This window comes from Canis lupus, chromosome 31 (assembly GCF_048164855.1).
Source record: "Canis lupus baileyi chromosome 31, mCanLup2.hap1, whole genome shotgun sequence".
In the NCBI taxonomy this organism is placed as follows: Eukaryota; Metazoa; Chordata; class Mammalia; order Carnivora; family Canidae; genus Canis; species Canis lupus.
In genome coordinates this window covers 12,771,643-12,841,415 of record NC_132868.1, presented here as the reverse complement: position 1 = coordinate 12,841,415, position 69,773 = coordinate 12,771,643, and the positions used below count along the sequence as shown (strand labels likewise).

The window sequence follows — 69,773 nt, the reverse complement described above, 5'->3', positions numbered from 1 at the left end:
ACGGTGAGCGGCAGCTCCGTGGTAGAGCGGTTTATGACCTGGAGGGAAGGATAGCAGTGACACGGCACCCTCTCCAGGGCTGGGGCCGCCCACCCGTCCCTTCCCAACAGAACCTCACACTTCACACCCGGGCCCCTCGCAGCGACCGTCTGCTCCCTGACCTGTGGTTCCTGCCTCCCCTTCACCCTCCACCCTGCCTGGGCTCCTCCTCATGAAGCGCTCAAAGCTTCTCTGAGTCACCCCAAGCCTGTGCGTCCCTCTGTCCCTGTCTCCTTGACGTGAGAGGCACCAGGACGCACCAGGAACCTGCTCTTGCAGATGAGCCAGGCACGGGCCTACTAGAGCCTCCACACCTCTCCAGAGACAAGGGGAAACCCAGCGTGGGCCGAGGGCTTCCAGAGACTCTCGAGTGCAGGGTGTGGGGCTGGGCAAGCCCATCCGGGGATGGGGCCAACAGAGAGCCTCAGGAAGATGGGACCCTTGACCTAGTGCGTGTGGACACAAGGAGCTGCTGGGAGTGGGTGGGGGCCACCTCAGGGAAATCACAGGCTCTGGGGGCACATGTGGGCTGCGGCGGCCGGGTCCCAGATGCTGCGGGGGGAGGCACCCCGGCACACTGACCCCCTCCCCCAAGGAGCACCACGTCCCAAACACCACATAACCCAGTGCTGATTCCACTGCCCGTTGCTTGCTCAGCAGACCCCTGGCAGTGAACACAGATGTTACCAGCCCAGCAACCCGAGCATGCAGGAGCAGGACAGACCAGACACCGGGCCCAAGTGCAGAGCCACCCCACCCAGGGCAGCGCACCCCAGGCCCAATCCCAGGGATGCCCCTGCCTAAGCCCCAGAGCTAGCTGTCCCCCAGAGCTGGTGTTCATTCCAGAAAACAGCTCCCACTGACGCAAAGTGTTAATGTCACCAAAAGACAACGCAGGACCACTGGCTGCCTGTGTGCTTGTTTTCGTGTCTGAGTGGCAGCGCCATGTCACAGGAGACCACTGAGTCCACCCGCAGCCTCCAGCCTGTCCTTACAGCCTGCACCCCTGGAAGGACAGCACCAGGGCCTCAGCAGCAGGGACCAGAGAGCACTGACCGGCACTTCGGCAGAACCAGCGTGGCCCCAGGTCTGCACAGAGCACCAGAGAACACCCCAGAAAACAGCAGGGAACAGTGAATGCCCGCTCTGGCCTACGGGCCCTGTAGGTACAGGAGCCGGCCAGGGCAGTGCAGGAGCCCGCAAGTTAGGGACTGCACAGGCCCATCAGCAAAGGTGCAGAGTGACGGTCATTTCTGAGCTCCTCAGCCAGCAGGAGGCAGCAGAGCTGGGGCGGGGGCCCAAGAGCCGAGCCCAGGTCAGGTGCCCCCTTTCCTGCTCACCGCTGGGTGGCTCGAGCGTCTCATCTACTCCAGACTGGCTGAGCGCACGGCTCCCATCCTGGCAAATGTCCACAAACGACTCTGAAGTGACCAGGAGAAACAGAGCAGGGCACCCAGTCCAGCTCTGCCCAATGAGGCCAGAGAGCTCAGCTGTGAACCTTAATGACTCAGGACACAGACAACAGTGACCCTGCCACAAGGCCCGGGGACAGGGCGCCGGACCGTCTGTGAAATGTGTGGCACAGGGCCTGGTGCAGAAGCTACTTTCTGTGTGAACAGTCACCTTGTTACTGCCTGGAAGTCAGCTATTTCGTTGACCCTCCGATCCGCCCTTGGGGGCAGGGTACGAGCTCCCTTCTACTCCTGCGCTCAGCCCTGGCCAGGGCCACCCCCGGGGGGCGGGGGGAAGGCCCAAGGGATCCAAGGTGGATGGCGATACCATGTGGGGCCACCCCTAAACGGGGCAGTTTGCCCAGGGCCCTCTCTGAGCTGCTCTGCACTTCCAAGCCCAACCAGGGTTCAACGGAACAATGTTCGTGAGCTGTTTTCAACACTTGGCTCTCCCGTGAGCTCTTCGTACCCGCCATCCATACACCACATACAGAACCTTTCCAGATCCTTTCAGCAGAGTGGGCACCAGGGCTGAAAGGGAGGGAGTCAGAGGCTAACCCAGAGTGCACCCCTGCCAAGTCAGAAACGCTGCCGCGGATGAGGCCTTGCAGGGCCAAGGGGGTGGCCACAAGCTCAGGGCCATGGCAGGCAAGAGGGAGCAACGCTTACCATGAGGTCCTTCACCCGATTGCTGAGCTGGTCAATGAACAGGATGGGGAGGTAGTGCACGGTCTTCCCTAGCTGGATCCTGGAGGAGCAAAGCAGTTCTCAAGGTCACCACGGATGCTTTCGCCATTAGAGAAACCAGATGTAGCCAAGATGCTGGATGTGCCTCAGGTCAGAGTCTCAGGACACACCTTCCCCAGGGAAGCAGAGGGCTCTAAGCAGCCGCTCCTCCCTGAAGTCACAGCCATGGGAGTGAAACCCCAGTGGTCAGAGAATACCATTCAGGGTGTCCATGAGGGACGAGCGCACCTAGGCTGGGACACGGATGGTCCAGGGATGCAGAGGGACAATGGAAATAAAAACCCACCTGCCTTCTGTACTTGGGAGGAGTCCAGGGCCAGAGAATAAGAGTGGAGGACTTCTCCTAACCCTTTTGTACCTTTCAGGCATCTAATCGTGAAACTATGTTGCACATTCAAGAATGACATTTAAAATTTAAAAAGGAAAAAACTCTTGTGACAATCCCACAGTCACCCCTGACATGTGAAGAAGGAAAACAAGTCTCCACAGCCATTTCTAGGAGCCGCACAACCACTACCACATGTAAATGTAATAGCAGGCTCCCCAAAGAATGGAGATGCAGGACCGTCTAAATTGGTCATGCAACCTTAACACTCATGTTTAAATAGTGCCAACATCATAAAATGATCTCAATGCTGATTTTTAAGTTAATGTAAGCAAAACAAGTTAAAGCAAAATGCAGAATCCTGACAGAAGTAATCAGTATGCAGAAAACACAAATCTCAAATGGGTGCAGCACTACTTCAAGAAAAGGGACAAGGTTCGGGGGTGCCCCAGGCAGCACTGCAGTCCCTGTGGGCCTCTTATCCCAGGGAGGCTCGGAGATGCAGGCATGGCCCATGCTTCTGGATTCTGGTAGGCTGGGCTCCCACAGGCTTCCTCCACCCTCCGCAACACTGGGATCACCTCTTTGCTGCCAGCTCAAGGAATGAAGGAGCAACGCTCGAGGCTGGGCAGGTCAACACCACCCCTGCCTCTCCGATGGGACCAGCAGCACTTACATCTTCATGTACCGATGGACGTCAGCAGGTAGGGAGGCCCCGTCAAAGACGAAGTCGTCCACCATCACATTCAGTGTTAGTCTTGGTCTCCAGTGAGAAACAGGCTCATCCAGGGCACTCGGTGGCTTCTTCTCTGCTTCTATCTGATGCTGAATGGAAGGAGTGACTCAGCAGAAGAGCCTGGTGCTGGGAGGAGGGGCACTGTCCCTGGGCCCGGTCTGGAGAGCCACCACCACATACTGACACGGCACAACCAGGAAGCAGTGCCTTGCACAGTGTGGAGGGACCCGCAGCTGCCAGCTCCCCTAGAGGGACACCCCTCACTTCCCTCAACACAAGCCACAGGACTGCTACGTCGCAACGCTGACCCCGCTTCAGGTCTTTGGGCTGACCTGCGTCTCAGGAATCCTGAGTAGGTAGGGGGCGTCCTGGGACATTTGAAGGAGGCATGGGGAGTTGGGACTAAGCCCTGTGGCTGGCAACGAGACTCAGGAGATCACACCCAGACCAAGTCTGGCAAGCCGTCTGGAGGACAGGGGTCAGGGCTGGGCCTCCGTCCTCCACAGAGCTAGTCAGCAAGGCAGGCCAGGGCCATCGTCCAGATCTAATGGACACATCGTGTGCTATCGGGTCATTTACTGTGTGTCCCACCTAAAAAGACACCCGCGGTTCAGCTAAAGTAGCTTACATTAGAAACGGTTTTCCAAGTAACACTAATAGCAAATGTTTACTTGGTGTTTGGATGTTCCAGAGAGCCCTTCACACCCCTAACGTCCACCACCCTGAGGCCCCAGGAAGGCACTGAGAGGCAGGGCCATACTGTCCTGATGAAAAGGAGCTGAGGGACTCTTTGCAAGTAGCCACGGCATGGAGCGCCTCACAGACACTCCCTGGGGAGCTGCCACATTCCTCGTTTCTAAAGGACCTCACCTTCTGTTGCACACAGACCTGAGCACCAGAATTCCTCTGCTTTATGCACAGCTTTGTTAATAATCACCCAAGACAATTCTAGTTTCCCTGTACACGGAGTGTTCTATGGAGATACAAAATGTGTCCCACTCAAGTCCCTCTTTCATGATCGTGAAGGACAATGTGAGCACTGGAAAGTCCGCCTGCTGTTTACATGGTGCGGGGAGTCTCCTGGCTCCACCCAAGGTCGGCGGCTGAGCCTTGCAGAAGGGACGCCCCATACCCCACTGGGGCGCACACGTGCTCCCTGCAGGTGGAGGGGGCCCAGAGCCTGAGAAGTAATCTATCACTGGATTAAACTGTATGTGACTAACTTGGCACAAAACTTATCTGCAAACCCAGGGGAAGTGATTTAGATGAAGAATAGGGATGCACGCCTGTTATGTCAAACTGCTTCACTTTCTAGGGGTTGGTCCAGTTCCAGACACACTGCACATGGAGAAACACGTGTGTGTGAATTCCACGGGGGGAGAGCGCAGGCTTCATCCGGTCAGTGACCTCATGCACTCACCTGCGTAGCAGATTCCCCAGTGAGCAGATTGACCTCTTCTGGCTTGGGAACCATGTAGGTCGTCAGTGGGCTCACCAGGTGCACCTGCTTCCCGTCATGCCACGGGAGAATGCCAGCATGATGGAGGAAGATGTAGGCATACAACGTCCCGTTGTTTCTAGTTTTCTTTGGTACAGAAACATTAACTGTCCTAAAACAAAAGAAATGACCGTTTTCTAACTGCGAACACCTGTACACACAAGGCAGACTATCCAAATATCTTCGTAAGTTATGTGGTTTCAAACTAACTAATTTAGATTAGAAAGACTACCACTGAAACCCCCCTGCCAGGACTTATGAAATCCTTGGCACCAGCTTTCACACACCCGAGCACCGCATATATCCGCACTGCTGCCTCTGTTTCTTGGTGCTCAGCAATGTCGGGGCTGCGGTGGCCAGGCAGGCAGAAGCCGACCTGAGCTCACCGCGTCCCTGAGCACTGCACTGCACTGTCTCCCGCGGCTCTTGCACGGGGCAGGCTGGCCAGAGGACCTGCCTTCTACAATCCCGTCACTCCTGACACCTCCCTGGCCACTTAGAGGAAATACAGACTCCTTGTTGACAAGCAAATTGTTTTTTCTTCTTTTTAAGATTTTATTTATTTATGAGAAACAGAAAGAGAGAGAGAGGGAGAGAGAAAGAGAGGGAGGGAGGCAGGGAGAGGCAGACACACAGGCAGAGGGAGAAGCAGGCTCCCCCCAAGGACCCTGATGCGGGGCTGGATCATGCCCGGAGTCAAAGGCAGATGCTCAACTGCTGAGCCACCCAGGTGCCCCGCAAGTTGCTTTTTAAATCATATCCGTGCAAAGTCTTGTAACTGGGACCATATAACAAATACAACTTCTAAAAGTCACTCTGCGTATTCTAGCATTTATGCCTCTACACTTACATTTCCCTTAACTATGGTCTTCTACAAAACCTTCTCCTCTGCCCTATTTCTTCTCGGTATGGAGACCTAAGAGCTACGTCAGCTAGCTGTCTACTGTGGGAAACTGCCAACCCTTCTGCGGCCACGGTCACCCCTGGCTCATCGCTGGAAACTGTGCATCCCGTGGCCAGCGCCTGGTGGAGCTACCTCCTGAGTGGGAGAGTCCTCCTCGGCGGCTGGCGGTTCCCCCTGGGCCGCGGGGAAGGCGTCCCACCACTGGCAGCCCAGTACTGACGGCCCTTCTCCGCGGCACCCCCGTGAGGTACGCGGCGCCACCCTTCCCTCCGCTCACCCGGTGGCTGGCCCCAGGCCCACCCTCTTACTTCTCAAATTTTGACTCCACGTCAAAGTCTTCCACGTTCAGGACCAGATCCACGTTGTTCTCAGCACCGAGGTTGGACCGTGTGGTGGTGTAGACACTGAGCTGGAAGGGCCACGGGGGCAGGGTCAGCGGGTAGGGAACAGCGCCCAGGGGCTCCCCACCGAAAGGAGGGCCACCTGGCTGACCTGGCTGCCCGCTCCACAGGGAAAGGTCCCACCTCCGCGCCAGGCGGCAGAAAGCCCCGACTGGGCTCCCAGAGCTGCGTGCCCTAGCGACACCGCGCAGGGGCCCCCGCCCCGGCCCCCGCCCCCGCCCCCGCCCCGGGCCGTGCCGCCGCCGCGCCCCGCGCTCACCTGCAGCTTCGGCCTCCGCGCCAGGTAGGGCTGGATGCAGTTGCCGTCGCGGGCGCACGGCCGGGTGTAGACGATGCCGTACATCACCCAGCAGGTGTGCACCACGTACACCACGAACACGCCCACCACCAGGCTGGTGAAGGAGCTGCGGCCGCTCCACATGGCGCCGCCGCCCCCCGGGCCGAGCGCGGCGCCCTCCCCGGCCCCGCCCGGCCCGCCTCGCAGCCGCGGGCCCCGCCGCCCGCCCGGCGCGCTGCCGGCCGCTCCGGCCTCCGCTCACGCGACAGCCGCCGCGCGCCGCCGCCACCGCCGCGGGGGAACGAACGCGCCGCGCGCCGCGGGCCGCCGGCCGCCCTGCATGCTCCTGCCGCCCTCCGGCAGACCTGTCGCCGCGGGATTCGCCGGCCGCCGGCCGCTTCCGGGTCCCGTGCCGCCCGCCGGAAGTGGGCGGGCCGCGCGGCCCCCTGGGAAACGCAGTCCTACAAACGTCGCACACGCACGCACGCACGCACGCTCGCGTCCGGGGCGCGTCGCACGCTGGTGACGTCTCCTGCCCGCGCCGTCCTCCTGGACGCCTCCTGGCGGGCCTCGCGGGGTGCGGGCGCTGGGCCCTGGGCTTGTCGAGGACCGGGGGAGCCCTAAGGGGGACGGGACGCGACGGGCCGGGACGGGGGCGCGAGGCGGGGCTACGAGGAGGGGGCGGGGCGGAGCGGGGGGTGCGCCGGGGACGGAGCGGGCGGGGGTCGGAGCGGGGCGGTGAGCGGGGCGGGGCTGCGAGGGGGTCGCGGAGGGGGCGGGGCCGGGGCGGCGGCGGGGCCCGGTAGGCGGTTCCCGCATCCGGGCTGGGGGCTGGAGGGTCCGCGCGGGGTGAGCGCGCTCGCCGGCCCGGCCGGACCCCGCGGGGGGCGGGGTGTTAGCACGCGGGGGCGGGGGGCGGCGGGGCGGGGTGACGCGCTGCTCTTGAGGCCCTTCCTTTTTTTGGGAGTTGCGGCAAAATAAAAAGTTGGAGAGTCCGTAGACCCGCGAAGCTCGAAGGCCCGATTTCGTGCCGTTTGCATATGCACCCCGGGGGCATCCGAAGGAACCACGAAGCTCCTGGAACCCCAGGGTCTCGGTGCAGAGCAGCGGGTGCGGGGGGCGGTGCCCTCTGCCCGGCGGACCCCCGTCGTGCCCCCCTCCCCCCTCCCCCAGCGGAGAGCAGCCGGGTTGGCCGGCACACGCCGGTGCTCCGCCTGCGGCCCTCCAGGCTCGGGGACCTCGAACCCTGAGCTCAGCGCACCCCCCCACCCCCCCCCCCCCGTACCGTGGCCGCGCTGCCAACGCTGTTCTTTTCTGTGTTGACTGCGATCCAGAACCCGTTGGGCTGTGATGGGAACGGGGGTGCTGTTCGTGTTCTCGGGGGAGGGGCGCGTTGCTTCAGGTGGGGCGGGGCAGGCGTCCCGGGAGCCAGGGGCTCGGCTGGGTGCAGGGGGCTGACGTCCCCACGCCTAGTTACTCTCCCGTGGAGCCCATCTGGGCCTGGTGGCTCGGCCCGCCCCACCCCCCGCCCTTCCCTCTCCCTCCTGCTCTCTGCGTAGCAAGCCCCTGTGAGATCCACCCTCCTTACCAGCCCTCTGCCCGGTGGCCAGGCTAGTCGCCTGCGTGTCGCCCCTGCGGGCCCGGCAGAGCCAGGCTGCCTCTCCGCCTGCCCCGCTGCTGTCACGGCTCTGGTCGGTGCAGGGCAGGAAGGCAGGCCCCAGGCCTCCTCATCTTCAGGGAACACAGGTGGATTCCAACCCCACACACACGAGGGGATGGCTGGCTCCACTGGCTCCACGGGATGGGGGTTCTCCTGGAATCCAGGGGGCCAGGACGCAGCCAGGCCTTAGGAAGGAGCTGCAGAGCCCCAGAGCCCTGAGGTTCCTGTCCCCTTCCTTCTGCCTCACCTTGAACTCTATCCCAGGTGCACACTCATTGCAAGCAGGGATGACGCGATACCACAAAACTGGGCGTCCTGCTGCTCCTGCATGTAGAAGCTGATGCAGGCAGGTCAGGTCCAGGGTTCCCCCGGGCTTCCTGAAGGAGCAACCAAGACCATCCCTGGCCCCATATGGGCAAGCCTATGGGCCAGCGTTTGGGCCAGAAGTGGAATGCGAGCCAGCAGGAGGTGAATGCAGAGTTTATTGAAGGAATAGAGAGAGTGCAGGTTTGCAGAGTCTGGGACTCTTGGAGAGGAAAGGAGGGAGTCTCATCTTTGTCTAAGGTCCAGGATTTTTATTGAGGATGGTGGTGTGCTGTGTGCGTCCTCACAGGCATCCAGATGTCCTTCCCAAGTCAATGAGTCCCTGGAGCTGGGGGTCTTGGCATGGAGATGTCTGGTGCTGGGGGTCTGGAGTACACGTATGATGTTTTCATCTGGTCGTTGTCTCCTGCTGCTTCCTTACATGTTATATGTTCTAGAGGTATCACTAACTGCTTATCCCTTACAGGGAGGATGTGCCCTGTTTGCAGCCTGGGGCTTGTGTAAAGTGCCAGGGCAGGTCCTAGCAAGAAAAGAAGCCAGAAGAGGAGCAAAAAACAGATTTGCATGGAGTCCTTCAGTTTCGCTATCTCAAAGCTATAAAAAGATCTTGCGAGGCTTTCTGGAAGGTCAGATACAAACTCCATGTTGTGCAGGGACTTGGAACTGACCTGGCTTCTGGGCTGCTTCCATGTCTTGGCTGCTGTAGATAATGCTGCTGTACACACTGGGTGCATGTGCCCAGTGGAGTTTGTATGTTTGTGCCCTTCAGGTAAATACCCAGTAGTGCAATTGCTGGGTGCTAGGGTAGCTCTATTTTTAACTTTTTGAGGACCCTCCACACTGTTTCACAAAATGCACCAGTTTGCATTCCCACCCACAGTGGACAAGGGCTCCCCTTTCTCACATCTTCACCAACACTTGTTTCTTGTGTTCTTGGTCTCACCTCTCGTGGCAGGTGTGATCACCGAGGTTCTGGTCTGCGTTTCCCTGATGCCGAGGGATGTGGAGCATCTTCTCATGTGTCTTACTCATCTGGACATCTTCTTTGGAGACGTGTCTGTTCATGTCTTCTCATTTTTTAATTGGGTTATTTGTTTCTTGGGTGTTGAGTTTGCTAAGTTCTTTATATATTTTGGATACTAACCGTTTATTGGATATGTCATTTGTAAATACGTTCTCCCACGCTGTAGGGTGCCTTTTAGTTTTGTTGACTGTTTCCTTCACTGTGCAGAAGCTTTTTATCTTGATGAAGTCCCAATAGTTTATTTTTGCTTTTGTTTCCCTTAACTACAGAGAAATCTCTAGAACCAATTTTGAATAAAGTAGACACAAGGGCAGATGTACAGGTGTTTATGCTGTCTGGGCTCCTTTGTGCATCCCCTGGCTCTAGCTGCTGTTTGTTCCTTTGGCCTCCTTGGCTTCCATTAGCACTTCTCATACAGACCCATTGCTATTCGGTTCTGTCAACCATTATTTGTAGGAAAAAGCTTTTAATTTGCTTTCCTTTTTTTTTTTTTTTTTTGAATATATTTTCACTAATTACAGAGTCCCAGGTGGATGGGCATGTTTTCTTCAGTATGTTGAAGCACACTGTTCTCTTGTCTTTTAGCTTGGGTTGTTTCTGATGAGAAATAAGCACATCCCGATTCCTGCTCCTCGGAATATAGTGTGTCCATTTCCTCCATCTGTTTTTGATTTTTTTTCTAAGAAGCCATTGGTTTTAACGTGTGAATTTCATCAATTTTTTAATTTTTTTCTTTTACTTTTAAAAAAATTTCATCAAATTTGAAGATGTTGTAGCCAAGATGTCTTTAATATCATGCTTGCCTCCTCTTCTGTGGCCCTGGCTGTACATACCTGAGACGGCTTGCTGCTATTGTGGTGTACATGAGGGTCTGTGCATTTCTTCAGCTTCCCCCCTCCATGCTTAGGCTCAGACGCTCTCTAAGGTTACGTATCCAGGGGCACTGGTTTCCTTGTTTTTCCCTGTAGTTTGCAAACTGCTGTTAAGCTCGTCCTGTGACTTTTTACTTCAGATGTTATATTTTTTGTTTCTAGAAGTTCCACTGAGTTTTAGAAATTTTTGTACATCCTGGAGGAAACATCATATGGTAAATAGAGATATTCCGTTGGTGTTTGTACAGGTGCACATTTCTCCACATTGTGGCTGCCTCAGTGAGTTCAGCTACCTTCATCCAGGCAGACCTATGAGTTGTTTCCAGCCTTTAGCTGTTAAAGCCTAAACCTTGAACATTCATCATCCTTCCCTTCCTTCCTTCCCTCCTGCCATCGTATCTTTGGGACAGATCCTCAGCAGTGGGGTTGATTGAAATGATAAATGTATGTATATGTTTCCAGCCATCGCCAGATGCCTACCCCCAGGTGGTGTCCTGCTTGTATTGAAGCCCCGAAGTAGGAGGAGGTCTGTTTCTCCTGAGCTCTGCCGTCAGAGGGCAGTGTCAGACCTCTGGGGTTATGCCAGTTTGCTCGGTGAGATGTTGTTAAGTTAGAGTCGTTTTTGTTTCTCTGATGATGAAAAATAACTGGCTTCTCGCGTGGAGCAGGAGCTGTGGTCCTCCCGGGTCCCATTCAGTGCTGGGCTGGAGTGTTTTATGAGCTCAACGAATAACCGCCAGCACGGTCCATTCCTCTCAGTGCTGATGTGGGACAGGCTCTGCAGGATTCGTTCAGGAAAAATAAGATCCCATTAAGTGAATTTATGGGTTTGGGAAACTCAAAAATGCAGTTGAGTTGCCATCTATGTACAAATATTAGAAATAAGACAGTTACCAGAGGTCGTTGGGGTGAGCACCCAACTCTGCATCTCCTCTGGGAGCAAGCTGACTCCACATTTCCAGATGTTGTCTCCGAAAGTGAAGTGTCCCGGGAGCTAGAAGGCACCAGATGAAGCCCGTACCCTCCCTAGCGTTACCCTTCGTGAACTTGGGAACATACCAACGGGCAGCGTGCTCAGGAAGTCAGGACTTGGAGCCCGACTTGGTACAGAGGAGTGGCCACCTTGCATGAGCCTCTGTCCTCGTCGTCGTGGCAGCTAGAAGGCTGCTGTGTGTGAGGTGTCAGCTGGCTGTGGGGGGCAAGGAGTGAGGGAGGGCGGGACGCTGGGCTCCATACGGGTCCTCGTGGCTGTAGAACGGGGCCCCACAGGCAGGGGGCTTAGCCCTCCTGCATTTCTGTCTTCTCACTCTGGGGGCTGGAAGTCTGAGATCAGGCCTGGGCAGGCTGACTTCTCCTGACCCCTCTCTGGTGGGCTGTAGACGCCGACCTCTCTGTGTGTCCTCCCGTGGCCATCCCTCTGCGTGTCTGTGTCCTGCTCCCCTTTTCTGATGAGGACAGTAGTGGTATTGGGTCAGAGTGTGCCTGAACAACCTCCTCAGCTCAGTGACCTCATGTCTGTAAAGACCTCGTGTCCAAACCCTGTCGCATACTGAGGTGGTGGGGGTCGGGACATCAACGGATGAATTTGCAAAAGACGATTCATGCCAGTATGGCCCCCCATTTCCACCGCAAATCCTCCCAACGTGTCCCTGTGATCCTGTTGTTTTGAGGGTCCAAGGGAATGCCAGGGGAGCATGAGGCCGTGGGAAGGGGAGAGATGCAGACCCAGCCCCTCTGTGTCCCTGACACCTGCTGCCACCCAGGTCCCTGGAGACGCTCCCACCTGCTGTGGAGGGAGGAGGCAGGCACCTCATGCCGTCCTTTTCTGAGGGGGCTGGTGTCAGACGGGGCTGTGTCATGTCGGGAGGAGCCGAGGAGGCTGTGCCCATGAATGGGGACATTTGGCCTTTTCGGACATTGGGAGCAGGGCCCTTGGATTCCACGGCCCTCGGGTAGGTGCTGATGGCCCTCCAGGGTGATGCCCTCATCGACAGCCCCGTTTCCCAGGAGGAAAATCGATGAGATTACAGGTTTCAGCCTTAGAACCCATGAGCACTATTATTATCTTACAAAAAACCAGGCTGGCCTTCCCACAGAGCTTTTCATAGGACGTAGTGTCGATGTTGGTTCACAGTTACCTCAGGAGAGCTATTTTGTACAAATAATTGATTCTATTCTCTGGAAGAACGCAGGGGCAGCCAAGCAAGTTCTGAAAGCCAACAAGCGAATGGAGACCGCTCTTCTCGTGGCAGGAAGAAGTCAGCTCAGGGAGGCCACGGCTAATGCTCGCCGGATCCAGCTTCCTTGTCATCCATGCTGACCCGTCCCCGCGCGCCCAGCCCTGGCTCTGCCTGTTGGTGCAATCACCCCCTTGACCATGTGTGGTCACGATAGCTCCACACCTGCTAGTGGGAGCCCGAGTGCCAGGCCCTCTGGGAGCCCGGACACGCCTGGGCCCAGAGCTCAGTCAGCAGGCTCCTCACGCACCCGCCAGGTGCATGCAAGCGCGGGACCCATGGAGGTGCGGCTCTGACAGGTTCAGCCCCACGGCACCTGATAGTCCTGTCCGGAGATCCGAAAGGACAAAGGCCGTGGGAGCAGGGTGACCTTAGGCGATCAATGTGTCCTGAGAACAGAACACTCACCAATTCTGTTCAGTGCCCACAACCTACCCCATATTGGAGCCATTTGTAGATAAGGAAACTGAGGCAAGAGGCATCTGGGCCTAGGGTCTGGTCAGCTAGAAGCGAGTCCCAGTTGTGCCCTTGGGGAGCCATGGGAGGCCGGGCACACACAACAGGGTGGGCCCCACAGAGAGAATGAAACCATGGTTGCTCGCAAGGTGACAGCACGGCTGTGACAGGGTGGAAACTCCGTGGCCCTCTCTGGTGGGACATCAGACAACGCTAGTCCCAGACACTGTCCGAGCCCCGAGGTGAGGACAGGTAGGAGGGGCCACCCTCGGATGGGTGCAGCTGGGTGGGGACGGGTGGGAGAGGGCGGGGTGCTTCCCTCGCAGCCGGCCAGAGTCCCATGCGAGGCCCCCACTGACCCCTCTGAGGACTGACCGGTCTCGGGCTGGCCTTGACGGCCACGGGCAGTGGGCACTTTATACTGATGTGCTGCCCGCATTGCAGGGTTTTCCTTTCAAGCTGGACGCCCTCCGGGTGAACAATTTTAACGCCTGCACCGAGTTCCGCCCTTGGGCTGCTGGGCTGAACTTGGAGGCTCCTGGGTCTCCGACTGCAAGCAGGACGGCTCAGGAAGCCTCCCGGGGTGGACGCGTGGATGTGGCCCTATCCTGGCAGTGTCCCAGCCATTGGACACTGGGCCTCACTTATAGCAGGAGGTGCCCACCTCCGGGGGGACAGGGTCCGGACTTCAGCACCGTGCCCTCAGGCACCTAGTGAAGGAGCAGGTCACGGATGTGTTGCCATCCTGGGCAGGATCTCAGCTGCAGCCACGAGGCCGTGTCCACACCAACCCAAGGCCGGCCACACTGGCAGTCTGTCAACACTGAGGAGCATGCAAGATGTAGGCGCTGGCGGACTCGCGGTGGCATTCTTTGTGGTAGCGAAGATCCGAGGTGGCTGGATCCCGGTGCAAGGGAGCCCTGGATGACTGGGACCCGAGGCCGGGCGGCCACGTCCTGCGGTATGGAAAAGGAGCCGGTGCGCGGCATCCTCCTGTTCCGGAGCCGCGGGGCTGAAGGGGTCAGGGGCAAACCAGCGGGTGTCGGCGTGGTGGCGGGGGGGCTGGTGGCTAGACATCCGCAGCTGCGTGGCCTCAGGGTGTCCAGGTCTGCGCATGAGCACAATAACACGGTCACGCCAGAGAGAGACGCAGGCAAACACCAGCGTGGACACATGAAGTGGACCGGCCGCCGGGGCGCACCATGCACACACACTCTGGGGAGAGGAAGGACCTGTGCCGCACATGCACCGGTGTCAGGCTACACCGGCCCTCCAGCCAGCACGCGTCTGGGTCACGGCCCACAGGCCCCTGTGGCCTCCGCGCTGCCCCCTTGGGCCCGGCCCACTGTTCCCTGCAGCCCCTTCCTGTCTCTGCTGCTCGCTTCCCTTGAGGTGACACCAGCTGCCCCTGGGGCCTCGTGCTCTCGGGGCGGGGGGGGGGGGAGGCTCATGCGGACCTCCACAGCCGCCATCCTGAGTGTTAATGAGTCTCGAGAAGGGCCCTGGACTCTCGTGTTGTGCTAGGCCTGCCAATTACGCAGCAGGTTCTGATTATCTGCAGCATATTTGCTGCTCACTCAATTCTGGAATATACACAAGGTAATTTCAGGTTTGCAAACTCCTCTCTGAGCAAAACAGATTTCCTAACTAGGGCACAGCGTCCATGCCCAGCTCTCCGTGTCTTGCAGTATGCAGTCAGAATACTGACCCCCAAAGACCTAGGCCAGGCGGGGGGTGGAGGGTCAGGCATCCCTCTGTCTCCCGTGGGCTGTGCAGCCTCCACCCCTACCCTGTGGACATCCCTGCTGGCCTCAGAGTGACCAGCTGGGGCAGGGAGGGGCTGAGGGGCGGGGGGTTGGGAGGGGCCCCAGTGCCCGGGAGGTGGGGTGCTGCCCCAGGCTGCACGCAGAGGAACTGGCCTCAGGCCGTGGCCAGGCCAAGCGTGTGTGCCCTGCACTGCACCCGCTCGCTCAGGTCATCCAGTTTTAACTAAACCAACCTCACCAAACAGGCAGTGGTGGAGATCGTCCCGGGGAGGAACCCACAGGGAAGGCAGTGGGAGCAGGGTGACCTCAGGCTCCCCTGGCACTGCACGGCGGAGCAGCCCTGTCAGAGGCAGCCGCCAGCCCCAGGGTCAGCTTCCTGCAGACCCTCCTCACCTACTGTGGCCGCCGTCCCTGGGATACAAGGGGGAGCAGCACCCACTGGCTGTGGTCAGCAGTGTGGGTCCGTGTGTTTCAGATAATTTGCATTCCTAGTTAGAAAGTCCCATAGAGCCCAACAAGCTAACCGGATTGAAAGCTTTTCTGTGTGCCAGCAGTAACCAGTAAGGGTGGCGGCAAGGGCTCCGTTGCTGACGGACAGATGGCTGCTCGTGGAACCAGCTCGTGGGGTTCTCTCCGCACCCTCGCCAAGTTTCAGCTCCCCTGACGCTTCGGGCAAGCCCTGACCCGGGTCTGGGGGGTGAAGCAGGGGAGGAGGCGCCTCTGGAAGCCCAGCTCAGCCTCCACCTGGGGCTCCCCCTCGCAAGGAGCCGGCTGTGCAGACTTGCCCCCAGACCCCCAGATGGCTCGTGACGGGAGGACGTTCTGCTCGCTGCCTCACAGGATGACTGTCCCCTGCACCTTCTTGGTTTTTAAATGATCATTTTGTGGTGTAACAGAACTTTTTAGAATTTTAGATTCAGTTTCTCTGTATGAAAAAGGCTTAGCGGATATCCGAACGTCTAACAGCAGATGGGTGATAACCCTCCTAGGAGTGTGTTTGCTGAGAAGCCACTACAAATATTAACCTTAGGTCCAGACGGGGGCAAGGCCCGCGGGGTTTGCAGGCGGCTTGGCTCCTGCTCCTGCTCCTGCTCCTGGTCCTGCGGCTGAGCCTGAGCTCCCCTGGCGGCTCCTGCAGCCCTCGGCTCCTACCCAGTCTGAAGGACCCTTCATCCACACAGCAAATAACTTTAAGGAAGAGGAGCTTAGCTCCTGTAATAAGTAAAAGTATTTACATTCCAGATAAATACATTTGGTGCATAAGTCAACACAGGCTTGATTTTTAAAATTCAGTAATTCAGTTACGGAAACCAGAGGTATTTGCATTCAGTTTGGAGGAGCAAGATTTCCAAGCCAACCGTGCCGCCTATTTGCACACTGTGCCCAGAGGACCCTCCTCTCGGCAAACTTCCTCCTCAGGAGGGGGGTTGCTACCCCGGGGGTTCATGAGGGTCCCCTGTTTGTCTAAGCCCCCTGGGACAGTGAGGGGGAGCAGGCAGGGAAAGAGAAGAGTGTCTTTGGTCTCTGAGACATGGGTGGATGTCTGTAGCTGGGGCACTCAGGGTCTCAGCTCCCCTGGGTCTCCAACTCCTGCCTGTGTAACCGACCGACCGTGTCCAGGGCAGGCGACCAAGAGAAGGTGCGAGAAAGGGCCCCACATGGGACCATGCCGGAGACTGGGCTACGCTGCAGCTAGCTTGGGGTGGGTGGCCATGAGGGCCTCCTGTAGGGTGCCTGGGACTTGCACTGTGGCTGCCAGCCTCCCCTGGGGCCTCGGCTCCAGCAATAGGCGGAGGAGGTGGGGACGTCTCCCTCCAGGCCAGCTCCCTGTGATCCCTGCACAGCCTCCTGCTGTTCCCAGGGGCCCCTGCAAGCGACCCCAGGCCCTTGAGTTCGATGAAGGTGACCAGGAATCTTGACTGGCTCAGCAGCCTGCACTGGAGGATGAGTCTGCATTTCTGGCTTTCCCTCCCCTGAAATGCAGGTGTCCTGTCCAGCGTTGGACTTGCATTTCCAGTGATTGAACAGTTCTGTGCACAGCTGGCTGGCGTGCACTGGTGTCTGTGACCTGTGGCCTTGGCTGTAGTGTGGTACACGTTGAAGCACTAGAGGTGGTGAGGTGTCCTGCCTAGAGACACCGCCACAGTTGACCTTCTGCTGTGTGCCCCCTCGGGACACGGCCCCTTCTCAGACCTGCCTCCTCCCACCTGCCAGCTCGGGCTGATGGGCAGCTGTGGGGCGGGGCTGACCAGCCAACCTGAGCAGCCTACGAAGGGCTGGGCCCTGTGTCCACGACCTGGTGCAGCCTGACTTCCAGCCCCTGCCTCCCCACCTCCTTCCTGGTCTTCTCCTCCCGTCCTTGCTCTCTGTCTCCAGACCTCCATCTCGCTCACTCCCACGTGTACACCCCTGAAGCACATGTTCTTCAAGGTGGATCTCGTCCTTCTCAGGTGCACTTGACTTGGACATTTTCTATTTTGTTAAATTAAAAAGAAAATGAAGCCAGCCTCCCTAAATGGAAGTCTTCTGACATTTCTATTCTGTGAGAGAACATCTAAGAGGGCAGCAGCAGAAGGGGTCCCCAGGACCGCCCGACAGGCGGAGGGGGCTGCGTGTGGCTGGTTTTTGTTTTGTTCTCAGCTCTGGGGATCCTTCCCTGGCCAGCCAGGTGGACAGGGTTTGAGGACTCTGATCTCCTGGGGGGGATAGCAGAGCATGGGACTTCACTCCTGAACTGAATCTCAAACGAGGCAATCCCTTTCTCTGCCATCAGTAATCAGGTGGCAGGTAAAGGCCATGAACTTTGGCTACTCAGATGAGTCTGCAGAGATTAAAGGGGATTGTGTAAGAAAAATAAGAATATCCAAACACGGAGAATCCACTTACCCTATAAATCACCTATTTCCCCGATGCAGAGCCTTTATTAAAATGCTTGTCTCAAAGGAAAAATCTCACGGCTTTCCTGGGCTTTAACAACCAGACTTGGTGTCTAAAGGTCATTTGGCGAAGAGTGTAAATCCAATGGTAAAGTGCAGTGTGGACAGGGAGCCTGAGATGTGCCACTGACAGAAAAAAGGCAGAGGCAGGCTCCTCCCTCCCAGGGAGCTGCTTTCTGCAGCAGGTTGGTGTGGGGGGGAAAACAAGGCTCCAGGTGTTTTGAAATTAGTTCCACTTATATAAAAGAACCTGCCATCTCCTTGGAGAATAAATGTAGCACTCATGTGTCAAGCCCTACAGGGTGGATTTACCAGAATGAGAGACTTTAGATGTGACACAGGACCTTCCACTCATTCATGCACCCATCCACCATCTATACTCATCCATCCACGTACTCCTCCACCCACCCACTCATCCATCATCCATCCATCCACTATCCGTCAACCCAAGGACCTGCCCATCAACCATCCATCCACATATTCATCCATCCATCCCTTTCCACCCATCCATCCATCATCCATCCATCCATCCACCCACCCGTCCATCCATTTATCCATCATCCACCCATCCATTTACCCACTATCCATCAACCCAAGCACCTGCCCATCAACCATCCATCCACACATTCATCTATCCATCCATCCCTCTACCATCTATCATCATCCATCATCCACCCACACACTCTCCCGTTCATTCTTGTACCCCTCCTTCCCTTTCTTCCTCCACCTATCCATCTGTCCACCCATCTACCCATTCACCAACCCCACACCGGTGTTCATGTAAATGCCCAGCCATTAACTCATTTATCTGTAATAGATATCAAGTGCCACTGTCAAGCACGTAGCAGGGCTATTCAAGACACTGGCAGGAACGAATGACAGCTCAGTCCTTGCTCGTGAGGGGGCTCCAAGCCTACTGAAAAGAGGGACAAGGTGTATCCACTTCCACAGGGGAAGGGCTGGGAGGGTGGGGGTTCAAGGAGCTCTGAACAGGGCTGATCCCAGAAGTGGGGGTTACAACAAGCTTCCAGAGGTGATGTCCAAGAGAAGCAGGATGGTGTGAGGAGTCAGCAGTTGTAAAGAAAGGGATGGCAGTGGACAGGAGATTGTTCCAGACAGGGGGACAGGCAGAGGAGACTGGAGACATGTCTGACCAGGCAGGACCAGTATGTAGCCTCAGGGAACCTGAATTCCCCGCTGGGTGGACCCACCTCTGTTTGTTGTGCTGTGACAATGCACCCCAGACCGGGTGGCCTAAAACAACAGCAACATATTCTCTGCCCGTCTGGAGTCCAAGCCTGATGTGGAGGCGTGGGGAGGGCTGCTTCCTTCCGTAGCACCCCCGCCCACCCCCTAGAGTGTGCGCCATGCTGCTCTCCTGGCTTCTGGTGGTGCCCGTACCTCCAGGCACATTGCTGCACTCTCGCTCCCCGTGTGTCTGTGTGTCCGTCTCTCTTCCCCATATACGCCTGCCAGTCACACTGGATTAGCCCCCCTACCTCCGAACGGCCTCATGTTACATCCTGGTAAATGTATTTCCTGCGTGGGAGCGCCACTTCCCGCGTGCCAGCGTGGCGAGCATCGCACAGTGACAGCTGCTGGTGTTGGGGCGTTTGGGGGGCACACAGGTGCTCATATCTCAGAGATCTTCCACCATGACACCGGCATGGTAACAATTATACGTCTCCAAGTGAGGCCACGTTCTGAGGTGCTGTGGGTAAGGACTTCAACAGCTCCTGGGGGGGACGTGAGTTTACCTAAGGTGCTGTCCCCAGGTGTCCGTGCCACCTGCCGGCAGGTCCTTCTTGCTGTTCTGATGCGGCCGGCATTTCTGTCGGTTCTCGTCTGGGGTTCGTGAACACTCATGTGTGTGTGACAGATTGTGCGCATGCACCATTGGGCACAGAGCTGTGGGTGGTATTGGGGCGTTTGGGGATGTACTGCATCCCGGGCTGGAACTCCTGAGCAGCAGAGCCTGAAGTGGGGGTGCCCCCGATCCAGCACTGGGGCACTTTCAGGAGAAAGTGAGGAGGAGGTGGAGGACGGCTGGAGAGCAGATTTGGCTTCAGGTGAAGCCGAGCCCAGCCTGACCCACAGGGAGCTCCAGAGCACGGAGGTGCCCAGCATCTGCACGCTCGAGTCAGTCAGCAGCTGGCTGCAGCACCCCCTTCCCTGCCCGGGCTGGGCTTGAATCCCCGGCATCTCCAGGTGAGGCAGCCCCTGGGGCGCTCCTGGGGCGAGCTGTTAGAGCTGCACCCCAAGCAGGTGGAGAATAGTTACAGCTGGTGGTGGGAGAACAGTGTGTACAGCCAGGGGCACCCAGAACTGGGTCTGCTACTGTATGTTCAACTTCATAGATAACGCACTTTCCCAAGTGGCTGTGTTGATTTACTTTCCTACCCGAAATATATCTGGGTTCCCAGCACCCATCTGCTCATTGATGTGGGCGTCGGACTGCTCAGATCAGCTGCGATGGTGGGTGACAGGTGGCATCAACATCTGGTCTGCTTTGCGCATCGCATTCTCAGTTGCACTGTCTTCTCACGGGTGCACCAACCCTCGGGACTCACCTCCTTTGCCGTGGGCCTGCCCGAGATGCCTTCCCGCTTTCCCCCTGGGTTGCTGTGGTTTTGCAACTCATCGTACATGTATGTTTGTGTCCCATCTTCCAAAACTCTTGGAATTTCTTGAAAGAAGAGCCATGGGAGCATCTTTTGTTACTATATTTGGTCTTTGGTCCTGGGTTCCTGAAACCACCTCCAGCCACCAGGATCAGATGTGTCTCTTTTCACTCATAAGCCCCTCACACCATGACTGTGTTTAGTGAATGAGGTGACTCTGATATATGGCGGAAGGAGAAGGGCTGGTTGCCAAGGGAGCCGGCCCTGAATGAGGGTGGACATTCAGCCCTGCCCCCTGATTTCCAGGGGGTTCCTGAGGGAGGTGGAATCAATCACCAGTGGCCCATGAGTCAACCAACCACACCTGTGTAGTGAAACCTCATAAAACTGAAGACTGCAGGGATCAGAGAGCGTCCAGGTTTGTGAACCAGAGATGGCTTCCATGTGCCAGTGTGCTGGGCCCCCAACTCCAGGAGGACAGAAATTCTCTCGCTACTGACCTCGCCCTATGTATCTGTTCCTCCAGTGGTTGATTTGTATCCTTTAACATTCTTGGTAATAAACCTATAATCTAGTGAGCTAACTGGTTTCCCTGAGTTCTGTGAGCCACTCTAGCAAAGTAATCGAACCCAAGGAGGGGGTTGTGGGAACCTCTGATTTATGGCCATTCGGCCCAAAGAGTGGGTGATGGCCCAGACTCGTGACTGGTATCTGAAGTGCAAGCAGGGTGGTCGCATGGGACCAAGCCCTCGGCCTGTGGGGTCTGATGCCAGGTCCAGGTAGATGGTGTCAGGATTGAGTCAAACTGCAGGACGCCCAGCTGGGGCTGCATAGAATTGCTTGGTGTAGGGAAAACTCTTATGTCAGAACTGGATTCAGGATCAACATTGACCACGGACCAACAACGTCCCTCAGATTTTATTGATTTGTAGGTGCTCTTTATATATTCAACATATAAGCCCTTTGTCACTTCCACATCATGGCAACATATGGCATCTGTCTATGGACTGCCTAGCAGGACCCCAGCCCAGACCCCTGGGGCCAGGACACCAATGAAACTCCTGTCGTAACCCAAGGGCTGTGGAGACAAGAACCCTCAGCAGTTCTGGGGTGGCTTGGCTCCATGGAAACAGCTCCCTGGGACTGTCCAGAGAGGTGCTGGACATGCAGGCTGTGCTTGGCTTTCCATGAGGACCTCTGCTGAATGCTGCAGACCCAATGTGAGAGTGTGTGTGCATGTGCACAGGCTGCTCATGTGTGATGTGTGCAGTACGCAAGGTGTGTGTGCCCATGTGCATATGCCACGTGTCCACGTACACATGCTGTATGTGTGCATGTGTGTCCATGTGTGGGCTGTGTATGTCCACGTGCACATGGTGTGTCCATATGTGCATGCCATGTGTGTCCATGTGCATGTGCTATGTGTGTGTTCACATGCACATGCCATGTGTGGATGCATGTCCATGTGCACATGTGTATGTGTGCATGTGTCCATGTGCACAAGCCGTGTGTGTGGGAGGGGCGTGTAAGGAGTGCAGCCTATGTATCTGCATGTTCATATATGTGGCATGTGCAGTATGCATGCTGTGTGCACATGCATGTCCCTGTGTGTCTGGGGATATGGAGGTAGGACAACCTGGCCCCCAGGAGTTCTGGAGTGTCTTTTTCACTCAGGTATGTGACACTTGGAGGTCTCCCTGTTGCAGTTGTGGCCACAATCAAATCTTTGCTTTGAGATTCCAGGGACCTGTAGGTGCCCACACTGCACCCGGGGTGATGGCACAGCTAGAACAGAACAGGCCAGGATCCTGCCCGCACTCCAGGAGGCTACCAGCAGTGAGTCCCAGTGGACCATGCCTGATCCTGAGGCACCTTGGTGACTGGGGAGCAGGGGGACATAACGATGCTGTGTCTACTTGGTTCATCCCTGTGGGGCAGGTTTTTTGTCCCACCTGAGGGTCTGTTGTGATGGCTCATCTTCACCGTCACATCCAGAGGCTGGCAGAGGTGGAGACACCAGGAGGACATGGCCCCAGGGAAGCAGCATGGAAGCTCTGGATGGTTGAGGCGTGGCTCACCAGCATGTGAGCTGACACGAGGACTTTGTGTGTGCCCTGTGGCCCCTGATAAAGGGACACCCGAAGGAAGCAAGGTGTTCCTTGGGGATCCCGAGGAAGAACGATTACATGGGTGGGGACCTGGAGGCCCTGATGTGGGGTGCCTTCAGGATCCTCCGGCTGGGGGCAGGGCCGGGGGGTCTGGTGGGAGTGACCAGTGTCCTATGAGGCAGATCATGGCCTCTGAGAGGGACCTGCTGCCCGAATGCTTGGATTACTGTAGGAGCATTGGTGTTTACCTCAAGCTTAACGATATACCATAGAGGTCTCCTGTAGGTCACAGCCAGAGCTGATTGGTATCTAGAAGGACCCTGTTGTCCACGGAGCAGACAAGAGATCCTCCAGGGACTAAGGGCAGGGAGTCACTCAGACTCTGTTGTCCTGTCCCTGGAAGAGGGACCAGGGTTGGGTGGTGTCACTGGTCTGACAGCAGGGGTGGAGTCTCGATGCATGAGGAGCCTGCAGGGGAGCCTATGGGCAGATGAGGGCTCAGGAGAGGCCAGACAGGTGGCGCAGGGCTGGCAGGTACAAGGGGAACTTGCAGGCATGGGCTCTGGGGTCGAGGTTAGGCCCAGTACCCCCTCGGGAGCCCAGTCGTGCTCCCCTGGGTGGGAGAGGTGCTAGGTTAGGAGTGAGGGAGCTGCCGTCCTCAGGGCAGTGGGTGGGCTGGGCCACAGCCTGAGCAAAAGAAGGTGGCCACGCAACTACGGTCCTTTTTCCCACATGGATTTATTGTTGGTGACGACGCACATGAGGTGCCGACTACGGACAAGACAGACAGACGTTGACGACACCGTTATCTACGCAGAGTACTCAAGGCGCCTCGAAAGGAGAGGGTAAACCCGATGCCTTGTGGCCACAGCTGCCAACAGCCTGCAGCCCACAAACTCGTGTCCCCAGTGGTAAGGTCGTCAGCCCCTCGAACCACGGTGCCCTTGCAGGGGACGGCCTCACAGCGGTGCTCACGCTGTGACCGCTCAGTGCCGGGGGCCCGGAGCCCGAGTGCCTTCCGACTGCTGGCAGCCCCTTCCCGTCAGGGTGGCGCCAGCATGGGGGGAGCAGCGTGGCCTCAGTCCTCACTTGGTCCTGCGAATATTCTCATAAACAGAAACGGAAACATCAGCAAACAGATCTTCAGAAGCCAACCCTGTGTTCTGAGAATTAGTTTTGATTCACAGGTTAGTATGATTTTGAAAGCCTTTCCTACATGAACAGGACTGTTACAGACGTGACGCGTGCCCGAGGGAACTACAGTCCCGGCGGGGTTTTCCTCCCCAGGTCCCGGGTCTCCGGGCTGCGTGCTGGGGCGCTCTGCACGCCAGGGCCCACTGGTGGGCACGCGGCCCTTCCTCCCGTAGCGGGGCGTCCGTGGTGAGGTGGCCATGCCTGACCACCGTGGGCAGCAGCCCACCTGTGTCCCCAGGTTGTATTTCTGTCAGCTAGGAGGAAGTACAGAGCGTCCTCTCACACAGCCCAGGAACCCGGGCAGGCTCTGAGCACACGGGGTGTGGGGCGTGGGGACGCGTGGTGGCCCCCACTTTATTGCCTTTTGTGGCTTCCCCAGTGCACCTTCTGTACGATTAAGCAAAATACGATGCGTGGCTTTTTTAGTTCGAGCAAAATAAAATACCCGGGAAGCCAGGAGCACTGGGTTCAGCATCCACAATTACTGCTCTTGTCCTCAACCCAGGGATGACAGTGGGGCTGGGAGGCGGGGGCAGGAGGGAGCTGGCTCGGCACAAACGGAACACGGACAGACGGTTTCTACCGACAGGAACGGGCACCGATCTACGGGAAGTGGTCACGGTGACACAGCACAGACGGCCAGTCCTCTCCACTGGCGGAGGAGGGGCGTGAGAGGCCAGGAGGCAGAGCTTCCGCGTGGTTCTGGGGGAGCAGGAGTCAGGCCGTCGGAGCCCCTTGCCTTTTCCTTGAAGCTTGGGTTCCCTTGCCCGCCGGCGTGTCTCCCACGGTGGGGAGGCCATCCTGGGCCTCCTCCGCCCTCTACACCATGAGCCAGTGACGAAGCTACAGAGGAAACAGGGTTTATTCAGAAGTGAAGCGGGGGGCCACTTGGTTACAGGCGGCTCTTGGCTCCAACCCGCCAGGTTCTGGCCACTCTGGGGCACCAGGGCCCGTGTTAGCCTTCCACAAATACGCCCCGTGCACACAGGCTTATACAGAATATTAGAAATAAACAGCTTTTGCGATTAATAATATATGATAAGCCATATGTAAATATATATGGATAAACCTGCTGGCCAAGTGCAGGGAGCGCAGTTGCAGTGAGGGCCGCTATGGGAATCAGTAGCCCCAGTGGCCACTGGGGCACGTGTCACATCAGTAGCTGGGCAGACAGACCCTGGCCAGGTGGGCTGGCGATGCCCTGGGGCCCTTGTGCCACCGCCCTGGGGCCTCTGGGTCCCATCCCAGTGAAATGCTGTACCCTGCACTCCCATCCTGCCTCGCGTGACCCCCAAGGAGCTCAGGGCAGGCCTCGCTCACCACTCGGGGAGGCCAAGATCGACAAGAGTGGGTATTTAGTTCTCCAGCAAATGTCACCGCCTGTTATTATGCAGCTGTTATTTCAGCCTGTTTTTGAGCACAAGCCATTCGATCACGCTAAGTGGCAGGAACCATGTCTTTAAACGCTTCAAAATGAGTGCATGCAGGGCTTGCTTGTGACACAACCACACCAGGGGTGGGGAGATGCGGCATCGACCACTGGAGGGACAGGGCTCCCTGCCAGGTCTCAGCCTGTGTCAGCCCTGGCCACGACACAGGCTGCCAGGCAGGTTCCCTCGGGCCGGAGCAGGACAGGTAGCCCCAGCCCTGCACAGCCGTGTAGGGTGCATGGTGGGAGGGTGCTAGGGGGCCAGAGCCCTGAGCTCCACAGGCACGCCCCCCTTCAGACCGATCTACTTTTCAGGAATACAGAAGTATCTAAAGAGGCAAGGAAACTACATGGTGCAGAGGGCCAGTGAAAGATCCAAACAAGACCGGCATCGTGTTTGCTTCAGGGTTGGGTACCAAGAGGCACTTGCAGGTGCACGTAAGTTACTATCAATGTGAAATTCCTGTGTGGAAGTTCATGGAATTTGGTTATTTAGATAGGTAACCCAAAGTAGCTGTGTGGACTGCTAAGAGGTGCTGTACAACTGTGCCCGAGTCACACAGTTTATAGAGCTTCTCAGAGTGAGAACCAGAGGACGGGGCAAGTGTCTCACACCAGAGCCCCAAGAGGAGCAGGGAAGAGGCTACGGTGGAGGGTGTGGCTGCAATGTTCCCAGAATGGACAAAAACCACGGACCTGCAGACCCTGGACACATACGATGTCTCAGTGCGGCAGCAAAGGGAGTGCCGAGAACTCATGGCCTCAAGGTGCCGGAAGACGGCGGCTGTCCATCAAGAACTGCGTGCACACAGAAACCCGCTCATCAAGCAGGGAAAAAGGAAGACATATACGGACACACAAGAGTGGGGAAGTTTGTCAAGGGGCCTCCTTAAAAGACAGGCTGAGGATTTTCCTTTTTTTAAGCAAGAAAATGATCCTCCAACAAAAGATGCATATGCCAGAAAGTAGGGTGGGAAAATACTCAACATGCACATTAACCCAGGACAGTGTTTCTATACAAAATAGCAATAGTTAGAGTAATGTCTGATCTGTGGGCTAAAAAAAGGCAGAAATGGAGTATCGGGCACTAGGAACATAATTCTCAGGAGGAGAAGTTGTAAGTCCTTGTAATATTCAGGACGGCAGTTGAGATATCGTGTCAATTTGCATATTTAAAGTGAGATGTGTACGTTACAATTTCAAAGACAGCTACTAAAGAAAAAAGTATAGGGTGTATAAGTAAAGGATATGAATCTGTAAGTTCCAAACAGAGAGAAAACAATAGAAAAGGGGGAAAAAAAGCAAATCCCCAAAAAAGCAATCCATAAAAAAGGCAATAAAAGAGAAAAATAGAATAAAAAAATAGAATGGGGCAAACAGTTAAAAAGATCATAGAATCAAGCCTCGACTATCAATAATCACAACAAATGTAAATGGATTAATCTCTCCATCAGAGTAAAAGACTCCAAGTATATACCAGGTTTGCAAGAGACACCAATGCTTTGAGGTCATCGCAAAACTGAAAGTTAAAAGATTGCAAAAGATATTTCTGGCAGACTCAGGAGAAACCTATGCCCTGGACCTGGAGTGCTTTGGGAGCAGCACAACCACAAGGGAGGGAGGACGTGTGAAGTCCTGTGGGAGACGTGGCAATTCTGAACGTGCATTCACCGCAGAGAGCAGCCTCGGGATGTATAAAGCAAAAAAACTGGTGGACCTACGGCGGTGGGCTGGAAGTGGACAAACACACTGCCAGGGTGGGATGGTCTGCAAACGTTCCCAGTTACCCCGCTCAAGCAGAGCTGAAGTCGGTGACATGGCACAAAGTCTGAATGGCCTGGTCACAGCGTGATGTGACAGATGGAAGGAGAAGTACGTGCCAGGATGAGAGGACACACACGCACCCAAAGATGCATGTCATGTCTGCCAAGGCAGGTCGGCGGCTCAGCCACATGGAAGTCTTCACACCCCCTCCCCCCCAAGAGCAGGTGGTGCGGTGCCATCAATGCAGACACGATCACAAAGATGCCAATGGGACATCCCCATAGACGTGAGGATTTGAAAGCAAACTTGTAGCAACTCATGGGCCGATGAGATCACAACGAAAATTCAAATTCCCTTCATGCCAAGTGACAAGAAAATGGCAGTGCTAAGTGTGGCAGATATGCCCTGTGCACGGCCTGGAGGGGTTCTGTTAGGAAAGAAGGGAGCTGGAGAATGAGGGACCTCAGGTCTCATTTAAGAAGTAGGCATACATGTAACCAGAAATCCAAGGGAGGGATGGCCCCAATCCTGCCACAGGCCTCATGTGGCCCCGCCTCTGCCACGGGAGCCTCCACCCCAACTGTCTGCAGCAGGCTGTGCCTCCCTCGGGTCGGGGGCCATCAGAGCACCTCCTGCACCCCCCCACCCGTGAGGGCAAGGCTCTGAGCTGCTTCAGGCCTCCTTCTTCTCTCCCTCCCTCATGCAGGGTCTGCTCAGAGTCCACCTCGAGGGCCCCACCCCACCCTGTAACCCTCTGCTTCCTCTTTCTCCAGAGGTTTCTCATTCTGCCCACTGCCCGCCCCCCGTCGGTACAGGGGTCCTCAGAGGGCATGCAGGCATGCCTCAGCGTTTGCTCAGGCAATGAAGGCAGCCTCGTGGCTTGCAGAGCAGAGCGCAGAGGGGGCCGAGAGGGCCGTGGCCTGGCCAGGGCCGGGGCCAGGCATAGGGCTTCTGCATTCTCACTGTTCTCACCGAGGGAGGCGGGGAAGCGGCACTCACCCTGAACTGGCGTACCTCCCCGCTGTCCACGAGCTCGCGCTCCTGCTCGGGTGTGATGGCATAGGCCAGTTTCTGGAAGACAGGAGAAGCCGTGGGTGCCGGCACACATTCAGGGAGGTGCTTGGGCCCCTCCTGACATCCCGTCAGATGCTGGGGCTGGCAGCTGGGCCTCCCAGGCCCTGGAGCAGAGTCCAGTCCACGTGAAAGAACACGTTTCTGTGTCTGCGCGTGTGGGCTCTGAGTAAGGGTGGATAGCGTGCGCCCCCTGAGTCCTGAGGCCAGCAGACCCTACCATGAGGGCCAAAGTCCACCTGTGTCGGCTATTTAGGTGTTGTGTGGTTTTTGTTCAGTCTGACCCTTGGGGCTGCAGGCTCTGTCTCCCCCCATCTCCCAGAGGGGCCTAAGCTGGGCCCTGCGGGCAGTGAGGGGTGTGCGGGAGGGCGAGGGTCCCCAATGTGCGATGCCAGCCTCTGTCCTTCCCTCCCAAGAGGCCCTGGGACCCTGGCTGCCCCAGGCCTGACCCCACGGCTGAGGATCACTGTGTGCTAGGGGGAGCCAAGTGACCCCAGGAGGGCTCCTTGGGCCAGGCCGGGTGTGGCAGCAGGACCAGGCTGCCCACCGTTCCCAGGAATCGCTGTGGTATGCAGGCCCACGGCGCGTTGGAGAACTCCCAGGGGCGGCTCTGAGCGAGCGTGAGCAGCGTTCCTTCTGGGCAGGCCTGGGTCCTTTGTTTCTTCTGGGAATCCCAGTGCCAGGAGGTGAAGGGGAGCCCCCCCATGACCAGTTCCCCCACCCTGTTCCTTACAGGTGGCAGGAGCCTGATGGAGGGGCCGCAGGGCAAGCCCCACCACACAAAGGTCCCGCACACGGCTCCACCACCCGTTTAGCTGCCTAATGGCTTGCTGGGCCCGCTTACACCTCAGCCCCCCACTGCTGCCTTCCCACCGTCACCCTGCTCTGTCAAGCATGAACACACGTCCATGTGTGAGGACACGCACGCAGGCAGACACACAGCCGTCTCCCCCCACATTTGCCCTGGCCAGTGCTCCAGCGTGGCCGCCACTGTGCCAGCCCTCTCTGGAGGTCAGAAACAAAGGGGCAGCGACAGGCCTGGGGGTTGGACACCCACCCCCGGCTCTTGCTGGAGTCTCACGGCTGGGCCAGGGCAGGGTGAGGGGCCCGTGTGAGCACGCACCTCCCTCAGGGAGCCGGGCAGGCTGCAGAACTTGTAGGCTGCATAGATGGGCACCATGGACATGGATGACGTGGCGATGGCCCAGCCCAGCGCGTTGGCCCACTCTGGGAAGATGTAGGCCCCGTAGTGAGGGGGCCTGAAGGTCACGATGCTCACCACAACCACAAACTGAAACGGAGGGCAGAGGTGAGCGGCTCTGGGTGAGGCTGGGGGTTCCCCCCGGAGGGTCTCCCAGCCGCAGCCACACGGCGCTGGGGCCCGGGCTCCCCACACGGGGGGTGCGCAGGACCTCACAGCCGGTCTTTGAAAGCCTCACATTACCGTGTCTGGGGGGCCCCAACATATGGAGGAGGGCAGGGTGCTGGCTGTCCAGCAAGCGCACCTGACTGCCTCAGCACTGAGCACAGCGGGGAACATGCTGGAAGCAGGCCTCAAGTGCCTGGTGGGCGGTCGGCAGCTTCCCCTGGGTGCAGCTCAGCCCGGGCAGGAACTGCTGATCACGTCAGAACCAGGCCCCTGCTCCTCCCTCTGTGCCTGCCTCTGCCTCTGTCTCTCTGTCTCCCTCTGTGTCTCTGTCTCTCACTAGCCTTGCGTTGGCCCAGGATGGCGTACGCCTCAACTCTGCAGGTCCAGACACGCCAGGGCCGGGGTGACACCCGTAGGGTGTGTGCTCAGACCTGGACACCCCTGTGGGGCCCAGGGCCACGAGCAGACCAGCCAGGCTGCATGGGGCTTGTGAGCCCTCGGTCTACACTGGTCGCGGAGCTTGGGAACTGGGGCGCCATCCTGATGAGGGGGGCCCCGACCCCACCCCGGTGATAAAAGCCGGGGCCACCAGACTGTGTGGTGGTGGGAGAGGCCAAGGGCAGGGCTGCTATGGAATCTGAGTCACTCCTGCCCTGGGGTTTGGTCCCTGTGTCCCCTCCTCCCGGAGTCAGGTTCTAGGACCTTCCTCGAGGTGCCAGGGCTCCGGCCTCCCTCCCCTGCAGATGCTGACACGGGAGCCGCCACCCCCCACATGACCGTGCCCTGGAGCCTGGGTCCAGAGGGTGGGGGCTGCCTTCAGGAGACCACAGAGGATTTTCAGGGATCGCAGGAGCCCCCTCCCCAGCCTTAGCAGTGTGGGCGGCCGCAGGGCCCATACCAGGAGGAAGCAGGGGCTGACGAACTTCCAGCACACCCTCCAGTAGAGGCTGGGCCGCTGCCCGGTCATCTGCTTGATGTCATCGCTGAACTGCCTCACGCCTGAGGTGCAAGGAGTGGAGCGGCCGGTCGGGACGGCACCCCGAGCCTCGGCCTGTGCCACTCCTGACCTCCCAGCAGCCTCGGCCCCGGGTCCCCCACATCCTGCGGGGGCGCCCCCACTCCTGACCTCCCAGCAGCCTCGGCCCCGGGTCCCCCATGTCCTGCAGGGGTGCCCTCAGTCCTGACTTCCTGGCAGCCTCAGCCTCGGGTCCCCCACATCTTGCAGAGGCGCCCCCACTCCTGACCTCCCAGCAGCCTTGGCCCCAGGTCCTCCATGTCCTGCAGAGGCGTCCTCACTCCTGACCTCCCAGTAGCCTCGGCTCCGTGTCCCCCACGTCCTGCAGGGGTGCCCTCAGTCCTGACCTGGCAGCCTCAGCCTCGGGTCCCCCATATCTTACAGAGGCGCCCTCACTCCTGACCTCCCAGCAGCCTCAACCCTGGGTCCCCCACATCCTGTGGGGCTGCCCCTACTCCTGACCTCCCAGCAGCCTTGACCCTGGGTCCTCCACGTCCTGCAGGGGCGTCCCCACTCCTGGTCTCCTGGCAGCCTTGGCCCCAGGTCCCCCACCTCTTGTGGGGGCGCCCCCACTCCTAACCTCCCAGCAGCCTCAGCCTTGGGTCCCCGTGCACATTCACTGTGGTGCCCACAAGTGACGTTTGCTCCTCAACCATCACGGTCAGCGAGGGTCACGTGTTGGGCGCCCGCTGTTCCCCTTGCCCTCCCCCTGGCCTCTTCCTCCCTCAGGGCTTCCTCCCTGTCCTAGGCTCTCCCACCCACCTCGGCCAGAACTACATTTTCCTTTAAAAAAATTGTGGTGGTGGCAGCCCGGGTGGCTCAGCAGTTTAGCGCCGCCCTCAGCCCAGGGCGATCCTGGAATCCCGGGATCGAGTCCTATGTCGGGCTCCCGGCACGGAGCCTGCTTCTCCCTCTGCCTGTGTCTCTGCCTCCCTCTCTCTCTCATGAATAAATACATAAAATCTTAAAAAAAATTGTGGTAAAATACCCATAACATAAACTTCACCACTTTAACCCTGTTTAAGCGTTGAGTTCGACAGCGTGAGTTCGCATCACTGGGCAGCACCACCACCACCTACGGCAGGGGCCACATCTTCCCATCTCCCCAGACTGCGGCTCTGCCCCCAACCCCTGGCCACTGTCACTCTCTGTCCCCATGGACTCAAGCAGGGGCCTCACACAGGGGGATCCTATGGGATCTGTCCTTTGTCTCTCAGCATGATGTCCGCAAGGTTCACCCGCACTGCGGCAGGTGTCACACATCCTTCCTCTCAGGGCTGACAACATTCTAGTATGTATTTACAATCTTTTTTAAGGAAAGCTATTTCTAGAAGCTGATAGAACGGACACTTTCCCTAGGGGATCTCAACAGTGACTTCTCCACCCTGAGTGTGGCCTGGCCTCTGCTCGTTCGACTCAGCTGGTCTGCTGAGCCTTGGGCGAATCTTGGGGCATCAGGTTAGGGACGTGGCGGGAAGACCCCTCTGCACACGCCAACCCTGTCACCGGGACCTCGGACGCGGAGATGGTGCAGGGACAGTGGGATGGAGAAGGCTGAGCCCGAGGCTGGCGCCACGGCCCCTCTGGACTCGGCCCCACAAGCAGCCAGGGCACCCATGGTCCCCCCACCGGCACTAGGCTATTTGGCTCACAGACCGACAGGGACCCTGGGCATGGAGAGCCTGGCACGCTCTGATGCGCCTTATGAGAAATGCAGGGTGCGTGTCCCTTAGATGAGGGTAAGCGAATTGCATTTGGGGAAGTGATGGGGACATGGTCTCCTGAGGCCCTGGGAAGCATGTGGTGGCCAGCATGGAGCCTGCGACCAAGGGACACATTTGGGGCATTCCTCTCTTTCCCTGCAGGGTCTCATTTGGGGCTGGGGGACAGAGCTCCATTTTGAATGACAAAGTGTTGATTCTAAGCGCCAACGTAATCGTGGAGGTTGATGGTCCCCTTCTCTGTAGAACAGAAATGATGACAGAGAGCCGCTCCGGGAACACGGACCACTTCTTGGGTGCCGCCTCTCCCAGCCCACGGGCTCCATCGGGCCATGCTGTCCCCCACTCTGCGGCAGGGGCCATGCCCCTGTGTGACACTGGGCCCGGGCAGACCTCTGGCTCGCTCCCGCCTCTGGGAAGCCCCCCGTAGGGCCGCCAGCACCACAGCCCCCCTTACGGAGCAGCCGAGGGGTGGCTTGCCCAGGCCAGCGCGCTGGGAAAGGGCAGGGCCTCTCCTGCTCAGGTGTCCGTCATGGTCATGACGCCCTGGGACACAGCCCAGCGGCCCACAGCCGGGGCGGCACTCCCGGCCTCAGGGGCTCACAGAGCCAACAGCAGCCAGCAGCTGACCGGGCCCCCCCACCTCAGGGCAGCGTGTGTCCGCCCGTGGTCCCCGACAGGGACAGGCTGTTGTCCCTGTGACTCAGGTTCCCCTCGGGTGATGGCGGAGACCTCACCTCCACCCCGGGGTTAGCGCTCCCAAGTCCCTGCAAGCCTTTCTCTCTGTGACCAACTAGGATGTCCGCCCGGGGCAGTCAGGGGGCCACACAGAACACCTGTGACCCCAGCAAGGATGCTGGGGGGGCCATCCAGGCCACCTTCCTGGCAGGTCTGGCTGAGCACCTGGGGGCCGAGCACCTGTCCTCCCTCGTGCTGTTGGTTTAAGCATCCTGGGGCTAACGTGCCTGTTCCCATGGTGGCTTTGTCAGGAAGGATGCAGCCCGGGGACAAAGTGCGAGGCCACCAGCCCGGCCGCTCACCGTGCGGGCACCGCGGCCGGGTCCTCCACCTGCTGAGGCTCTCCGGCCGCGGACAGCACTCCATCCTTACCGTAGAACCAGGCCACCCCAATGGCCTCGATGAGCACCCCAAAGAGGATGGATGTGCCGGCCGCAAAGTGGTCCAGCAGCGTGAAGACGTAGATGCCGCCCTGGAGGAGGAGAGCCCGCTGAGCGTGGGGTGCCCACTGTGGCCTCCACGCCCACAGAAGCCCGCAGGGCACTTTCCCAAAACAGTCGGGGCCTGGGGCCACCTTCCTCCTGTGGAGTCCCACTGAGTCACTGAAATCCAAGCCACACGGCTTCTCAGGGACAGGCCTTCTGGGCAGGAATGGGAAGCCTCGCCTCACCCCTCCTCTCCTTACAGCTGCCTCACTCACCTCTCCTCTCCTCACCTCATCTCACTCTACTCTCCTCACCTCACCTCAATCTCCTTGCCTCTCTTCTCTCCTCATCTCAATTCTCCCAGGTGCAGTCAGACATGAAAGCTCGCAAATGCCAAACCTGGGAGTGGCCCCGTGGGAGGGGAAGTGACCCGGGCCCCCGCCCCACAGATCCGACAGGCGGGAGCTGAGCCCTGAGCACTTCCAGAGGGGCCGTCCAGGAGCACAGGAACCTGAGACCGGCTTGCACGCACCACAGCTTCCGCGTGACCATGGCTGCAGCACCTGCGAGCACGACTGGGCCTTGCGAGCACACGGTCCCTTGTCCGCGGCCCCTGCACCTCCCCATGCAGCGCCGCCGGTCATGCTTACATGTGGGCATGTGGCTCTCAGGCTCGTGGCTATGGGCCTGGCCCGCAGCCACCAAGCACGCTGCCCGACACCAAACGCTAGCGAGACCTCGCAGGCAAAGCGAGCAGGGGTACGTACGTTGGTGACACAGAAGAGCGAGAGGAGGAAGGTGGCCAGGACGATGAAGAGGGTGAAGAGCTCCCGGTGCCTGTGCAGCAGCTGGAACTCGTCGATGAGCCCAGTGATCACCGACTCCATCCCACCCATCTGCAGCCAACAGACAGGGGTGCTGTGGGGCAGGAGCCTCTTACGTGACTTCAACCGGCCTACCCCTGGGGTGTGGACACGAGTGGGGGCCGCCAGATCTGGGGTGCAGTCGTCATGATGGGGTGTCATCCAAACACCCGGGACTCCTTGGAGACCCTCCCTGCCCTGCTCTGTCGAAACCACCTCCCCCAGGACGTGCTGTTCAAGAGATTCATGCCCGCTGGATGTGTGGGTCAGGGCCGCAGTCACCCGGAGGGCGCTGGCCACACTGGCTGAGAGGTGATGGCGTGTGACCCACAGCCACAGCATGAGGGATTCGTGGTTCTCTGCACTTTCCAGGAAGCTCCAGGGGACAGGGTGGCCACCATGCATGGGGGCCCTGAGGTCTAAGCTGCTGGTCCTGAGAAGACAGCGGGGACACAGGAGCCCGGGGAAGGTCAGCAGGCCCATCGGCCTCCCCAGCACACACGTGTGCACTCACCCACATGCCCACATGCACACGCACAGTGCCACACACAAGATATTCAGCAGGCCAGGTGTGGGCTGCAGCTGGAGCTTTTGCTGGCCTGGCCTGCAGCTGTGTCCATCCCTCCTGGGGGCGACGGGGTCAAGGAAGGGACCGGCCCTGGCTCTGGGTGGCCCTTGGCCCATTCCCTGCACTGCCCTCCTGCTGCTGGCCTGTGTGCGCCAGGGTCTCTGGCAACTCGGGCGGAGGGCAAAGTGAGAGAAGGGTGACTTGGCCCCACACTCCACCCACGCAGGGTCTCATGCAGCCATGGGACCCCTCCTCCCACCACATGGGGCTCGCTGCAGGCACGGGAAGTCTGGGGACCCTGCAGGGGCCTCGGGGCTTGCGTGCCCTAGGAGGGCAGTGAGGGAGCCTGCCTGTGGTGGGCAGGGCCCCCCCCCCAGTGCACGGGGCACTGAGGTCACTCACGGCGCTGTCGATCCCCAGGGTGAGCAGCATGATGAAGAAAATCACGGCCCAGGCCGAGGACAGTGGGAGCGTGGCCAGCGCCTCTGGGTAGATGATGAAGATCAGCCCGGGCCCTGGAAGCAGACCCTCCTGTCGCCACAGACTTGCAGCCTCCTGCCTCCCCGCCCATGCAGGCCGACACGGCGGGCAGGTGACAAGACCCCATCGCCTTCTTCCCTGTCACCCCCAAAGAGGCCTCTCTCCTGGGAACCCAGTGGCCGCCTGGCCCAGGACTCCAGGAAGGGGAACTCTGAAATCCACAGAGACCCACCCCTTACTCTTCCAGGTCCCCCTGGGCTGCGGGGGCTGCGAGGGGATGTGGGGGTGGAAGCCACCTAGGCAAGGTGGGAGGGGCTCCTGCAGCCTGTCCTCTGGCCCCAACGACCTCGGTCAGGCCTCCTGCTCAGCTTTCCTGTGCACGTCACAGACACACGCACACACACACATGCTCACACACACCCACACACACACTCACACACCCACATATGCATGCTCGAGTGCATCATGCTCACAGTGCATCACGCTCACACAGGCTCATATGCACACGCACACATTCATGCTCACATGCACACATGCTCACATGCATGCTTGAGTACATCACACTCATCACAGGGCATGCACACTCACATGCTCATGCACACATGCTTGTGCACACTCACACTTGCACATGCATGCTCACACACGTTCACACATGCTCATGCACACACACACGTTCTCATCCTGTGGTGTATTGAGGAACATGTGAATATTTTCCCGTGCCGATTAATTACCCCGTGTACGATCTTTGAAAACCACGTAAGGAACATGGAAATACTACAGCTCAGCCAATGCTTGAAAGGGGCAGGTTTGTCACATAGGAGTTCCCCGGGGATCATTCCCTTTTGGGACATCCCAGGGGTGGGGCTGCCGTATGCGGGACACACATGCTGGGGGAAAGTCCTATTCCCTCACCACCGTGGGGGCTGCGGGCTCGGACAGGCGGGGAGGCACGGTGGGAATGGTGCAGGACTCCAAGAGCTGCAGTTTGCTCCTGATGATCCCAAAGTTAAAGTATTCCCACAGGAAACTAATTATTTTCACGGTCACTTATAAAAAAGCTGGGCCTGCTGAACCTCCTAGCACAGCCTCCCGAGCCTTCCACAGACGCAGCTTCCCAAGTCTCTCAGTCCTCAGGGGGCTGTGGCAGGGAGGCCATAGCCAGGGTGCCCCAGGGTCCTCTCGGGGCCCGTGCTCTGGGTTCTCTGCAATTCCTGCCCCATGCAAGGGGTTCAGCCCCCCATCAGGAGTGAGGGGCGGCCCATGTGAGGTGCTCCAAAGCCTAAATGACACGAGACATGGGCCCAGAAGGAGGTGGGTCAGCTTGGTTGGACATGACATCAGTACCTTTGCCTTTCAGTTCCGTACCTGAGTTAACATTTCACCCTGTTTTCTTGAGAATTAGAGCTATAAATGACATTTACTTTGCTAGTCACGGAAATGCATAGAACACACCCTCTCTACTTCCAGGGGTTAATAGAGGTTTTTGTAAGCTATTGCTATTTATCATAAAAAAAGGGCAAAAGCATGGGAAATGCATAAATGCAGCAGTGAGTAAATTTCACTGTTCTGTATTTATTTGCTTTATGCTCCTGTTCTGCCTTTATTGGATTTTTTCCTGGACTTTGGAAGCACACCCGCCCAGCCCCTGCTTTCCCCACCTGTCCTGGGGGCTGGACCTCTGCCTCCTGTCAAGGTGGGGTCCCAGGGCTCAATGCCACAGAATCGGATGAGATGGCAGCCCAGGGTTGCGGGCACAGTTGGGGTGGCTTCTGTTCCCCTCCCTGAATGCCTATCCCTGCCCCACTCAAGAGTCAAAAGACTTAGGAGGAGGTATGTTAGTGACACCCACTCCGGCTTTCCTGGGCCTGAGGGGCAGCCCCAGGAGAAGTGAATGGAGGAGTCTGGCCTGTAGGGGAAGAGGTCTCCTTACTCAGCCCAGAACAATCTGACAGTAGGTGAGGGGTTGCAGAGGTCTCAGGAGACCCTGGTGTCCTGGGGGGACCCCAAGGCCATGGTTTCCCACCCAGTCACTAGGACGGAGCACCCCTGCAAATGGCCAGGGGCCTTAAGCCACCCAAAGGGCCCCTTCTGCCCTCACCCCTGCACCTGCTGGGGCCCAGCCTGCTCCTGGGTCACCGGTGCCTGCTCCCACCACCTGCGTCCTGGTGCACAGACACCCGGTGTTCACTCCTGCCTGGGCAAGTGGGTTGGGAACAAGGATCTCCATGGTCCCTGTGTGCCCAAGACTTTGTGATTTCTCCGGTTAGTACCCAAATCCCACCTCGATATGTCTGATCACCACGTTTTGGAGGAAGAAGCTTTGGGACTGACGAACGGCTCATGTCCCAAACCCCTGAGCTTCTCCTCAGCCTTGCTCTCCCGCCCTGATGTCCGTGTCACTGAGAACAGCTCAGGGCTCCCACCCCCGGGCTGCATGGCCCCCACCCCAGTGTGATCGAAAACAAGGCATGCCCAGGGACAGGGACCAGACCTAGGTCCTGCAGCCCCGGGGCCTCTGCTGGTGGCCAGTGGCGCAGGAGCTAAGTGTGCTGGGCGTGTTGCTGCCACGAGGACTGTCCTTCCACGGGTTCTCTGCCCTGGAACACCTGCAACCTTGGTGACCTGGACTCAGGGCCCGAGCATCTCCCTCCCACCATTTGGGGTAAACCACTAGAGGAGCGGGCGGCCAGGGCTGTGGAGCGGGCGGAGCTGTGGGGATGCCGCCTGCCCTAGGGGGACTCACCGTCCTTGGCCACGTCCCCAATGGGCACACTGTGCTTCTGTGCCATGTACCCCAGGAAGGAGAAGACCACAAAGCCGGAGGAGAAGCTTGTCAGGGAGTTGACGGAGGTGGTGATGACCGCGTCTCTGGGGAACAAGACACACGTCCCAGCCATGCCTGGAGCAGTGGCAATTTCTTGCCTTTGTTGTAAGGCAGCGTGTCTGGGGGCAGGCGGGTTTTGGAGGATGCGTTCCCAGAAGGCCACCGCCAGCCCCTCCGGTGGGCTGGTGCCCAGGGTGGCAGGTCCCTCAGCTAAGTGGCTCTGGGAGTGTCCACAGTGACTGACCCTGTGCGTGTCTGGGAACCGAGAGGCTTCTGGCCCTCACGGCTCAGTGTGAAGGTGGGACAGTCCCTGCCTGCAATGTTGGGGCTCTGGGTGGGGGGCAAACGGAAGCCTGCGGGGTCGCACCTGTGTTGGCGGGGCCTCTAGATGCCTCTGGAGGAGCTGCCTGAAATGTAGTTCTGAGGGGCGGATCTGCTGGGGCCCCAATGCTCTGCTTCTGTTTGTTCCCAGTACGGGGGAGTCAGAACTCCTGCTCTGGGGACCCCACTCAGAAGCTAGGCATTCAGAGGGCCGTGGGAAAGGGGAGTGGGGGAGCAGGGGTCAGGTCAGCCCATCCGGGTGCCAGTGTGGGAGGGCGTTTGCAGAGCACCCAGAGCTGGGGCCCCGGGGGCAGCAGGGGCAGAGGGGGCAGGGGCTGTACACCCTCAGGTACGGCCACTTTGCTGTGCACACTGTCCTTGTATTTTTACTGCATTTTCTGTCTTCATGATGTGAAGAAAGGAAACAGAAACCCAGAAGGGAAAGCAGATCCCAGGTGAATTTGGTAGATTTGGGGTCTAGCATGGAGCTGCAGGTCACTGAGGTCCTTTCCAGGCTGGTGGCAGCAGCGCATCCCCCCTCAGGGCTGTAGGCACACGGTGCTGCCACTTTGCTGCCGCGCTGGAGCCAGGTCCCCTGAGCAGCTCTGCACCAGGTCCTGGCCTCCGGCTTCCTCGGTGTAGGGGGAAGGTGGGGGAGGCCAGGCCCTGGGCACGGGGGTGAGGAGCCAGTTGGAACCTGGCAGGGGATGGAGGAGGGGCAGAGGCCAGGTCTCCAAGGGGACTCTGGGGGTACCAAACACCTTCACGTGTTCCAGCACTTTTCCTAAAGCAAGAATCAACATGGCCTGTAGCTTCTCTGGCCCCGAGGCCCTGCGAGCACAGCGTATTCCCCTACCCGGTGTCTGGGAACACGTTATTTTCAGAAGTCAGTGATTGAGCAGCCCCGTGATGGGGACAGGCGCACGGGACTTACCTGTAGCAGTTGTTGGTGAATTTATTGTAGCTGGAGAAGGCAATTAGCACCCCAAACCCAACGCCCAGCGAGAAGCACACCTGGGTGGCAGCATCTATCCACACCTGCGTGGAGCCAGAGAAGAGAGGTGGTTGTGGGATGTGCACTGAGCCCAGGAGAGCTGGTGGCCCAGGGCCACGGAGGCTCCACGGAACCAGTCATCAACATCGTCATCAACGAGCCAGTGGCATCGACAATGTGATCAGTGGCAAAGGCTGTCTTGGGGGATAAACCCACCGTGTCACCGGCCTGAGAGCTCGCCACTCGGAAGAGCTGCTTTATTTGGAATTTCCCTTGGAATGTCCGTACCGCTCTCCACACAGCCAGACATGTAATGTATTAAGATGCTGTGACGTGGACACCACAGTCAGACATGCCCACTGATGTTTGCTTTACGTCTTGCCCGTGGCATTTAAAGCCAGGGGCACAGGGTGCACACACCGCCACCCACCCAGGTGGACAGGCCCGTGGAGCCTGGACGTGGAGTGTGCTCACCTGACGCAGCACAGGTGGCGCTGGGTGGCACACACAAGGGCCAAGCGAAAGCCTGTGGCTGGCAATTGGACCAATAAGGTATCTGAAAGTCCAACACAACTGTTCACGTCAGGGCGGCGTGGAGAACATGTGGGGATGTGGGCACCACATTGCCCTCCACGGCCTTGGGTGCGGGCAGGTGAAAGGCAGCTGACCTCACCCTGGGGGAGTCACCCAGGAGGCCCTTGTCTGCTATCTGAGGGGTATGGGGGCTGTCCCTGAGTGTCCAGGCAGCCCCTAGTGTGGGCCTGTGGGTGAGGACCCTCAGGCAGTGATATAGAGCTCAGCTGGGAACACAGGGTGGCCCCCAAGGGAGCTGGACAGGATAAGCAGAGAAGGCTGGAGCCTCAGCCACCCGCCCACGCTCCAGGACCTGCTCCAGGATGCGCTCTAGGACCTGCAGGGCCTCTGTTGGTGGGGCAGCAGGCCCAGAGCCTGGGGATCACCCTGGTGTTAGCGGTGGTGTGTACAGGCTGCTGCCAGGGCGTGGCATGAGGCCTGGAGTAGCTGAGAGGCCCGTGGGCCAAGGGGCCCCACTCTGCTGTCTCCTGTCCCCTAGTGCTGGTCATCAGTTAGTGTGCTTGGCCAGGCCGCTGCAGGCAGGAGCCCTTGCCACAGGGAGAGTTCTTGCCTCCTGCTCAGTCCATCCTGGAGGGTGAGGCAGCGGCTCAGGGGTGGGCCAGGGACCCAGGTGGGCTAACGTGGAACTGCCTGCCTTTCCTTCACCACCTGACCTCTCCTCTCCGCCTCTCCTCTCCTCTCCTCATCCAGGCTCCCCCAGGATGGGACTCTGTCTGCCCCGGCCTGCAGCTGGCTACCCCATTGAGCCACCCCAAGAGCTGCAGATGAAAGAACAAGGGTCTGGATGCCATCTAAGGATGCTGATCCCTAAGGAGGAGCCCTTTGTGCAGAGGGGGATCTGGAAATGGATCTCCAGGATGCAGGGCCGGCTTTGTGTCTGAGCCGTGCTGGGTTCAGAGTATCAGGGACACAGGAAGGGATGATCCCCTTTTTTCGGTCTGCTTGCTGAGCAGGCCCCTGTGTAGAACCTCTGATCCTGACCTGCCCTGGACCCATGAGGATTCTGGCCAGGCCTCCTGCCAGGTGGCTCTGGATTAAGCCCCAGGGGATGGGTCAGGGTCAAGCCTGGGCTAGTGCTAGGGAGCCTGTGACTTGATCAGGGCCAGGTCCTGGGGGGATCTGGGGGACCGGCTCCGATTGCCAAGCCCCAGAGAAGGAGGCCCAGGGTCATTTGATCTCTGAGTGTGGCCACCAAGAGCTTGGGGGGGGGGGGCAGGAGTATGGGCAGCACTTGGGCCAGGAGGAGCCCTGGGTGGACATCCCAGGATGATCACCAAGCCAGGGAGGCTCTGTCCCTGCCCTATCCAGAGGAGGCCTGGAGGAGCTGATGCAAAGGTCAGCCAGGACCCCACAGCAGAACCAGGAATGGCTTCACCCTCTGGACTGGGGACCACATGGACCTGTCCCTTCAGGACCTCAGGTACACCAGAGCTCGGGGGTTATAGGCCTACTCTGTCCTGGTCTATGTCCCCTCTTAGTCCTGAGTGGACAGGGTAGTTGGAGAGGCCAGAACACACTGATTTGTCCAAGATATTCACCATCTATCTGTCACCCATTGACTATGTGTCCATCAATCACCTACCTATCTATCCATCATCTATCCATCCACCCACCCACCCACCCATCCATCTGTGCATCCATCCATCATCCATCCATTTTCTATCTATCCATCCATCTAGCATCTACCCATCCACTTACTATCTATCTCTACGTACCTATCATCTTCCACCTTCTATCATCTAATTTCTGACAGCCTCTCGTTTCTGTCATTTATTCTCTGCTTCACACATGAGCATCTTTCTACACATACCAGCACATGTCTGGCTTCCTCCTGTGCACTACCTGGTTTTCCTGCCCAACGCACTAGCTTCCTTCCGTTGTCCTCATGTTATTTTCTTCGATTTCTTCATCGTGGCTTCCTGGCCTCAGACACCCACACCATCTGCTCCTGGAAGCACACCCGTGGCTCCCTATTGGCTTTCCACCATGTGGACACTCTTCATCTTCCCTCACTTGTGCAGAGCATGCGTCTGCTGCTCTCATGGCCTTACTGCCTGTGCTTGTGTGGGCTCCCCAGCAGCCTGCCCCGCGCCATGCTCCCTGCCCTCTCTGGCCGGTGCCTCCCACTGCTGCTGCAGCTTCACACCCTCGCTCTGCTGCTCCTCCACTCCCTGGGGGCTTCCTGGGGGCTAGGAGCCACACCTGCCTCCCCTCCTACCTGTTCCTTCCATTCCCACCTCAGGGCTGTGCCTTTCTGCATCCCTGGTGAGCACCACACCTGACTCTCACTACTAATACCCAGCAGCATTGGGCAGCAATCCTCCAAACAGCCCCCTGTCCCCCTCTTCATGCCCCTACACCCCAGCTATCCCTCCCGGTATGCCTCTTGGCTCTGCCACAGTGAGTCCCCTGGGTGGCCACTGGGGTCCCCACCATCTGCCAAAATCTAGTGCACATGAATTCTCAATTATCTCCTGAGAATGCTCCCTTTTCCTTCATCCTCACCACCTGGCCAATGGCCAGGCCAATGGCCACTCCCATTTCTGGGCTCATCTGGCCAATGGCCACTCCCATTTCTGGGCTCATTTCCCTAAAATGCTGCTGCCCCTTCTCTTTCCCTCTCTTGGGAGGCCTGTCTGTCCCATGGCCTTGCCAGGCTCCCTCTCTTCAGAATGATTGCTCTCTTTGTTGAAGAAATGTGCAGCCCAGCTGCAGACTTCGTTTCAATGTGATGTGAATTAGATCTGTCCCTTGTGCCGTGGGCACTGTGAGTGTTTTCCCAACAAGGTTCGGCTTCCTGAGGAGCGGGCCTTGGTTCACGCAACCATGATGAACACGGAGCCAGAGCCCAGGGCTGCATTCCAAGTGAGTGGCCACACTTCCTGGCACAGACTGGGCAGCCCGTTGGTGCTTATCTGAGGAACCTGAGAGCATTCCTTCAGGAAATGGAATGGGCCGGGGGGGAAGATGCCAACTGGAAGCAGCCTTCTATTCTATTTCTGCAGAGGTTGAGCCCGTGGTCTGCTCCCCTGACTTTCTTATTTGGTCCACTCAGCTGCCCGCTGTGTGCACATATCTCCCTGGTCAATCGGGGGGTGCATGCTGCTGGGTGTGGTCAGGTGTGCCGCTGGCCTTGCGGAGCCCTGCATGCAGCAGAGCAACCCATACCTGCTGGGTTTAGAGGGTAAGGTAAGAAATTACAGCCCAGCTGCTGCCTTTGGGATCTCCAGCCCCAGAACACAGGAGGCCCACAGCACGCAGCCTGCTAGTGCAGGTGGGCGGCAGGGCCGCGAGTGAAGGGCATACTCACAGAAGACTCGCAGAGCCGATGGAAGTCTACGCTCAGGTACGCTCTGATGCCGTCGACGGCCCCAGGGAGAGTGATTCCTCGCAGAAGCAGGGCAAAGAGGACCACGTACGGCATGGTGGCTGTGATCCATACAACCTGGGAGAGGACGGCGTCACCAGGTATCACCACTGGCGGGGTGGCTGCGGGGTCACCCTGGTCGGTGGCTGTGGCTGGGAAGCCCGTAATCCCAAACATTCATGGGATGCCAGCTCAGCCAAGGCTCCCTGCAGTGGGCGGTTAACGCCATCTACCCTGTGACTTTCCCAGGGATTAAAATGGACAGACAACTTGGCAAAGAAGGGATGTTCTGCAGTGGGCAGGGGTGGCTGAGTTTCTGATGCATGAGATGCAGTGAATTTGCACTGGTTGTGCAGAGGCACACCTAGGGGGTGTGTAAAAGGTGGATTCTGGGCTGGGAGGTGGGGGGCGGGAACCTATCCTTCCTGAGAGGCTCTGGGGTGGTGGCACTTCACTACACACACAGTACGTGACAGGCACGTTTTGGTCAAATTGCTTTGGGCGCCCAGATAATAACTGAGTATTTTCATAAGGAAAAAACAATTTATGTTGTGCTTGTGTTCATGCTGGAAATACCCTGCTATGAGTGTCCTCCCCTTGGCACTATTTGCTAACCACAGCACCCCCGTCTGCTCCCCGACATGCCGCAGCCCCCCGTCTGCTCCCCGACACCCCCTGCAGCCCCCATCCACTCCCCTACCCACCGCAGGCCTCCGTCTGCTCCCCGACACCCCCCGCAGCCCCCGTCCACTCCCCTACCCACCGAAGGCCTCCGTCCGCACCCCTACCCACCGCAGTGCCCGTCTGCTCCCCAAGCATGACCATGTGTCCACTCCCCAGCTGGCAGTGGCTGCAGCCTCACCTTCCCAGAAGTCTTCACTCCCTTCCACAAGCTAAAGTAGAGCAGGATGATGACCAGCACCAGGCAGGAGGTGAGCTGCCACCGGGGGGGACCCAAGTCATCGATGCCGCGGCTCTCATGGAGGTGCAGCACGCCGCGCCTGGAGAGGGCAGGAGAGGTGCGTCCTTCAGCGGTGCTGCCCCCCTCCCCCCAGAACTGCAACCAGAAAGAGACCCTCCGTCCCCCACCTCGGCCTGGCCGAAAGCACCTGGCCTGGTGGGACCAGAGAGCCCCGGTGAGAAGGGTCAGGCCCCGCAGTCTAGCTAAGACGCAGGGCAGCCCGGCCCTGACCTCTGTCCCTTGGCACCTCTGATTTCTGGAGCCGGGGAGAGTAACAGGCACTTTGGAAACCAGGAGGAAGGCACTAGTGACATGGTACCCCCAAGGGGTGGGCCGGGGCCCTCTGCAGGGGTGAAGCTGAGCAGACTCAGAGCACTAGAACAGGACAGGCAGACGGCTGCGCTGTTCTCCGAGGGGAGAGGCCCATGGCATTTGCTCACGCGGCTCCAGAGCCTCGAAGAGGATCCGCAGGTAACAGACACAGGAAGACTCTGCTCTGCGCTCCTGCCAGACCCAGTCTTGTGGAGGGAATCCGTCAGAAGGGCGGAACACGACGCCGTGAAGAGAGGACGGGACTTATGGCCCCTGGAGCTCTCCCTGGGCACCACATTCCCTAGATCCCCTGACCTCCTGTGGAGTCCCGGGCACCTCCCTGCATGGTACCCCCTAGATCCCCTGACCTCCTACAGGAAAGGTGGCAGCACCATCATGTTTGCTGTACACCTGCTACCTCACCTTCATGGTTGGGATTTGGAATCACAGCTGACACCATGTTATGCTGCTGCTTCACGAGGTGGAGGGGCCCATTGTGAAAGGAGCCATCACTGCCCAGATCTGCTGAGGTCCCAAGAAAATAATCCTGACACCCACAGCAGAAAGCTGCAGACTCTGGGGCTTCCCACCAGCTCCAGGCATCACAGGACCATGTTGGAGGGATTCAGGTTGTCAGACCCCAGAATCACAGTCTCGTGGCAGGGGAGGTGGTGATGGGCACCACCAGAGCCCAGCTCAGCACTGCCAGCTCGCTCAGCACCGTCCAAACTCACATCAACTTCTCTCCTTTCTGGAGCACGGGCCACCCCCTAAAGTGATGGGAGCCCCCCACACTCAACACACACACGTGGTCTGCTGCACCCACAGTGTGAGGTATGGGAGATGGAGCCCCTGTGGCAGGAGAGGAGGAGGCCACTGCTGGGACAGTGCTCAAGTGGCTGTGCCCTGCCTGCCCTCCCTGGGCTTGTCCACCCCTGGACCTGTCCTCCCATGGCGTGTTCTCACTGGATCTGTTCTCCATGGGGCCAGTCCTCCCCCAGGCCTGTCCCCCCATAGCATGTTCTCACTGGGTCTGTCCTCCCGGGCCTGTCCACCCTGGGGCCTGTCCTCCCTGGGGCCTGTCATCCCTTGCACCTCCTCTGGAAGTACAATTTCCCAGCACCTCCCAGCCTGGCTCTGTGTTGGCTGCCCCTCACCCCCCCATGTCCTAGTCCCTAAGTCTTAAACCCAGAACTTCTGTGCACTAACAGGATATGTGGGGTGACGCGTGAGTGCGACCACACAGCCAGAGGCCCAGTCACACCTTTGCCTCCTTGCAAGTCCTCCTACATGTGCAGGGCTGCACACCTTGGCCTGCTGGCTGATGGCCCTGTAACCACTCACTCCCTTGCCCGGAAGGAGCCCCGGGGCCCACAGGCCTGTGGAGCCTCCCACACGGAGGGGGCGGCTTAGAAGAGAGCACATGGCTCCTCCACACCACACACTGTTTCCACTTGTAAATCGCTTGTGGAATTAGCACATCGGTACTGGTTCAATTCCCTTCCCCGAGATTAAAAACTCTTCTTGTTCTGAAGTCATTTGAAATCCCTCAGACAATTAGGGGACCAGACCTGCAGGGTGCCATGGGCCTGGGGCCAGGAGCCAGCAGCACAGGCAGCCTCAGGGTCAGGGCGGGAAGGACACGGCCCAGGGGTGGGTGCGCGGCCTGGGGGGGCGATGAAGGGCGCCTGGGTAGGCCGTGTGGGGCTGACACGCAGAAAGGTCTGGAGCCGGAAGCAGCCAGGAGGACCAGGCCGTTAAGGCCTGCGCAGCCAGCAGCTGTGGGGAAGGTACAACGTGTCCACGTTCAGCCGGATTCCTTCCTCAGGTTGAGTTTGTGGTAGGTCACGGATGTGGACACCAGCAGAGCACTGAGGTGTGCCAGGCACGCGCAGGCTCCACGAACCCTGCCTCCCCCACCCCCACGGCAGCCCCTTACCGGGTCCCGTGACGTGGGACCCAGACAGCCCCGCTCAACCCATCCTCTGTCTGGGGCGCTGGTGTCTAGAGAAAGGAGCTGAGGGGCCTGCGCGCTGGCCCAGAGGGAACAACGTCACAGCCAGAGGGGACAAAGGACCCCACACGGCTGTTTCCAGACAGGATGGAGGCGATGCGGGCCTGACCCCCCTGAGAGAAGGGAAGGGGTGAGATGTGCCCATCAATGCCCCAGCACCCTGCCCGGCGGCACCCCTGAGGGCAGGCTCAAGTGAACGTACTGGTGGGGGTGCTCAGGCCAGCTGGGGTATGGGGAAGGACCTGCCCAGGTGCCCACTGACGTGCAGGGCAGCCCCTAGGGGTTAGTGGCTGAGAGGTGCCCAGAGCTCAGCTGGGGCTGGGGTCGCTGGGCTCCTGCTGGCCAGAGCAGGGGACGTGCAGGCCACATGGGGAGCTCGGGGGGTCTGGAAGAGGGGTGAACTGTTCCTGAAGCAAAGAGCCCCCGGGATCACATCAACACAGCTTAATAACGCGCTTCAACTCCCCACCAAGACAAATGTCACATTCCTTAAAGGAAGACAACAAAATCTAATACGCATGAATGTGAAACTCATGAAGCCTCGTGTGTAATAAGAAAATTACTAGACACAACAACAAGAAACCGTGGCGTACAACCAGGAGAGATCCTGCCAATGGCTCCCTCCCACGCCATACAAACATTAACTCAAAGTGGGTCAAGGACTTAACCATAGAGCCAAAGTTATAGATTCTCGGAAGAAACAGTAGGGGTTGAGCCTTGTGACCCTGGGTTTGGCAATGGGTTTTCCAATATGACAAGCCACACAGGTAAACTCACTTCATCAAAATAAAAAACCTTTCGTGCATCAAAGGACACGACAACAGAGTAAACGGGTAACTCACAGAATGAGAGAAAACATTCGCAAATCATGTGTCAGGTACGAGATTACTATCCAGAATATATAAAGATTTAAAACCCCACAAGAAAAAAAATCCAAACAACTCAATTTAAAGGCGGTCAAAGTGGAGGTAGATCAAACTAGGAGTCTCTCACGGTGAAGGAAGCCACCCACAAACTGAAAAGTCAACCTGCTGGTGGGACGAAATATTTGCAAATCATATATTTTACAAGAGGTTAATACCCAAAATGTATACAGAACACATACAACTGAAGAGCAAAACACAAACCATATGTTAAAAAAAAAAAAAAAGGTAGGTCTGAACAGACATGTCTCCAATGAAGACACACAGATGCCAACAGACACGGGAGGATGTTCACCATCACCCATTGAAACCATGATGAACGGTGGTCAGGACGGCTGTTATAAATAAGTCAAGAAATATCAGGTGCTGGCAACAAGGCAGAGACAAGAGCCTTCATGTATTGCTGGGGGGGAATGCAAGCTGGTGCAGCCTCCATGGGAAACAGTGTGGGAGCTCCTTAAAAAATTAAAAAATAGAGCTACCCTACGACCCACCAATCTCACTTCTAGGTATTTATTTGAAGAGAATGAAAACACTAACGCAGAAATACATCTGCACCTCTATGTTCATCACAGCATTATTTACAATAGCCAAGACATCAAAACAACCCAAGTAAAAAAAAACCCAAAAAACAAAAAACAAAAAAACCCAAAACAACCCAAGTGTCCACTGATGGATGAACCAAATATGGGCCCTGCATATGGTGGGATATTGTTCAGCCTTACGAGGAAGGAGACTGACCCCTCTCCGGAGCAGTTGGACCTTGAGGATGTCGTGCAGAGTGAGATGAGCCATGCTGGATGGTTCCTCTTATATACGATCCCCAGAGTTGTCAAAGTCACAGAGATGGGAGTAGGACAGTGAGCGCCAGGGGCTGGGGGAGGCAGAGAGGGAGTCAGTGTTTCATGGGGACAGAGTTTCAGTTTGGGAGGATAGGAAAGTCCTGGAGATGGAGGATGGTGATGGCTGCACAGCGCGGCACATATGCTTAATGCCACTGAACACAGACTTAAAAATGGTCGAAATGATGTATTTTATGTATAGTTTACCACCATTTAAAGAAATCCCCCTAAAAGGAGGCAAAATATGTTTCAGGAAAGCTAAAGCAGAGAAAACTCATTGCCAGCAAGTCTACACTGTAAGACATGTTAAAGGAAATTCTCCAGATGGAAGGAAATGAAGCCAAAATGGAAATCTGGATCCACAGAAGGATAGGAGGGCACCAGAAACAGCAAATACGCAGGTAAATACAGAAGTTAGGTTTTCCATTTCACATTTATTTAAAATGTAATTGCCTGTTTCAAGCAAGGATGGGAACAACATACCGTGGAGTTTCTAACACACGGGAGAAGCAAAACCCAGGACAACAGGGGACAGGAGGGGAGATGGGAGTGTGTGGCTGACAGGCTCCTAAGCCATGTGCGAAGTCTACAATGTCATCTGATGGTAGACGATGAGGAATTAATGATGGAAACTCTATAAATATCCACAAAAATGAAAACAGAGCAATAAGCCAACAGCGTAGCTAAAATGGGAGCCTGAAGATCAGTCAGCTCAAAAGATGGGATTAATAGAGGGAACAAGAAAGAGACAAGACCATGGAAAAGATCAAGAAGAAAGACTTAAGCCCAACCACAGGGATAATCATTGAACGGAAACCCCAATGACAAGATGGAGATTGTTACACTGAATAAAAAAGCGAGGACCAGATCTATGCTGCCTACAAGAAACACACTCTCAATGTGACACGTAAGGGTCATAGATACCAGGATGGAAAAGGTACCAACGCAAAGACTGCCCACCGCAAGGTGAGGCTGGTCACCGTGCTGCTGGACGCAGCTACTTCAGGATGGGGAATGCGACCAAGAGGGACATTTGGTCCTGGGAAGCGGTCCATTCAAAGACCCAATAGTTGTAAACGCACACACGCTTTATAACATGGTCCCCAGATGTGCAAGCGAGGCCAACACTGACAGAGTCATGATGACAAAGAGGCAGACGCACAGTCATGGCTGAGATTCTCCGCAGCTGGGAGGACAGTGGACAGTAAGGATGTGAAGGACAGCAAGGCGCACTGGAGCTCCCAGAGCCCGCGGACACGGACGCAACTCCTTTCCCGGTGCGAGCACAACACACCCGCCGTGCGCACCAGGACAAGCTGAATACCGGATGTAGGGGCCTCAGGATGTTCTGAAATAATGAAGCTTTGTAAGTATAGTACGTCACTAAATCAGAAGTAAATCAGCAGTAGAAGCCTATCTAGCAGACCTCCAAATATTTCAGAACTAAATGGGAACCTCCCCCACCCCGAATCTCCATGAGCCAAAGAGGAAATCACAAGGCCAACCAGGGAGCACATCGAACTGAACAAAAGTGAAAACACAGGTGTGGAGCCTCATGGAAGCAGCTAAAGCTTCCTCTCAGAGGCAAATGCATAGCTTTCTAGTTGATAGTGGAAAGCAGGTGACGGTGGTGGTGATGTCTGTGGGCCGTGGGACATGTGACCCAGCCTGTGCGGGGGTTTCCAAGCCCACGGGCGCTGCCCCAGCTCAGCTCCACGTCCAGAAGTGAGTTCTTGGCACCGCGTCTCAGCCCTGGGAGTGACAGCCACGAGCCTCTGGTCCCTGCTCTGAGCCCGCAGTGTCTTCTCTTGCACACCCCCCAGGGACCCAACGTGGGAGTCTGGGTGGGGGCCTGGGTTGACGAGGACAGCGCTCCTAGGGCAAGCACCCAAGCCTCCACGCTCCCTGGTAAGACCTAACGGAAGTTACAGCCACATCATGTTCCCCTCTGCTGTCTCAGGTGCAGCCATGCGCCTGGTGGAGTCCTTCCCACCGTGAATCCTTCTGCGGCCCCACGCACAAGACAGGCGGTCCCCCCCCGCCCCGGTGTCACCTGGCACCTTCCAACCTCTCTGCTGGCTTTCCACATTGTACAGAAAATCCACTTTGGAACTGTAAGAGCCACCCCAGCTTGAAACCTGAGTACTCATGTGGTTGGCGTGCTGACAGACCCAACCCAAGGCAGCACTGAGCACCTGAGCGCCCCTCCGTGCAGGGCCCTGACCTTGGCCCCCAGGTGCTCATCCCCCAGCACATCTGCATCCCCTCCCAGCACATCTGCATCCCCACTGCCTGCTGCAGAGCATCCCCACAGACCCCTTCCCTCTGCTCATGGCCAAGCTGGGCGTGGGGCCACAGGGATGAGTGTCCATGCAGCCTGGGCACGACCTGTCACTGCGACACTTAAATTCAGGAAATGCAGTGGGGGAACAGCTCAGCAGCAAGTGGTGTGGGTGATTATCACCCCTGAGAACAGCAAGCTCAACTTCTCTTTATCTAGACGATTCTCGCTTGCTCTCATCACGTTAGGATTTGCATCCACATGCTTGGACCCCCACCCCCCGCATCTCCATCTCCCACCCATGTGTCCAGCTGCGGACCATGAGCCCTGTCCTTCCTTCCCCGTCCTCCTCACCATGCTACTCTCTTCTAGTCCCACACCAACAGCATCCTCCTAAAGACAAGCACGTCCCATGGTGTACGACTGTTTCGCGCCCCAGCCACACTCCTCCTGACCATGACTCAAGAAAACCACGCATCATCCTGGCTGTGCCCCCAGACATTCCAAACCTGCCCCTCAATGCCGCCTCCCCCCATGGAGATATGGTGCCCACATGGGGCACAGAACCCCAGACCAAAGCATTTCAGGTTCTTGGTGTCTGAGACATGGTGTGACTATGGGTCTCAGCCCCTAGGAACACCTGCCCCACACCTACCACCCTGCTAGCAGCACCTAGCTCGCGGCCACAGGACGGGTCTCTGGGGCCCCAGGACTTGGACAGTCCCCTCCTCCCAGGAAATCCCTCCTTTCCTGAGTTCTTGGGGAATCCTAGGGGAGGCAGTGGGCATCTCTGTCCACCTGCCCGAGTCCTGGCTCTTCCCAGGAGGACAGGTCTGATGACTCAATGGGTGGCTCTTCTAGGTGGAGTCAGGCCATGTAGACAAGGGCAAAGGGGGCAGGAGCTGGGCCCAGAAGACCCAGAGAAGAATTGATTCGGGGATGTGGTGGATGCCAGGTGGTGCAGGTGCAGGGGAGGGGAGGGTACTGGGCAGCCCCCTAGATGTGGGGACCCAGGAGTGACTTGGGCAAGAATTAACGTTGTGTTTGTAGGAGGAAGAGAACATCTCAGGAGAAGCAACAGTGGCTGCACCTGGCACGCCTGGCCTGCTTAGGAGGCCGGAGGGGCGTCGATTCTGCATGCAGGGAAGGGCGGGGGGGCGGTTACGGAGAAGGCAGAGCCAGGTCCGCTCTGGGGGTGGCCCTGCAGCCCCCGCCCAGGGCCCACACGTCCTTCTGCAGGCTGCCCTTGGCCATGTCGTGCTCGCCGTGGGACAGCGCGGCCATGGGCCTGCTCTGCCTCCCACCCAGGACTCACTCCACAGGAGCGTCGCTGAGCCACTAGACGTGGGATTTGGAGACGCACCCTATGGGGAACCCAGAGGAATGGCACGCAGGCACCAGACAAGGGACCTCACCCCACCCTCGCAGGGTAGCATGGGCAGGGTAGCCGACCCCCGGGGCTGCCGCAGGGCACTGGACACTGTGTCCTTCCCGCCCCGAGGCCGACACGGCCCGTGATGTGCCACCACACCCCCACTTACTCAAAGTACTCGGTGGCGGGTGTGGTCCTGAAGGTGTCGTTGGGACTGGAGCTGGAGTTGCTGGAGTGGGCGTCTGAGCAGTTGGGGCTGTTCCACGTGTTGTTGCAGTGGACCCATGGCAGCTCCACGGTGAAGGAGGAGAAGAAGTAGTGCAGCGCCCAGGCGATGATGACGTTGTAGAAGAAGCCGACGTACAGCGAGATGAGGATGACCGTGAAGCCCACGCCTAGGGCGGGAGAGCACAGAGCGCCGTCTGCAAGGCACCCACCCTCCTTCCCTTACGTCGACTGGCTGACCACTGACATGGACACCTGGCCACGATGCTGCACACCCAGAGCCAACTAGTGAAGGCTCAGGTGGCAAAATTCATGCCATGATCACTGGCGGCTGCACCCAACCCCCCAAGCATCCAGGGCCGTGTGCCCTCAGAGACATGCATGGTCACCTAGGGCCACCCTGGTAGAACCAGGTCACCCACACACATACGGGGTGACCGAGGCCTATCTGTGGCTATCCACTACCACTTGTGGCCACTCAGCATCAACCTCAAGGGCCACCAGGTCATTGTGCCACTAGGCATAACTATCAGAATCATCTACTAGCACCCGTCACAGCTCAGGGCCATCTAGGGATACCCAGAGATACGCAGCATCACCCTCAGTCATCTAGGGTCACTCAGGGACATCCAGAGACACCAATGGTGCTTAGAAGCTAGGGTCCTCCATGGCCACCCACAGCTACCCAGAGCCGTTCAGAGCCATTTATGGCCATTCAGCGCTGCTCGTACCCCTCAAGACTACCCAGGGTAAACAGAGTCGTCTGGGTCATTCACAGCTTCCTAGAGCCATTTGAAGTCACACAGGGCCACGTAGGACCATTCAGCATCAGTCAAGGCTGTGCATGACTGTTCAGGGTCCCCCACCATCCCTGAGCATTCAAGGTCAGCTAGAACCATGCATGACCGTCCAGGGCCATCTGGGGCCATCTCTGACTGTCCAGGGTCACCTGGGGCCACACATGACAGTCCAGAGTTACCCGGGACCATCCCTGACCATCCACGGTCAGCCAGGGCCATCCCTGACCGTCCAGGGTCTCCTAAAGCAAACCAAGGCCTTTTGTGGTGACCTTTCCAGGGTCACAAAATGTGGGATCAGTCACTGAGGGGCTCTCAGCAAACTAGGACAGAGTGGCGAGCAGTCTTTGGAGCTGTGCCATCCTGATGGTGGCAGGTGCATCCGGCCTCCTCCCGTTGGCCAAGGGGCCTTCAGGTAAGTGTCCCGTTCCTGCCACATGGCTCCTCCATCAGGCTCCACACAGAACTCTTCACTTCAACTTTCCTTCTGAGCTTTGCAAATGGGATTTGTTTGGACTCAAGCTTTGATTCTCTCAGTTAAACCTGGTTGGTGCTGCATCTCGTGTGCCCGCTCGCAGCTGGGCCTGGCTGCAGGTGGAGCAGGCCTTCAGGTGATGTTTCCAGGAAGTGGCTTGTGGTGTCCTTTATGGACGTAACCCTGAGGAGAAGCAATTTTCATGCTCAGGGCACCTCACTAAAACTCTCTTCCTGCCCTGACAGCACAGAGAGGCACCAGAATTTATTTGTGCAAGTCTACTGAACAGACCAGTAGCAGGAGGGCCCTGAAAATAAAATAGGCCCTGGCGTGCAAACCGTCTTGGAAAACGTGGCAGGGTCTACGATGACAAAAACGTGACGGTTTTCTTCGGAAGGCCTTCCCGGGGTGGACTTGGTCAACGTGAAATAATGTTATACTGCAATTCTGCTCGCTGAGCTCCTCAGGACGGGGGCTGGGTTGTGATTCGCAGTGACCTGGCCTGGGGAGCTGTGTGGCCGGGGAGCTGTGTGACTGGGAGAGCATTGTGGAAGGCTGTCTCCAGCAGTGGGCTGACTGTGGATCCCTGGGTGGCGGGCTGCAGGCTTAGCCCTGTCCTGCACCCCGCCCCCCAAAAAAACACGGGGAACTCGGCACACTCCTGTCGGACTCCGGGAAGCCCGCAGCCACGTGCCAGCTCCAGCCAGCCCCACGTCTGAATGTCCATTTCCTTATGTTTCCGTTTTCCTTAATATTTCTTCATACTAACTTTATAACTTTTAACCTTGATATTAAACTGCATTTTGTCTTATTAAACCCCTTTAAATTGGTTTTAGGAAGAGGAGGAGTTTGATACATCACACTAAAATCATCGTTGACTACAAAATAAACCAGCATTTCCGCATACAGGTGAGCACGGTCTGCATTTGCCTGTGGCTGGAACCCCTGAAACAGGTCATCCAGGGAGGCAGGGCCCCCCACCTGCGAAAGCCAGTTCACTCCCAGCAGCACGGAAGCTCCCCTCAGGGGTCACCTGGGGACTCCACACTCCATCTCCAAGTGTGGCGCAGTCTCGCCTCTGTGGGGAAGGCACTGGCCACCCTGCAAGCTCAGGGCAGGGGCGGCCTGGGGATGGCAGGGCCTGCAGAGCACGCTTCACGTGGAGCCCTGTGGTGGTGGGGCCGCCGCCAAGGCAGCCCGTGTCTCGGTGCCTGAGGCCTGCTGCTCCCCGCTGCATCCCTCCATCGGGGGGTTGTGGAGAAAGAGGCGAGCGTCAGACAACTCACTTAAGCTTTGACTTCTTTGAGTGACTCCGCGAAGGGGACACCCAGGCCTGACACGGGGACACAGTCGGGCCTCACTCCGAAGATGCATCTGGACGGGGTGGGGGAGACATCTCTCCGTGGTTCCATTTTGGGGGGGGCCATGAATCATGGACGTTGGGACGAGCTGCTGACATCCTAGGATTCAGCAGGCAGTCCGTTTAGAGGGGAAAGCGCATGGCGCTGGCACTGCAGCAGCCTCACGCCTGGCCAGTCTCAGCATTTCTGCTGCTGGGGCACCTCTGCCCCCCAGAGCACCTGCTACTGTGATGCCACTGCCCTCCCCCCACCAGAGCTCCAGCCGAAGCAGCTGTGACTGTCCTTGCTCCTCAGCCGGATCAGCTGCCACCTCTGACCACAAACACTGACCCATCCTCGCTTGTCCCCAGAGATGACGAGGATTCTATCCTCCAAACAGGCTGACTTCTCAAGGACTTGCAAGAACCCTGTGGACTGACCTTCTAGGGACCACTTTCCTACTGAAACCAGGGTGTGACCAGGTGGCGCCCCCAGGTGATCCCCATGAGTCCTCCCTGAGCCCGGGCTCCTAAGACGCAGGTGGGCTGGGGGTCAGCTGTGTGCTGGAGGCTGGATGTGGGGTAGGATGTGGGTCTAGAACCAGTGCCACCGTGTCCCTGATGAGGCCGGGGTGCATTCCTCAGGGCCTCTAGTTCTGGGTGCTTGAATCTCCAGGAGGACCCACGGAGTGTGCAGCAAGGTGACATGGAGGGGCTGGCCCCCTGGCAGGCCCCTCAGCTCAACATGATGGCACTGTGGCTCTGCAGTGACAGGTGGGAGGGCCCGTGCGGAGTAGGGTAGCTGGAGCAATGGCTGGCCACTAGCTCGGGAGCATAGAGTAGATCTGTATGACAGAAAGGTGAGTTGGAGAGGTATAGACAGGTGATGGACGGACAGGTGGACAGTCAGGCAGATGGCAGAGGGTTGAACTCCATGGGTAGACGTGTGATGGTCGATGGCAGGTGGACAGGTAACAGACGGTGGACGGTCGGTGGTTGACAGGTAGTCGGATGGATACAGAGACAACCGTCAGGTGACAGATGGCATTAAGGGGCGATGGCGTCCCTCCAAAATTCACTTGTGGATGTTCTAGCCCTACTCAGCGTGTGACCTCGTTTGGAGTCGGGGTCTTCACAGACGTGGTCTAGTTAAGTGAGGCCATCAGGACATGCCCCCGTCCAGGTGACTGATGTCCTTGGAGAACCCGGACGTCTAGGTATAGGGATGCACGTGGAGGAAAGTTCTGGCACAGACTCTGTCACAGCCCTCAGGAGGAGTCAGCTTCGCCACTGCATCTCAAGTATGGATTTCTCTCCTCATCAGGCCTCGGGGCCTGGGGCACAGGGTGTGGCAGGTGGAGCAAACCCGGATGGATGGACAGATGACAGGCAGATGGGCGCACAGGTGAAGGGGGGGGACAGGTGTCTTAACACTGACACCTCCGCTCAGGAGCGCAGCCCGGCCCCCTGATAGGGCACACGGTCCTGAGGCCTCAGCACGGACTTCACAGCAGCACCGAGAGGGAAACAGGTCAGTGTGTGTGCGCAGGTCCGGGGGTGGGGGGTGGGGCAGAGACAGGGAGATGGAGAGACAGGGAGACAGTGAGATAGAAAGAGAGACAGGGAGAGACAGGGAGATAGACAGGGAGATAGGGATAGACAGAGAGACAGAGAGATAGGGAGAGACAGGGAGAGATGGAGAGACAGGGAGAGACAGAGAGGCAGGGAGAGACAGAAACATGGAGAGAGGGAGATAGACAGGGAGAGACAAAGATAGGGAGACAGAGAGACAGGGAGAGATAGGGAGACAGAGAGACAGAGGGAGACAGGGAGATAGAGAGATAGGGACAGACAGGGAGAGAGAGACACAGGGAGACAGGGAACAAAAGGAGGAGACAGGGAGATAGAGAGGAGGGTGATAGAGAGACAGGGAGAGATGGAGATAGGGAGGGACAGAGACAGGGAAAGACAGAGACAGGGAGATGGAGAGACAGAGAGAGACGGAAAGACATGGAGACAGAGAGACAGGGAGAGACAGAGACAGGTAAACAGGGAGATGGAGAGATAGGGAGAGACAAGGAGAGAGAGAGGGACAAAGACAGAGAGAGACCAAGACCAGGAGAGAGAGAGGCAGGGGCACAGATGTGCAGGGCACAGACACCTACCACGGCAGGACCGAGTGCACACAAGCCGGCAGCTCGCTCCGACACTCCCTGGAGCCACCAGGGTCTGGGCCACATGGGGTGTGGGGGTGCGTCTGGGCCTTACCTTTCAGAATGGGGCAGATCTTCCAGACCCCAGCAGCCCCTTCCCTGTTGAACTGCCCGAGGGCCAGCTCCATGTAGAAAAGGGGCATCCCAGCGATGATCATGAAGAGCAGGTAGGGGACCAGGAAGGCACCTGTGGGCCAGGACAGCACACTCAGCCTGGGGGTGCGATAGGGCCACTTGTGGACCCCGAACGCGGCCGCATCGCAGGCAGGACTGTCCTCACTCGCCTCCATCTGCTTCTCCCTGAAGCTCCCTGCCCAGGCCTCCCTCCAAAAGGAAGTCCCAGGCTGGGCTGGGAGCCACCTACGTTCATGCCTGGCCCCCCACTGTCCTCAGCACCCTGACGTATCCCTCCCAAAACCCCAACCAGCCCCGGTGCCACATTGTGACAGGACCCCAAGAGTCTTGCCACATAGGGGCCCGGCTCCCGGTGCTGCCTTCCCCCGCCTGCCCTGCAGTCCTTGGCCCCCGCACCTCTTGCTCATCTCTGGAAACGTCTGCCCCCGCCCCCCGTCGTAAATCCTCTAGAATCTGAGGTCCACTTCCGACCCTGCATGGGCTCTGTCCCCCTTCCCCAGCTGCCCATCTGCAGAGCTCGCCTCGGTCAGGGGCAGCCACCACCGGGGGTGGCCTGGGCTTCGGGCCTGGTCCTCTTGGGGCTGCACCTTGTCCCGAGTCTGAAATCTGGGGCCCCGTGGCTCTGCCTCAGATGAGAGGCCTTCGCCACAGTTCTCTTCCTGGGACAGGGAGGGGGCGGCAGGGAGACCCCTCAGTTCTGTCTTTGTGCCGCTCACAGCACCTTGCTTAGGCCTCATGCTCCCCCCGCAGGACGGGGGCGCCGGAAGTCCCCCCAGACATTCTTCCAAGCCCTTCCCATGTGCAGCCCTGAGGGACTGACAGCCACGGAGGCCGTGGAGAGCAGGCACCCGGACTCACCTAGGTGAGCACCAGCCCAACTGGCTGCTCACCTTCAATTTTTGGGAGACCCTGCCCCTTATTTTAGTTTTCTGCCTCGAGTCCAGAGACAGGTGCATGTGGTTCTAGGGCTGGCCGAGTTTGGGGCGCAGGGCGAGGGGAGATGGGGACACTTCCAGGGCCTCTGGCCACCCCAGATTCAAGGACCTCCACGCACTTTTGTAAAGACGGTTTTAAGTTGGCCAAAGACATCATCCTGTGGGCGTTTGAGAATTTTCTTTCCAAAGTGAAAGGTGTCTTTGGAAACAGAAGGTAGAGCCGAGGTGCCTCGGACCACCAAGTCCTGGCCTCAGGTCCTCAGCTGTGAGGTGCGGATTCACAACGAGGCTGCCCTGACCTCTGCTTCCAGGGTCTGGGACCCCCACCCGGGGAACGTGTGCCCTGCTAGGGCTGCGTTAGGAGCTCCGTCTCCACGCGAGGAGCCGGGCAGCTGGCGACCCCTCACAGCCGCCCTCGCAGTGGGGCCGTGCGGGCGGGGCCGGGACTCACCGCCGCCGTTTTTGTAGCACAGGTAAGGAAATCGCCAGACGTTGGCCAGGTCCACCGCGAAGCCAATCACCGACAGGAGGAAGTCGATTTTCTTGCTCCAGGTCTCTCGTTCTTGAGTCTCCAGGGGGGTCTGCGTGGGGTTGATGAGGGTAGAATTTGTGAGCTGCACCCCATTTTGCTCCTTGACCAGGACGAGTTCCACTGCCTTTGGGCCCATGGCGTTGGGCTCCTTAGCCGGCGCCACAGCCGAAGACATCAGTGCCACCGGGCATTTGCTTTTACTCATGGGCAGACTGGAGCCTCAGATTTCTGTGCCTCTTCACTCTGGGTCTTCAGGCAGCATGAAAAATAAACACACAGGAATGCAATGATTTTAGCAGCCTGAACCGCGGAGCCACCTGGTGGCAAGAGCAGAACCGGGGCACTTACGTTCATGTCTTTGGGGGCAGACGAATACATTCCAAGCATTTAGGCTGACACAGCCAAGGTTGAGAGCAGCAAGAGACGGGCCCTGGACACCTCAGGACAGATCCCCGCCTCACTCCCTCTTTCCCCGACACCCCTCTCTGTGCCAAAGTGCAATGCTGTATAATCTCCAATTTTTCTTTGAATAATAATGCAAAAAGTCACCTCTGCCCTCACCTCATTGCCAGGGACTAATGTCACAATCTTCAAATAGCATCCAAAAGTAAGTCCTTTGGGATGCCTGGGTAGCTCAGTTGGTGAAGCATCTGCCTTCCATTCAGGTCATGACCCAGGGTCCCAGGCCCGAGCCCTGAGTGGGGCTCCTGCTCAGCGGAGTCTGCTTCTCCCTCTCCCTCTGCCCCTCCACCCTACTCATTCTCTCCCTGTGTCTCAAATAAATAAATAAAATCCTTAAGAGTAAGTCCTTACACCAGTGCATATGTATTCTTTACACACAGCAGTAAAAGCAGAGAGCAATTTTTATAACCATAAATGAACCACAGTAATGCAAGTTTAAAGACAGCGATTCCAACAGCTTCTCCCAGGAATGCCTTCGCGGTGCACTCTGCCTGTGGCCCTGGGACTCACGTGCCCCACCTGGAAGGGTCCGGCGGACCAGAGCACCGCAGGATTTACCTGGGAGCAGATGACTTCCCGTGCTTAGTAACTTTACCAAGGAATTGCTTCCAAGATACTTTAGCAAAACCCCATGTAACAGAACCAAGGAGAACAAGGTTACACACGGACACAGCCAAGAGCAAGGTGGCCTACCCAGGTGATGGTGGCTTCAAACAGGACTTCTGGTATTGGGTTCCATCAGTATTGTTTTAACTGGACACATGCATACACACATACACACACACACAAAGAATAACCGCATGGCAGCTCTAACTGCTATGCTCCTGCTCCTCTGCAGCCAAATTTGAAAACTCACCATATAAGCTATTTTACCCACTGCTTCTCTGTGGCCCCTTCACTTGCAGTGACAAACCCAACATTCCTGAGATGTAGGGAAGATGGCCTGGCCTCGAAGGGGCTGTTGGGGGGGGGGGGACTGTCCTGCCACGGGGTCCAGCAGAGACCGCTGCAGCTGTAGGGGTGGCAAGCCTGTCGCTCTGACAATGGCCCTTGCAGGTGCATCCCAATCCCCTGCCAGGGGAGCCGGCACTCAGCCTTTAGGGGAGCCAACCCAACTCCTGAAGCCACACCCTCAAAGGCCGGGTTTGGGTACAGAAAGCAGAACGGGGCCTGTCAGAAAGCTTCGTCCTGCGCCCAGAAGGAGAAACAGAGCTGGCTGAGACACCTGTGCACTCTGGTCGTCCGTGCAATCACCCTGGGCGCGCAGACCAGCATCTCCACCAGCCCTCCGCTTCTCAGCAGTCAGACAGACCCCTGCCAGAGGCAGCGTTGGCCCTGACCCCCCGTGGGTCCCACACCCTGCAGCATCCGGCTCAGCAGGGCCCGGCGTGCACCCCGTCCTCGCGCACACACCTGTGGCCACCGGCACCGGCACCGGCACCGGCACCGGCACCGCCTCGGGCCGCGGAGGAGCGGCGCGCCGTGCCCCGACCTACCTGCCCGCCCGGCCTCGCCTGGCGCTGGGGTCCCGCCGCCCCGCGTGCGCAAGAGCTCCGGCTGCCTTCTTCCCGCTGCGCCGGGCGGCCGCGGCCTCCGGGCTCTTAAGCGGTGCCTGGCCGCCCCGCCCCTGCCGCCGTCGGGGGCGCCCTCCCGCCCGGCCCCGCCCCGGCCCCGCCCCGGGTGGGCGGAGGACCCCCCGGCCGCGCCCCCGCCCCCGCCCCGCCCCGCCCCCGCCCGGCGCCCCGCGAGTCTTCGCCGGCCGGGGGGAGCCGCGCGTCCCGGGGGAACCTGTCCAGGCGTCCCCGGGGCTGCCCTCCTCTCCGCCCTCGGCCTTGGGGCGCCCGGAGCATCGCCGGGGGAGCGGGCCGGGCCGCGGGGCACAGCGCTGGGGCGCGCGGGGCCGCGGGTTCCCCGCCCGCAGCGGCACCGACCCCCGCCGCCTACCGCCCTCCCGAGCCCTTTGGGGCGCCCTCGGGGGCTTCGCGCGGCCGCGCTGCGGCGACCGCTGCCCCTGCCCCGCCCGCGGGCCGCCGCGCCTCCTGTGGCCCGTGCGCAGCCCCCGCGTGCGCGTGGAGTCTCGGCGGCGAGGCCACCCCGGCCGCCCCGGCCCGCCCGCCCCGCCCCGCGCCAGCCGCCGCTGAACCGGGGCGCGGGGGCGCTGCGGGGAAAGGGTTTCGGGACCAGCCCGGGAAGCCGCGGCGGTCCGGACAGGCAGGACCACGTCCCGAGTCCTCGGCCCCCACGCGAGGCCAGGGCCCCGCCCGAGATGTGCAGCGGCCTGGAGGTGAGTGAGTGGCGCGGGGCCTCGCGCTGGGGGGCCCAGTCTCGGGCGGTTCCCCCCTCCGGTGCACCCTTTCCTTTTCCCACTGCATGTGCTGTGGCCGGCGGTCCACACCTGCCCCCAGCACGAGGCCAAGGAAACAGAGGGCCACCAAAGATGTTCTTCTAAATAAAGGAGGCAAGGTAGAACCGAGGGGTCAGACATGTGTATTAAATACACTTTCACACATTTATTTCCCTCAGTTCCGGAGGCTGGAAGTCTGAGATCTGGTGCTGGAGCCGGCTGGGTCTGCTGAGCGCCCCGGCTCCCCTCCCGGCTGGTCCTCACACCAAGGGGCAGGGCTGCTGGGGAGGAGATCACTGGGGCGGGGGTGGGAGGTAGAGCGCACTGCCTGGGCTTTCCTTTTAAGGGCACGAATCCCATCTTGGGGCCCCACCCACAAGACTTCCTCTCGGGATCCCTGGGTGGCGCAGCGGTTTGGCGCCTGCCTTTGGCCCAGGGCGCGATCCTGGAGACCCGGGATCGAATCCCACGTCGGGCTTCCGGTGCATGGAGCCTGCTTCTCCCTCTGTCTGTGTCTCTGCCTCTCTCTCTCTCTCTGTAACTATCATAAATAAATAAAAAAATTAAAAAAAAAAAAAAGACTTCCTCTCAACCTAATTGCCTCCCCAAACCCCACCTTCTAATGCATGTCTCAGGGGTCAAGGTTTCCACGCAGAATTTCAGAGGAGCTCAGACATTCAGTGTATGTAATAGTTCCAGACTGAGGTGTTTGTGTTCTTTAAATTGAGCTGTAGTTCTAGGATTTCATTTCCTTTCTTGGGATTTTGTTGTTGTCGTTGTTGTTTGTCCCTTGAGTTAATTATTGCCTGTTTTTTTTTCTCATTAATTTTCCACGTTCCTATCATTAATTCAACTCCAAACTCTCCAACAAATGTACAGATCTCCTTTAGATTTGTTAAAACAGGGGAGGCAGTGGTGATTTAGAGCCTCTGCCTCTGCTCCCTTATGGACAGCTGGCCCTCCAGTCTCACCGCCCAGCCTGTGTCCTGGCATTTCCCATGACCGTGACTCTGGGAACTCCTGCAAATGCTTTCCTGAACCGTATCCTGGTTTCTAGGATGCATGTGTGCTGCATTGTATTTTATCATCTTGCCCTCACCACCACCAGCGTCTCAGATCTCCTCCGCACCACGAAGGACAAGCTAGGAATTCTATCTTCTAAAATCCCTGCCCCATATAGTACCAGGTTAGAATTTGCCGACAAGAGACAATCATACCTGATAAGGTAGTTGGAAGAGAAGTAGAAGCCATTATTCCCCAGAGGCATCCTGTCAGCTCTGATGGGAGGTGAGAAATTCTTAGCAGCTTCCTGGAGAGCTTTTCAGAACCACCTGCTTTGCCTGAGGCAGTTGCTGGTCATGGCTGCGCTCCAGCCTCAGGTGTTGATCTCTTAACTGGAGTAACTCAACTCAAATCTTGGTCTATGCAGCTATTGGTGCAGCGAATGCCTCCCACCTCAACAATTAGTGGGAAAGACTATTAAGACCAGATTCCTTTCACCTGGCAGAGACAGCAGCAGCACACCGCCCCCCTACTCTCCACCCCCCTGCCCCCCCCACCATCTTATCTCAGAGCTAAATCAACTCTCCAGGTCACTGTCATGTCTAGTCCAGAGATATTTATTGTCTGCCACTTCACAGCATATGACATTGTCTATACTACACCACTGACTTCATGCTGAATCAACTTGGTGAGCAAGAAATAAAAAATATCAAGATGCATTGGTAAGACATGTGCTTGCTAGAGATTGGGAAAAAAATATAAATCTACACATAAATATAATATATAATGTATAATAATATATAATATACATATAAATCTATACATAAATATATAACATATATATAAATTCCAAAACTTGCCATCTTGGTGAAGTTTCTTTCTATGGGTTCGTAGAGATTTGGGACTGGTCAAGATACAAATCCAAAGTGAAAGATAGCTTGTTGCATCTGGCTGTTCTACTTTTTTTTTTTTTTTTTTTTTAAAGATTTTATTTATCCATCTGAGAGAGAGATAGTGAGGGAGGGCATGAGCAGGAAGGCAGGGAGAGGGAGAAGCAGACTCCCTGCTGAGCAGAGAGCCTGATGCAGGGCTTGATCCCAGGACCTTGGGATCATGACCTGAGCCAGCTGAAGGCAGACTATTAACCCACTGAGCCACCCAGGTGCCCTGGCTGTCTTACTCCTAAGGAAGAATCACCATATGTGGCGAGCATCTTTGGGTTTGGGGGCTTCTAATTGGGAATGCTTCTATGAACCATTTACCGAATTATCCATAATGTGTTCAATTTTAGCCCAGAGCAAGAAAAGTTTGTAAAAGAGTCTGGATTATTCTCAAACTTGAGCATGCATCTAAATCACCAATATAAACTTTATTGTGCATTAAACACAGATCCCTGGGTCTCACCCTCAGAGATTCAGATTCAGTAGGTCTAAGGTGGAACCTGAGAACTTTCATTTCTAAGAAGTTCCCAGGTGCTAATGCTACTGGTTCAGGGACCCCACTCTAAGCAATATGGATCTAGCAGAATCAGTGGGGGTGTGGAAGATCTCTGGAAGATAGGGATCCTGGGTGTAGCCTCTGGCATGCCTCTGCAGGGGACCCAAAGTGCAGACACTTAGAGTTTTGGAAAATAGCCAACTATTCTTCTGAAAATACTTATTCTCCTTGTGAATAAGTAAGCTCCTGAGCCATAATAGAAACTCTCCGAACTCCTCCTAGTTAACCACATAACTTGAGCAGCCCATCATAAACTAACCCACAAACCCATAAAGCTTGGTATTGACAGCAACTTGCCATCATGAAATGGAATCAATATATACAAAATCAGGCTCAAGTAGGTGCTGAAGACACACTAGACTGCATGAACAAGTGCCCACTCTTGTTGCACAAATACCACCCTTTAACCCCCACCTCTAGCTTCATAGCTGCCTGAGGAAGCATATGGATCCCATATGTTGTACGCTGTATACTGACCCCACCAGGGGGTAGCAGGCTGTAGCCTTTCAGGGGCACTCAGAAGGCACAGGTAGGGGAAATGTTCTCAGTGGGCAGATAATCAAGCAGTGCATCAGGCTATTACTTAGCTAAGAGGGAGAGAGGTCTCAATGGACTCACAGGCATTGGCTAATGGTTTGGCTATATAGTAAGAGACTTCAAAGAAAATTAAGAAATTGATGAGAAAATCTTAATTGAAAGCATAATTATGCAAAAAATCTTAAGGAATCCTCAAAACAATTACTAGAATTAATAAGTGAATTTGTCAAGGTCATAGGATGTAACAAAATTCAATTATATTTCTCTATATACCAGCAGCAATCAACTATAAAATACAATTTAATTTCATTTATAGTACACCTGAAACAAAATGCTTAGGCATAAAATATGTGCAAGACGTGTGCGTGGAAAACTAGAATACATTGATGGAGAAACTACAAAGGCCTAAATAAGTGGAGAGGTATACTATATTCATGGTTGAAAGGCTCACTATTAAGATGTTATTTCTTCTCAAATTGATATACAGATTCAACTCAATCCTAACTAGAATTCTAACTTGCTTTTTTAAAAAACATTTTTTTTCTTAGAGAGATAGCAAGTGTGCATGCACGAGTGGGAGGGGCAGAAGGAGAGGGAGAGAGAAAATCTTAGGCAGGTTCCAGACCCAGCATGGAGCCCAATGTGGGGCTTGATCTCACAACCCTGAGATCATGACCTGAGCCAAAATCAAGAGTTGGACACCTAACTGGCTGAACCACCCAAGTGCCCTGATGTGTTCTCTTTTTAAAGATGGCTTTATTGAACTATAAATGACCTACAACACATATTTCAGGTGTACAGTTTAATGCATTATTTGTGTGGCTGTGGAAACGTGCATAAACAGGATGATGAATATATTCATCCTTCTCAAACTGCCCCCTGCTCCTTGGTGATCCATCTTTACCCCACCCCATCCCCACATAGCCGTTGATGTGGTAGCTATATATTCATTTATTTTCCTAGAATCTTATATACGTGGAACTATACAGTAAGTATTGTTTTTTTGAATCTGTTCTCTTTCACTCAGCATATCTGAGATGACTGTGTCTTTCTGTGAACCATTAGTTAATTCCTTTTATTGCTGAGTAGTGTGCGGTGTATACTTAGAACATCATCCATTCATCCTTCGCTTGTTGATGGACATTTGGCTGTTACAGATAAAACCACTATGAACATTTGTGAACAAGTCTATGTAGGGACATATGCTTTCATGTCTCTTGGGTAAGTACTTAGTCATGGAATGGCCGAATCATCTGGTAAACTGTGTTTAACTTTTTAAAAACTGACAGTGTTGAAGTGGTCATACCATTTTATGTTCCCATGAACAGTGTATGAGTTTCCGTTGCTCCACAGCCTTGCAACACTTGGTATAGCCAGTCATTTTCATTTTGGCCATTCTAATAGGTGCGTACTGGCATCTCATATCATTTCTCTAGTGGCGGAGATGCTTTAGCAGTCTTCCCAGGGTGGTTGCCATCAAGGTTCTTGTCTATGTCTGTTCAAGTATTTTGCATGCTGGATTGTTACATTATTCTTGAGTTTTGAGAGTTCTTTACATGCTTCAAATGTTCTTTGAGTTCTTTATCGGATGGGTACTTTGCACATACTTCCCCATCTTGGATTGTGTTTTCATTCTCTTTTGTAGGCTTCCAAAGAACAAGTCATTAATTTTGATGAACCCTGTCATCACTTTTTTCTTTTTAGATCTTGCTCTTTAGTGCTGAGTTTGAGAAATCTTTACTAACCCAAGATCACAAAATTTTCTACCAAGTTCTCCTTTAAAATGTTTACAATTTCAGGTTGTGCATTTGGGAATATGACACATTTTAAGTTAACATGGTCTGAGGTATGGACCGAAGTTCATCATTTTACAGGTGGACACCCAGCTGTTTCTGCTCCATTGTGGAAAAGGCATCTTTTCTCCACTGCACCTTTGTTGAAGAATCAGTTGGCCTATATGTGTGGGTTTATTTCTGGGCTGTTTCCTTGATCTGTTCCTCTATTTTTTTTTTTTTAAGATTTATTTATTTGAGAGAGACAGAGAGAAAGCATGAGCAGGGGGAGGGGCAGAGGGAGTAGCAGACTCCTTGCTGAGCAGGGAGCCCAGTGCGGGACTCAGTCCCAGGACCCTGAGATCACGACCTGAGCTGAGGGCAGACACTCCACTGACGGAGCCACCCAGGTGACCCTATATACCTCTATTTTGATGTCGGTTCCACTCTTGCTATGGATGAATTGTGTCCCCTTCCCCCGCCCCCCCGCCAAAAATGCCCTAACTGCAGGGTGACTGTATCAGAGATGGGGTCTTTGGGAGGCAAAGCTAAATGAGGTCATCAGGGTAGGGCCCTAATCTGGTAGGACTGTGGCCTCATGGGAAGGGGATGCTCCCTCTCCCCGCCTGCCATGTGAAGATATGGCCAAATAGCGGCCCTCTGCGAGCCACCAAGAGAGCTCCCACCAGGGACCGAATTGCATGACACTATGGTCTTGGACTTTCCAGCCTCCAGAGCCAGGAGAAGATAATTTGCTGTAGTTTGACCCATGCAGTCTATGGTATTTTTGTTATGGTGGCTCAGCTGATTAGTGTAGTGCTATCTTGCTTACTGTTGTCCTGTAATGCATTTTTAAGTCAGGTGATGTAAGTCATATAACTTTGTTCTTTTTCAAAGTTGTTTTGTCTATTCTAGGTCCTTTGCATTTTTATATGAATTTTAGAATCAAGTTTCCAATTTCTATAAAAAGCCTGCTGGGGTGCTTTAGGTGGAAGCTGTCATTGATTTGTGGCCTTTATTCTTTTCAAATCTAGGCATTCAGGGCTGTAAATTTCCTTCTTGGTTCTACCTTAGTTGAATTTCCTAAAGTTTCACATGTTTTTGTTTACATTCAGTTCACAATATATCCTCATTTCCCTTTTGATTTCCTTTTTGAACCATTATTTTTATACCATGTCCATTAGTTTCTAAATATTTGAGGATTTTCTGTATATGTTTTATTCTTTTCTGGGTATATTTCTTGTATTGGTACCTAATTTACTTGCTTCCTCATTGGAGAACACGCTTGAATCCCAAGTATATTAGGATTTGAATCCCAATTTATATTCCAGAATATGGTTGACCTTGTGGGTGTTTCACGTGCGTTTGAAAAGAGTACGTATTCTGCTATGACTGGGTGATATGTCAACGTCAAATAGGTCAAGTTAGTTGTACTGTTTTCAGGTTGTCTGTATCCTTATGCACTTTGGCGCCCTTGTCCAATCAGGGTTGGGAGACAGGTGCCGAGAATCCCCGGTGTGATAGTGTGAACCGGCCCATTTTTCTTGGGGCTCCATGCGTCTTTGCTGCATGGATTGTGGAGCTCAGTGTGGGGTGCACTCACACATAGGACTCGTCTGTCCTCCTGGAGAGCTGAATCCTAATAACCCATGCTCTGAAATCGACTTTGATGTTAGAACCACCAGTCCACCTTCTCTCGTGTGGAGTTGGCATCCATCCTTTCCCCTCTAACTCGTTATTTCAAGGGTGTTTCTTATAGGCATCATGTTGGGTCACACCTTTGTACCCGATCTGGTGGTCTCTGCTGTTATGGTGGGGAGGGGTGTTTAGATCATTTACATTTAATGTGAATGCTGCTATGGTCCTCTGCCGTCTGTTTTCTATTTTCTTTTTCTTTCTTTTTTTTTTAAAGATTTTATTTTTTCATGAGACACATACACACACAGAGAGACAGAGAGACAGAGAGAGAGGCAGAGACATAGGTAGAGGAGAAGCAGGCTCCATGCAGGGAGCCCGACGTGGGACTCGATCCCGGGTCTCCAGGATCACACCCTGGGCTGAAGGCGGCACTAAACTGCTGAGCCACCCGGGCTGCCCTGTTTTCTATTTTCCCTGTGTATTCTCTGTTCCCTATTTCTTCCTGGATTGAGTAGTTCTGTGAAATTCAGTTTCCCCCTATTTGGTTGGATTATTAGCTACATCTTGCTGCTGTGTCACTTTAGTTGTTGCTTTAGTGCTTGTCGTCTGCACCTTGCACCTGACTTGGTCTGCCCTCAGCGACTTGCTGCCACCGGCCACATCTTATGAGGACTCTACCCTCCTCTTGCTGTGGTGGTGCTGCCTCTGCATGCTGTGAACCCAAGAATCTGGAATCAATTTTGCTTTAGACAGCCAGTCACCTTTTACAAAGATTTCAATAATAGGAAGGTATTTCCCATTTCTGATCCTCCCTCTCTGTGTAGATTGTCTTTCAAAAATGGTACTGTTTTCCTTCTGTTGTAAGTACTTATTTTGGGTGCCTGGGAGGCTCAGCGGTTGAGTGTCTGCCTTAAGCTCAGGGCGTGATCCTGGGGTCCTGGGATTGAGTCCTGCATTGGGCTCCCTGTGAGGAACCTGCTTCTCACTCTGCCTGTGTCTCTGCCCCTCTGTCTCTCATGAATAAATGAAATCTTTTTTAAAAAGTACTTATTTTAATATTTCTTGGAGTTAGGGTCTGCCAGTGATGAATTCTTTCAGCTTTTGTAAACCTAAAGGCATCTTTATTTCTGTTTTGAAGGATATTTTTGCTGAGTAAAGAATTCTAGGTTGGCAGTCTTCTGTTTCTTTATTTTAAAGATGTTGCTCCACTGTCTTTTAGCTTGTATTGTTTTTAACGAGAAATCTGCTCTTCTGCATATCTTTGCTCCTTTGTATGAAATGTATCTCCCCACCCCTTTGGCTGCTGACTTTCTCTTTATCACTCGTGTTTAGCATTTGATTATGAGGCGCCTGGTATGGTTTCCATCATGGTTCCGGTGCTGAGAGCTCACTGGGCACGTTGGATCTGTGGGTTTATGGTTTGTATCAAATCTGGGAAGTTATTACTTAGAATATTTTTTCTTTGCCATTTCCTTTGGGGACCCCAGGGCATGTATGTCAGGCAGCTTGAGGTCCCACTGCTCACTGATGCAAAGTTCAATTTTTTCTTTTCTATTTCATTTTGAAGAATTTGCATGGTTTTACCTTCAAGATCACTTGCCATGTCTTCTGCCCGTGTCAAATCCACCCTAATCCCAACTTGTGCATTTGCACTTTAAACCCTGTAGTTTTCATCTCTAGAGATCAGATGCGTGTCTTTTAAAAGATATTTTTCATTTCTCTGCCGGGCACATTGCACGTTGGCTCTGCAGTTTCTGAGCAGGTGATACAGCTGTGTCCTGAAACAAACTGTCAACTCCTGGTCTACAGGTTCCCTCACTCCAGTCATGGCCGGGACTGGCCCTGCTGATCGGAGATCTCTTTCTGCCTTCTTGCATCCTGGTGATTTATGATTGGGTGCCAGGCATTGTGAATTTTACCCTGTTGGGTGCTGGATAGTTTTGCATTCCTGAGACTATTCTGGAACTTTGGGGCTACCGGTAACTAATGTAAACCCGTCTGGTCATTCTTCCAGGTGTCGGTTTTGAGCTGTGTTTGGCTGGATAA

The 69,773-nt window shown here is 56.5% G+C and overlaps 2 protein-coding genes across 3 annotated transcripts in view; both read right to left on the bottom strand.

Moving 5' to 3' along the window:
- CLPTM1L (CLPTM1 like) overlaps nt 1-6,567 on the bottom strand; it is a 14,412-nt gene extending 7,845 nt beyond the window's left edge. The window contains exons 1-6 of the mRNA XM_072807397.1: nt 6,361-6,567; nt 6,009-6,109; nt 4,719-4,908; nt 3,239-3,387; nt 2,160-2,238; nt 1-38 (exon numbers count right to left, since the gene is read on the bottom strand). The exon at nt 1-38 is cut by the window's left edge and continues 80 nt beyond it. Of these exons, the coding sequence (XP_072663498.1) occupies nt 1-38; nt 2,160-2,238; nt 3,239-3,387; nt 4,719-4,908; nt 6,009-6,109; nt 6,361-6,522 (719 nt within the window). The 5' untranslated portion in view covers nt 6,523-6,567. The remainder of the gene's footprint in view (nt 39-2,159; nt 2,239-3,238; nt 3,388-4,718; nt 4,909-6,008; nt 6,110-6,360) is intronic.
- A 16,534-nt stretch (nt 6,568-23,101) lies between these two features.
- SLC6A3 (solute carrier family 6 member 3) lies at nt 23,102-60,563 on the bottom strand. 2 transcript variants are annotated; one of them, XM_072807392.1, is made up of 16 exons: nt 60,434-60,563; nt 58,395-58,724; nt 56,929-57,060; nt 51,994-52,219; nt 43,982-44,120; nt 43,063-43,197; nt 39,099-39,202; nt 37,763-37,887; nt 34,942-35,054; nt 33,876-34,004; nt 33,056-33,155; nt 30,454-30,546; nt 30,108-30,208; nt 28,964-29,131; nt 27,769-27,840; nt 23,102-24,419 (listed from the first exon to the last, which is right to left on the bottom strand). In XM_072807392.1, exons 2-16 carry the CDS (start codon nt 58,678-58,680, stop codon nt 24,396-24,398), a joined length of 1,947 nt encoding a protein of 648 aa, XP_072663493.1. In that variant the 5' UTR covers nt 58,681-58,724; nt 60,434-60,563; the 3' UTR covers nt 23,102-24,395. The 2 variants fall into 2 exon arrangements, with proteins under 2 accessions (XP_072663493.1, XP_072663494.1); XM_072807393.1 differs by lacking the exon at nt 30,454-30,546.
- Between the last annotated feature and the right edge of the window lie 9,210 nt (nt 60,564-69,773).

Coding starts and splice junctions, on each gene's coding strand:
- SLC6A3 (XM_072807392.1), bottom strand. CDS start 58,680: ATGAGTAAAAGCAAATGCCCGGTGGCACTGATGTCTTCGGCTGTGGCG. Junction 43,198..43,981: donor GAGTGAAGACTTCTGGGAAG/GTGAGGCTGCAG, acceptor GTCCTCTCCCAG/GTTGTATGGATCACAGCCAC. Junction 35,055..37,762: donor TGGGGACGTGGCCAAGGACG/GTGAGTCCCCCT, acceptor GTCTGCTTCCAG/GGCCCGGGCTGATCTTCATC.